This window comes from Neodiprion fabricii, chromosome 4, assembly GCF_021155785.1.
Source record: "Neodiprion fabricii isolate iyNeoFabr1 chromosome 4, iyNeoFabr1.1, whole genome shotgun sequence".
NCBI lineage: Eukaryota > Metazoa > Arthropoda > Insecta > Hymenoptera > Diprionidae > Neodiprion > Neodiprion fabricii.
In genome coordinates, this window is record NC_060242.1 from 10,597,995 (window position 1) to 10,670,083 (window position 72,089).

The 72,089-nt window shown below is 40.9% G+C and overlaps 1 protein-coding gene and 1 long non-coding RNA gene across 2 annotated transcripts in view; one reads left to right on the plus strand and one right to left on the minus strand.

Moving 5' to 3' along the window:
• Positions 1-1,623, minus strand: part of LOC124179854 — a 3,536-nt gene extending 1,913 nt beyond the window's left edge. The window contains exon 1 of the mRNA XM_046564662.1: positions 1,596-1,623. Within this exon, the coding sequence (XP_046420618.1) occupies positions 1,596-1,623 (28 nt within the window). The remainder of the gene's footprint in view (positions 1-1,595) is intronic.
• Positions 1,624-7,527: 5,904 nt separating this feature from the next.
• Positions 7,528-10,796, plus strand: LOC124179499. The gene is made up of 3 exons (XR_006870066.1): positions 7,528-7,663; positions 10,328-10,386; positions 10,725-10,796. It is a non-coding gene; the product is annotated as an uncharacterized LOC124179499 (long non-coding RNA).
• The last annotated feature ends 61,293 nt before the right edge of the window (positions 10,797-72,089 follow it).

Genomic DNA, 72,089 nt, shown 5'->3' on the forward strand with positions numbered 1-72,089 from the left:
CACACAAAAATAAACCAAAAGCAAAATAGGACCCGACCCGAACTTAATACTAACGGATTATGCAAAAAAAAAAAACTAAACGGAAACAAGGCTCGTCGCGTCACCCGCGACTGGCCGACGCGCTCCGCGGTCGGCAATCAATTAGTCAAACGAAAAGGAGATGAAATTTCTTATGCCTACGGGCGCTAGTTGCCAACTTATTACTACCGAATTATACCACAAAACCAAACGGAAAGGAGGGTCGTCGCGGCACCCGCGACCCTCCTCTATGGAAGAATATTTTTACTAGCGCGCACCCGAGCTCCACTTTCTCTGCGACGGCGGGACGTGGTCGCGAATTCGAATGCTCCCCGTGAGACTGCTCGCGACCTACACGAGACCTGAGGCTGTATCGGATGAAGTAAAATCACCCCGTGTAACGGACTTCAGTCACTCTCAAACTCGAGGCAATAATGTCTCGGCTCAACCCGTGACTCAACTCGATCTCCTCGATCACCCGAAATTAACGCTACTTCCTTACGCGCAACTCAGGCTACGGTCACCAAGCAGATGTATCGGCTAAAGAATCTCGAATACAGTCGCTAACGCCAATCTTCACTTGCTATCCGTCCTCGGCAGGCCTTTACTAATGATCTCTCGAGATTCTCTCGCAAGAAGGTTAACAGCGCTTACCGCTCCACATCCACGCGATGAACTCGCCCACTCCCTCGTGATCTTTCCCAGAAATCTCGACTCGCAACCACTCTACTCTTCGAAAACCCTCGAAACAAAACGCACGATCACTGTTTACTATAGCTCCCGCTAACCGCCAGAACTAGAGTGATCCAGTGCTGCCAGAAAGCGAGTAAAAAGTACCCCTTCCACGGATCCCGCGCATGATTTTACACAACGTCAACGGTGCACGTCGGTGTGTCGGGATGGCGACGGAAGCCGAACGATGCCGAGTCAGCTGACAAATCGAGGGGAAATGTTCCCCTGTCACGTGCGGAGCGGTCTCGCACGCGACGACTTCAACCCTCTTCGATCTCTCAGAGGTTAATATTTAATTTTTGGTGGATTCGGAGGTGAACGTCCTCTACAGGGCGTTCCGTGGGAAATGGTTTGAAGGATTTCAATTATATTGTACCAATATTTTGAAGGAAGCAAGTAGAAATATTTAATGAATCAACTAAAAGCAGCAAGGTTCTAGACAAGGAAGCTTACACTATGTTCTTAGACTACTCACGTTCTCGCTCTCTCTCTCTCTCTCGCTAGGTTGCTGCTTCGGCCTCGAAGGTGCCGAAGTTTACACCTTCACTCACTCACTTACGTGCTACACTGCTTGATTAAGTTCGTGGCTTTTAGTATTGCGCTTAATTCTAACTTCACAGACTGATGCCGCGACGCGAGATGCTTGGATCACCGCGTGTAGATTTTAAAGGAATGCTCTCTTTAATCGTCGGAGACCCAAGACTTATAGCTCTATACTCGACAGCTCTGAAGGAGTCTGTTTCCGTTGACGTTGGTTTGATCCTGTCTCTAACGGGACTGCCTTCGCTCGCTCGTCCGACATCCCTCGGAACGTCGGGCGGCCAGCGAGTTTCCGCTGAATTTACAATTCGGTGTTTTCGCTAAATCCACCATTTCGAACAAAGGCTCGCCTGGCAACAGTCATTCTTGAAGCGCGTGATTTCGCGCTCGCCTCATCCCGGTGTTGATTACACCCGGGATCTGGCGGGCGCGAAGACGCTGACGTTGCTGGCTGTCCAACTACGCCGTTGCGCTTTGGTCATGCCACGAACTGTTTTATAATAAAAATATTTTATTTAGACGAACTAAACTATGCTTCCTTGTCTCTAGAAATAATAGTATATAAAATAATTGATATGATCGGTAATATATTACAGTTTTGGGTAAATATGCGGCGCTCGTGACACCCCTACCAAGCAATGAAGAGAGCGCATTGCTTGGTAGGGGAACATTTCCCCCCTTCCGTCGCCATCCCGACACACCGACGTGCACCGTTGACGTTGTGTGAGATGCGCGCAAGCTGCTAGGGAAGGGGTACTTTTTACTCGCTTTCTGGCAGCACTGGAGTGATCTCGGATGGTTGCAACGCCGATCTCGTCACGCTAATTCTTCGTGACGTCATGACCCTAAGAATGCGCAACAATCGATCGGTCATCGATTTTTGGGGATTGCGCAACTTGCCGCGCACCTGTCGTCGCTACGCGGCGCAGAACTTAAGGCTAGATCGCGATGTCGTCTCCCGCGCAGCTCTACGGAGTCCTGGGGTTGGGCGGGGTGGTGCTCCCTCGACGCTAGCTGGTCTCTCGCGGGTGCCTCGGTTGGGTGAAGGCGGGGTGAGCGGAGAGGCTGCGGCGCGCCGACCGCCAGCGGGAATCGCGTCCGCCTTGGATTCCCGCGCTGCAGGGATTTGCGTTGCCTCCCCCTCCGCAGCCTCGGTGTCCTTTCCGCGAGATCTCCGCGGTTTCGCCTTGCCTCGAAAGATCTTCGGCGTCGGGGTTGGTCACTGGAGGGTGGCCGGTGCACTCAAAAAAAAAATAAAAAAAACAAAAGCCTGTAATATCGTGGTCGCAATGCGCTATTTCGTCCCTGTCGAAGCTCGGGTGCGTGACTCCAGTTCTGGCGCTTTCTAAGATTATTTCGCGACTCGATTTTCTAAACCCTGATTCCGGGATCTCGCCCAGGGTTCAGGGAGTCTCTTGTAACGGGCAGGCCTAACCGAACTGCCACGTTACAATATATATATAAAAATAATTATAACATTCATAGTCACCTAAATCAACAACAATGTCGGTTTTGACGATCGGGAATGTAAGCTTAGTTAACAGTGATGAAAAAGAATAATTTACAATATATTTTACAGAGCATTCACTATGACGCTAGTGGATGTCTCGAGCGCCTGTCAATCACTCCCCTCTCTCCCGAGGTGATGACTTCGCGATGGTCACTCTTGGTTATCCTTTCCGTAACCCGTTCAGCGTGTTTGTTGTTTTTCATGGATAAGTTTGGGTAAACAGGCCACAAACTTACGTATATGTATATATATATATATATATATATATAAATTAATTAAAAAAATAAAATAAAATTATACATACTTAATCTTAGTGGTAAAAACTGTAAAAACGTGATAAAGTGTTTAAAGTGCTCCGGTGACCATGAAACTATTGACTGTAAATCTGACGTTATTAAGTGTGTAAATTGCGAATTCTATAATGATAAATATGAGCAAAAGAAATGTACAAATCATCGTCCAAACGATACCGCTAAGTGTGAATACATTAAATTTAAACTACAAAAACTAATGAACACGACTAATTGTCCAACCTCACCTAGAATACCAAAATTCTTAGGTAGGTTGCCTGACCAGAAAAAAAGAAGCCTCGACATCGACCAACGCGTAATAATTACACATATCAATGGCTAACAACAATACTTACATTACAAGTATAGAAAAACAATATACCTGCCTAAGCAAATTAAACCAGGCCTTAGTGTCCAAAAATGTAATAATCTTACATGTTAACGTGAGAAGCCTAAATGCTAAATATCAGAATTTAGAAATTTTAATAAACAATTTACACACGAAGCCGGACGTTATTGTTTGTACCGAGACATGGAACCTAGAATATTACAAGTATTATAAGCTCGACGACTATACTATATACTATAGTCACGGGAACATCAACAAGGCGGACGGTGTAGTGATATACGTCAAATCTACAATATCTCACACAACAACAAATGAAAATATAGGTCCATGTAATGTATTGTCGGTTATGTTGAGAATTAGAAATAATATGTCTTTTGAGATAACAGGTATATGTATATAGATGTCATGACATTAATGTAGATAATTTTAATGTTAAAATGAAAGAATATCTAATTGTAAACAAAAATGTCAAACATCATTGCATCGTTGGCGGTTTTAACATTAACCTGCTCAAAGCAGACTTTATTGCTGAACAGTTTCTTGAGACTATGTTAGGATCTGGTTATGTTAACTGTTTCAGTGACATTACTAGATCTAACAGTCTTGAGGGTTCATGTATTGATAATATATTTATTAAATCCAAAATAGCAAGAACAAATTCTTTTACATACAGTAATGCTTTTACAGATCACTATCCAATTTTTTTAACAATAAACTTTCAAAGAGAAAATAACACTAAAGCTCCAAAAACTATCATAAACTACAACAAACTCAAAATTATAGTTGATAAAATTGATTTTAATTACATATTTGATATACAAGACCCAAACACAGCAATAGAGGCGTTAATAAATGAAATTCAAACTTTAATAAGAGACTCAAAACGTAAAATAAAATAAAATAAACGTATAAATAAAAGTAAAATTAGTGTTCATAAGAAAAAATGGATAACTAAGGGTATAGTTAAGTCATGTAACACTAAAGAAATGTTGTATAACGTCTGGAAGCTTGATAAGAATAATACTTAACTTAAAAACGATTATAAAACCTATTGTAAAATCCTAAATAGTGTAATTACTCGTTGTTCGCTCTCTGGGAGCTTGTAGTTCGACCGAGCCGCTTGGAAGGTGTGAGTCGCTTGGAATCAAAGATGATTTGTGGTGTTGAGTTTATTTTGTATAATGCTAATTATTTAATTTATTTACAATATGTACAGTTATTTACATGGTTGCCAAGTAATACATGGTGCAGTTTTAGTGATAATGCAATGTGGTGGAGGCCTCAGTGTTGATGTCAGTCGTCTAGGGGGATCGGTCACGGTCCTGGGTGACAATTGTCGCAAAAGAACGCTGCGGCTCAGGAAATGGTGATACGGGAGGTGGGATGTGCCGGTAATAGCTCGGAGAAGTCAAGCGCGCTCGGCGAACATCCCACAAGGAGAGAAGCACGGCTGGTGGTCTTGTCAGTGGTCGAACGGGAACGTCTATTGGGTGTAGTGTCCAAGGGACAGGCGGGTTTGATGCAGTTTGGTGCAGTCTTTGTTGGTCGCTGGCCGAAGCCAGATAAAAAGAGTCCGTCATACAACGTCGTGTCGTCAGGTCTGTTGTGAAGTCAGTCAGCTGTCGCAGAGTCAGTCAGTCGTTGTAGCGTCGATGAGCTGGAGCAGTGTCGTTCGGAGTCAGTTGGGAGCGTCAAAGCGTTGAACCCGAAGTGTCCTGCCGATCGGTCTGATCGGCCGTCTCTTATTCCAGCCTCGGTGGATCCTTGATAGCGGGAGACCATGTTTGGTGATTAAGCAACGCGCTCAGCTGCGTGGGTGGCGTGAGCGGCGTGCGTGACGTCACACTTTCTTCTGGGTCGCGTGATTAGAAAGTGTGCGAGGCTGGTTGCCTCGCGTGATTTGGAAGGCGCGCGACCGACGTGTTGCGTTCACAACGTTGTTGTGAACACTCGTGCTAAAAGAAACTATGACGCAGAACAAGTCAATATAAGCAGCGGCGACAGCAAAAAATTATGGCAATACTTAAATAATAAACTGGGAAGAAACAATAAAGCAGACTATGATGTTAAATATTTAATTTATCAGAATAAAGAAATAACTGATAATAGAGAGATGGCCGATGCTTTTGTTGATTTTTTCAGCAGTATAGGGCCAAACTTAGCTAGTAAAATAAATTTAGATAAAAAGAGCGAAGGTAGGGAATCTGATTTAGTAGAAAACAATTGTAAGTCTATATTCATACGGCCTACAGATCGTGGTGAAATATTTAATACGATTAAAAATTTAAAAGATAAACCAGGTGGTCTAGATGATAATAACAGTAAAGTTTTGAAGACTATAGTACACGTTATTAGCAAACCTCTAGAACATATTTTCAACTTAAGCATAAGCAAAGGTATCTGGCCACGCGCTTTAAAATCTGCAGTCGTTGTACCAATTTACAAAAGTGGAGAACACTGTGAGCCTAGTAACTATCGACCGATATCATTAATATCCAACTCAGCAAAAGTTTTCGAGAAACTAATACATCATCGTTTATCGGACTTTATAACTGAATGTAACGTAATTTCTGAGAGACAATTTGGTTTTTTAAAAAATAGAAGCGCAAGTGATGCTCATGCAGACCTTGTTCAGTATATATATGACAACCTAAACTCTAATAAACGAACAATTATTACGTTTCTGGATTTAGCCAAGGCATTTGACACTGTTAATCACGTCATATTATTAAATAAGCTTGAAAGATATGGTATAAGAGGTGTTGCTAATAACTTGATTAAAGACTACTTAAATAATAGAGTGCAAACAGTGAAATAAAAAGGGTCTTATAGTAAATCTGAGAATGTAAAAATTGGTGTTCCACAAGGAACTATACTGGGCCCACTATCATTCTTAATGTACATTAATGACATTTTTAGAGTTGTAGACAAAAAATACTTACTATCATATGCAGACGACACTGCTGTTCGGTGTTCAGGAGACAAATAGGACGAAGGGCAAAAGGACATGAATAACATGTTAAAGATAGTCAGCAACTGGTTAAATAATAACCAGTTGACACTAAATGTTGATAAAACTGTTCATCTAACTTTTTCCTGTTATAGTGATTCTACTCCAAAGACTATAATTAGTATAAATAATAAAACAATTAAGGCAGTAAATAGCTGTAAGTATCTTGGTATTTACATTGACAGATGTTTGAAGTGGGATATACATATACAGGAGTTAATTAAAAAAGTCAGATACTTCCAATTTCTCGTGTATAAATTAAGTTATTTCATGGAAAAAAATGTTCTGAGAATTCTCTACCATAGACTTTTCGAAAGTACAATTAACTACCCACACGGCACGAAATATGTCAGAAATATTTCCGAAATGTTACAACATTTCAGATTCATTACATAATTTTAGGAATATTTCTGAAATGTTTCTGAAATATGTCAATTGCAATATAACATTCCCAATATTTCGGAAACCTTTCAGAAATATTTCAAATGCAATATAACATTTTTGATATTATAAATATATTTCAGAAATATTTCAAATGCAATATAACATCACCGGTACCTTCGAAACGTTTCAGAAATATTTACGTTTATGTGTGTATACATAAGTATTTTTCATAAAATTTGTCATTTTTCAAATTTTCCATAATGGACACGTGCATAAAATTTTTCAATATTTATACTTTTCATAAAGTTATGGATCTTTAATAATTATATGCATACTGAGCTACGGCCAGTCAAAAAGACCGAAGTGAAGACTTTTTGACTGAATACGAATTGGGCGTTATAATTCTCATTTGTCTTGTTGAATCTACCAATTTTCTCGAACAATATCTCTTAAAGGGACAACACCACTGTGACGGCTTCAAAAAATCGATTTTTTGAAAACCATCTAGAAAAATCTAGATTATGTTTATTAAAATTACCGTCGTACTTATATTAATTCAAATTAACGCACCTTATTTATTCGCGTTTTATCCGCGAGAAAGCGCTGAGAAACCCTATAAAAATATGACATCACGTCGCATACTCGAGCGCGAGTGCTCGAGCGTTGCGCGCCAATTTTTCGCGCATCACCGTTGCGCAGCGTCGTGCACTCTTCCATCCTTTATTCTCGAGCTTTCTTGTTTTTTCGCACCGCGTTTCACAGGTCGTTAGATACCACGGATCTCTTTAGAAAATTACAGGAACCCACGTGGCAAGAAAAGTGGATATTTGGTAAGTAAATGTTTAATTTCCAATAAATGTGTAGAGAATTAGACCAAAAAATATCCTTAGCTACTTGGCATAATTACATATTTACGTGCATATTTGCTATGTACGCGGTTCTGCAGTTTGCTTGCTAAATCGGCTATCCTTGGCCACCACGTGTTGAATGGTATGCAATTGAAATACCGGCTTATGTGCGAACAGAAAGTACTATACTGCTTATAATTTTTTGGCAAGCTGTGAATTAAATAAAATAATTACGATCGTTTACTTCCCAACTATGAAACATCTATAATATTAAATCTTTTTATAGTTTACTCAACAAGGTTATTTCCTAACCGCAGTTGACCTCTCACGAGTGAGTACTCGGTTGCTTTTCCATAGAATTGAAAAAATCATGCTACGTATTTGAAGGATAACTTTTTGTCAGAATAACTTTTCCTTTGGAGAATCATTGTGATCTGGATGAACTAAGAGTGTTTGACCAAATATTTAGAGAAAGTCAAAAATAGTGGAAATTGTGGGTGGAAATTTCTGGTTTTTTTATCATATTTTTTGGTTAACAGATCTTCGTTTATCCAAATCAGAATGATTCACCAAAGAAAAATTCGTCCTGATAATTATCCTTCAAATTGCATAATGATTTTCCCCCTTGATGGAAAATCACACGATACGGCATAAGGGCTATTCCGCGTCAACCGGATCAGTCATCTCTCAGATATTTTTTTAATTTGGCGTGTGGATGTGTAGGGGGAGTTAGATTTTTGTGCCAAAGCGCGAATCTCATAATGCAAAATTCGATTTTTTATTAACAATAACAAATTAGACTCCCATTTTTTTCAAAAATTCATAACTTTGCCAAAAAATTAGATACAATATATTTTTTTTGTTCAAATTACGCGGAAAGCTCCATAGAATTTAAAAAAAAATACGAAATGGTAAAAACAAGTTGTTATCAATTGTTTATTTAACAATTAATTTTTCAAAGATTTTCAAAACAGTGACTGACACGATAAAAATTTTTTTGTAGAATTCTGACATGTTCCTTGAACTGTACTACAACCTGTGAATTAATTCCAGAAAGGTGTTTTTCTTCGTTTTCGAGTAAAAAATCATTAAAGGCGTCGATGCGCATGAAATTGCGGCGCGCCGAGTCTCTACGTAATGGCGGGCGGCCGGTTGCCGTCCACCGCTGCCTCGCGGTGGCGTCGCAGCGTTATTTTAGAGTCATTTTCACGATGTAGGACATGATTGAAGAATCTAAAAAAAATACTGTACCTTCGCAAGGCCTGCTCAAAGCTATAAGTGAAGTTTCAAGAATGTGTTTTTGTTTTAAAATAAGTAGCAAGTTATGTAATTATTATCATTTATGTGCACTCTCATGGTGTGTAACCGTTATTTTGAATCTCTGTAATAAAAAAACGGTAAAAAACACATTCCTGAAACTTCACTTATCGCTTCAAACAGGCCTTGCGAAGATACAGTATTTTTTTCAGATTCTTCAATCATATCCTACATCGTGAAAATGACTCTAAAATAACGCTGCGACGCCACCGCGAGGCAGCGGTGGACGGCAACCGGCCGCCCGCCATTACGTAGAGACTCGGCGCGCCGCAATTTCATGCGCATCGACACCTTTAATGATTTTTTACTCGAAAACGAAGAAAAACATTCTTCTGGAATTAATTCGCAGGTTGCAGTACAGTTCAAGGAACATGTCAGAATTTTACAAAAAATTTTTTATCGTGTCAGTCACTGTTTTAAAAACCTTTGAAAAGTTAATTGTTAAATAAACAATTGATAACAACTTGTTTTTACCATTTCGTATTTTTTTTTAAATTCTATGGAGCTTTCCGCGTAATTTGAAAAAAAAAAATATATTGTATCTAATTTTTTGGCAAAGTTATGAATTTTTGAAAAAAATGGGAGTTTAATTCGTTATTGTTAATAAAAAATCGAATTTTGCATTATGAGATTCGCGCTTTGGCACAAAAATCTAACTCCCCCTACACAATCCACATGCCAAATTAAAAAAATATCTGAGAGATGACTGATCCGGTTGACGCGGAATAGCCCATATTCCGATATTCGTATAGTGTCGCGATTTATTAATAAAGGCTAATTTTAATTTATACTAAATTGTTGATCAATTGAAACTTGAAGATACGCCGAACGTTATCAAACTTCGGTTTACTTTTCACTAGTTAATTACTGATTGAGGCCTGTATATTCAAAACTGTACGTTTTTAACATTTTAACTATAATTATTATAGGATATTATTATGCATTATAATTATTTTTCACGCTATACATATAGGCGTGCCCTAATGAAACACTTAGTGTATCTCACTGGCCCAAATAGAACAAGGCTATTTCATAAAAAGCTGTATAAGGCATGTACAGAGCTCTGTATATACGTCCTATGTCAGCTTCAGTTTTATGCACATTCCTATCATTGTTGATTATAAAATAGCAGAATATACTCTCACAAAACATTCTGCTTATACGTTATTTCAATCTGGCGTATACCACCTTGAGCCTCGTGTAATCTAGTTTTAGTTAGAAAGATATCAGACTAGCGTGGAGACCGCCGATCAGTAATTACATGTTATTTGCTTTGAATCACACTCATGTATTTACAACTAAATCTTGAAACCTCTGTAATAATTGCAGGAAAAGGTTGAGCAGCTGACAGTCAACTGTGTATTCGAAATATACAACATACGTTTTAGGTAAGACTATTATTAACCAATCATTTAGTTTATGTTTGATCAAATGATTGGGTAACCAGCTACCATTCAATTGGCAATCACACTAATCTAATATCAATAGTGGCATTACGTCCATATTTTCAGTGTATATTTTATGTTGAACAACTTAACATTGCAGTCAACTGTATAGTAGACCCTGACAAACATTAGTTCTCAGACTGTTTTCAGAATAAACTTTTATTTTCCTGCACATCAAATGAGAAATTAATGACTGACCTTTTGTTATTCAAAGTTTTATGTTCGCAACATTGAATATTATACTTTATTATTCTTGTATTATTTATGATATTTGATTTCAGAGAATGACACGTAAAAGAAAAAGTAACGACTGCTATTCAGATAGACATAAACGTCAACTCGTTGAACAACAACCTAAATTAAGTATTATTAGAATGAAGCAAGCTATGTCATTTGAACAGACAAACTTATCCGGTCAAGACAATGAAAATACACTCGAGCATTCAGAAACCCAGTCAGGCTCTCAAAATTTTGATGTTACTATTGATGGATCAAATTTTGAAAGTGTACCCTCAAGATCAGAAATACATGATAATGTACATAGTAGCCAAGATAGTGAATATAATTCTGTAATAGGTAGCGACGTTGAAACGAATGTAGATGAGCATGTCGATAAAAATACACCTAGTATTGCAAATATTACAGAAGCCCATGATTTAAATCATTCGGATGATTCAAATCTTGCAAATTGTTCAGGAAGTTCTCAGGAATTATCAAATAACAATAATTCACTGGTTGGCGATTTCCGCCAATGGATAGCAGTTCATAGACCTTCGAGAGATTCTGTTAACGCGTTGTTAGGTATCTTGAGAAAACATACAAACGCAAAATTGCCAAAAGATTACAGAGCACTTCTCAAAACTCCTCGATCTACAGATGTTCACTGTATCGCTGGTGGCCAATATTGGCATAATGGACTGGAAAAAGCAGTCAAATCTATTGTCAAGCATCGAAAGCAAGCTGTACACAATATTGGGAATATTAACTTGATGATAAACGTTGATGGCGCTCCGGTTGGCAAATCGTCACAATATAGTCTTTGGCCAATTTTGTGTTCGGATGATATTTTGAAAAAAGTTTACGTTGTTGGGGCCTTTTTCGGAGAAGGAAAGCCTAACAATGCTAACGAGTTTCTTGACATGTTCATTAACGAAGCAGTGACTTTAATCAATAATGGTCTTCTATTTGATAATCAACAGTTTGATGTCAGAATTCAAGCCTTGATATGCGACGCACCTGCTAAAGCATTTATTTTACAAGTCAAAAATTTTAATGGGTACAACAGTTGTACAAAATGCAATATTGAAGGAGAATATTTAGAGCATACCATGTGTTTTCCATCAGCAGGTAAAAATATAACTCTAAGAACCGATGAAAATTTTAGAAATTATATTTATCAGGACGACTATCAAATTGGAACGACAAATCTTTCTAGAATACCTCACTTAGGATTGGTTACAAATGTTCCACTAGACTACATGCACCTAATATGCTCAGGAATTGTCAAAAAATTGCTTTTGCTCTGGATATGTGGGCCTCTTAGCGTGAGACTATCCGCCTACGACATAAAAAAAATCTCTCGTGCATTAATTAGGCTGAGAAAGTGGGTTCCATCGGATTTTGTGCGAAAACCAAGGTCATTAAAATTTGTCAAGTTGTGGAAAGCGACAGAGTACCGTCAATTTCTTCTGTACTTAGGTCCCATAGTTTTAAAAAATGTATTGAAGAAAAACTTATACGAGCATTTTTTAGTTCTGCATGTGGCGATAACAATTCTGATCAGTCCGATTCTGGCAAAAAATATTTCAAATATAAAGTATGCAGAAGAACTTTTACAATATTTTGTTGAGTCTTTTGGAAATATATATGGACTTAAGCATATGTCCTATAATGTTCATAATTTACTACATCTTGCTGAGGACGTCAGAAAATTTGGTCCCTTAGATGAGTTCAGCGCTTTTAGATTCGAAAATCATATGTCTACGATTATAAAAATGACTCGGAAAGGCGAGAGACCGCTTCAGCAGATAGCTCGGAGACTTGCTGAATACGATTATATATCTACCACTGATACGACGGACGAAGACGTGCATATAAATGTTGGTTTTCACAAACGTCACTTCGAAGGTCCTTTAATTGGTGATTCAAAAAAATGCAAACAGTATAAGGTTCTGCGTCAGAATTCTTATTCCATTAATTGTAATAATTCTACAAATGATTGTTGCATGCTTAAAGACGGAACAATGGTAAAATGTGTAAATTTTGTAAAGTACAAAAACACATCATATGTTATCGGTTACGAACTGGTTCGATTTGAAAATGTATATTCACTACCTTGTGAATCCAAGACATTTGACATCCAAACTGTAAAGAAAGATGCTAACCTTAAGTCATGGCCATGCGCTAATATATGTCTCAAGCTGATGAAGATACCTTTGGATTGTGTAACATCTCGCAATGAAGAAATAGCTATGTTTCCAGTACTTCACACAGCTAGTAATCTCTGAGCAGAACAAACTGCACATTTTGTAAGCAACATGCATTCTCATGCATTTTTATGTACATGAAATTTCAGTTGGTTTAGAAATTATTGATTTCTTGAAATGAATGCACCAGCTTTTCTTATTAACCACGATCTTCAGTTGAATTTTCTAAGACCAGCTAATACTAAACAATATTAATTTGCTTTGTATATTCTCTGTACAAAATATTTTAATATATTTCTGGCCGTGTGGCTAGAGATGTTCTAAATTCATATCAATTTATATCCTGCAAACTGTATATCTATATCGTGACTTCACTGCAACAATTTCTTATTTTAGATCGTTTTCAATACCCCGAAGAATCATGAATTTCAATATAGTCGAGTTTCATGATGGTCTGCACGTGATTCCGTTTAGCTGGTTGACCGATGATAATAAGACAGCTTATTGGCCTCCTTATGAGGATCCGATAAAAATGTGTAGAGCGGTGGTGAATATGGAGACCCCGGTCAAGGACAAGTGGGAGCTGTTCAAGGTGTTGGCCATACTCGGAAGTGCAGGTATTTACTATTCTGATCAAAGGTAACGTTAGGAACAACTGTTGTCTACAAGCATATTTTTTAGTGCATGTCCGTCATCACACTAATTTTAGCATGCAAAGTAAACGATAATAAAAAATAATCATTTACTAAAAATAATTTGTACATTGTGATCCTTTTTACATATTGGTTGATCTGAAATTATAAATCTGATAATTTTATCTTTGATTATGTGTTTGCCCAGCTGTTAAGTATGAACTACATTAAGGGGAGACTTCGGTAAAATAAGAAAGTCTCACATTTTTTGATCAATTTGATTGAAATTTGGACCATTTATTTACATAGCAATCCTAAAACTGGAATCTGGTCTAAGTTTCTGCTCAATATAGGTGAAGTAATTTGACAGTTATGCATTTCTTCCGAGATTCCTCGAAACATTCCTTGCTCATTAGGCTTCATCGTAGAAGGTTGAAGTTGGTTGTCGATACACTTTCTACCATAGACTAAAAATTGGTAGAAGAAATTTTTGATTAGAGTTTTTCAAGTCATTTAGGCTATTACTTAAACAGTTTGAATTTTTATTTACTACAATTGTTGGTGCACGGTAGGCTGGGAAATGAGTTATATTCACCGGAGCTCAAATTCCTTTCACCAATTTCAGGACAATATACCTAATTGTGAAAATATTTCTGCTAAAGGGCAAAATGATTCGATGAAATCTAATGCGCAAGGAATTTTTTGCAGCGGTGGGCAAAATCTTCGAACGGTTTCTTGCGCATATATTTTCATCGCAGGAGGTTGGAATTTTATTTCAAGGCTTATACTAACATTATCTAAAAATTTATCGAAGGATTTTTTTGTTTTTTTGTCCAAAATTTGACTGAAGTCTCCCCTAATTAGATATGTGACACAAAAAGTAATTGTAAAGCAACTGCTTAGTCAAAACGGTATACTACTGGAATCACTCTTAGGTTTCCTATCCTGGAATCAACATAATGAATTGTCAGTTTCATAAATTATCCAGTATCAGATTTTTGGTTCTAGATTTCCTTATAGTAAATTCAAAGACGTTCTCATCGTATATATAATTCATAGTTTGATTATACAATGATGGTTACGCAATCTATTTTGTGTTAATGGTGATGTATGTAGATATGATGTGAATAATGTATTAATTATATCAATTGTCTATTATTTGGTTTCATACAGATAATTATCCTGACGCAACACAAAAACTGAAGCTCATGCAGGATGCTTCCGATTTAGAGAATTTTGCAACGGAAGAGAGTTTGAAAAAGTCGAGATCTAAGCGCCATCGAATATTGCCTATCTCTCCGGAGACATCTGAGGATGAGGAAGTGGCTGTGCCTAAGCCGACAGAAGACGCAGCCAACAACAATAAGAAAAAAGCTACATGTGGAAATGGGGAAAAAACGATGAACTTGCCAATAAAACCGGTTGATTTTGTTACTATCACAGAAGCAAGAAGAATTGATAATGTTGAGGCGCAGGTTACAAATCATTTGCCATCCAAGGTGGATGGTCATTGAATTAAGATTATGTTACGAATTAAATAGCTTCTTCAATTAAATTTGTTTTGTAAAGAGCATGCCCTGTATTCCAGGTACCCTCTATTATTGAACAGGTTAGATTAGTTTTGTGTAGATTCGATTTTCCACAGTCTCTCTGTAGTTTCTTAGTTGCAAAAGGTTTCCTACGTATATCTATATTTCCATTACAGACCATAAATATCTTTTCTAAGACTTAAACTATCATAATCTATAAACTTGTGGAGTCCCCTGTCAAAGATTTATATTTTATTTGCAGATATTGTCCAGTCGAATATATGTTCACCCAAATTTATATAAATACGATTTGTTCGTTTCAGACTTCCATAGAGAGCTACTAATCACTATTAGCAAAATTTACCACACGACCCAAGAGGTCGAAAAACGACTCAAGGTCATCGAAGATTCACTAAAAGCAAAGGAGTTACACCTTCCAGGGGCTCAAAATAATGGTCATGGTGCGGACGGAGACGCACTTGAAGCTATGTTGCCATTGGGGACTCTTCTAGAATTCGATGAATTCGATAATAAATTGCGAGAAAAGGAATTTGCATCACGAGTGGTAAGAGAATCTGTTATCATTTGGAAATTGTACTCGTTTTACAAAATTAGTCCTGCACAAATAATTGTGTTTCAGGAACGAAAATGCCCAAATAGTTTGAAAAATTGCCAGCAATACCTGCTTTGACGGGTTTCATTCCTTATCAAATTCAGTACACCACTTCGTTCATCTTTTGTCAATTTTATAAAACCCTCAAAACCTTTTTAGATCCTGTGAAATCTCCTGAAATTATTTGAGATCATTTGAGGGCCGTTGAAATCTCTTTGTATCTTCAAAAATCTTTTTTTGCAACCTTCTGAAATCTGATGTTTCTTGAAATTTGTTGAAATCTTTTTTAATCGTAAAATTCCAAAATTGATGAGTTGATACAACCCATTGTCTTGCACATTATTGGCTCTAGAATTTCGCTAATTTGAAATCAAAGTGACAAATGCAAAATGTATGCAATTAAATTCATGGTATATATGATCAAATATGTAGCATACAGTGTTGATTTAATATACAATAATCTTCCACTAATGATGGAAAATTTTAAACTATCATAACCGTTCTCCATCTGAGTGCAATGAAGAATATACGTATAAATACGGTAAATTCTAGTGCTTGGCGTTCCCTAGCTAACATCCAGCAGGTACAACAGTCAACAACTAAACAAACTATTTCATATTTCAGGTTAAGATAGATAATGGCGTTTCAAAAGAAAAATTGTGTGCAACAGTAAGCGATTTTATAATTATGATACATCGTCTGTGCACGGCTTGTATGTATTGTAACGTTTCGCGGTTATGGGGTCCGAAGGACTAAAGCCCCTCACTATATAAACCTGTATTCAATATTCCAGACCTATAATTCTATAGTATAGATTATATCATTTATTGGATTGTTCTATATTCAATGAAAAGATTTAGAAGGCACCAAGACTTTCATTTGAGAAGTATTACAGATTAGGAGTATAAAGAATATTTGATTGAACAAGAATATTGATTAAATCCTGAATCCTAATTAATCCAATTAATTCGGTCATTTGCATCGGATATACAGATACAGGGTTTCTACTTCACCCGAAAATCAATGAAATCGGGGTAGTCAGGGAATTTAACTGAAACATATACCTACATTGTGAAAAACAGCAACTATGCTGCACATTTTGTACAGTGCGCGAGTAATAATCATTTGTACACAGCAATAATTGTTGATACATACTGAGGCTCACATGAATAAAAATTTGTAACGAAGTAAATTGGGATTAAAATATTTTTGAACAAAGTTTTACGGCTATAATCATCAAACAAATTAGAGAAGTTTTTTATACTTCTGAAAATTTCACGAAATTTCTGTTTTAGGTTAGACTAGACACCCTGTATAATCGGCAAGAGCTTTATTCTGGTTAATCACATACTGATCAAAATAATGATTACATATATTGCCCCTCGACAAACTAAATTCTCCACTCATATTATACTAAATTAATAGCACGCAATTATAACTCTTATTATGTTCTATTTTGTCCTGGATTACCTATCTGCACGCATTAATACAATTCATTTCAAAACATTTTAACTGTATAAATTTATATACTAGTTGCTAATCTAAATGGTGAGGGAATCCTATAGTGAAAATGTAAGGTGACAATGGGAATTGTTGTGATTTTTCTATTTGGCTTGCAATATTTTTTTGACTAGTGCATAATTTACAATCACTATAATATGTGGTATGAAATAATTTACTGTATTTTCTCAATATATGTTTTTAGGTACACTTTATGAAAACTCTTGGCGGAAAAGACACCCATGATTTTTTATTCAATGCCTTGAAACGCTGCCTCAGTAATTCCGTTGCCAAAGAGTACAGTATGGATGGCAAAAAAAAAAAGAAACAGCTGAGACCGACATATTTTTTGAGAACCATCCTCAGTGAGAATTTGCGCTATATGTTGGAATAATATAATTGTTTCAAAAAAATATAGCTCTCAACTGAAAATTATTATTTTCTCCAGAAGCTGCAAAGATGCATAGGGCTGAATCTGATGAAGATCTCTCCATAAAAATTATAAGCTCCTGGCTCGCTGGAGCCAAATTGAGATTCGACACAGAAACGTACGACAAATAAAAAATCTTCTTTACTGTGAACGACTACCTAAGCATATGTTGAAGGGTATAATTCAAACCTGGGATTTTTTTTTTTTTGCACAGCGCCAAACTGGGAGTGATTGAACCAGAACAAGAACAACGTGCGGATTGAGAGTATATGACAAAACGTAACATTTCTTCGTAAATATGGTGTATAGCAAAAGACTGCCCTGTATCAGCTTAATTATTATAACTTATATTTTCATATGCATTATTGATTTAAAAATAATTTAATTATTATAATATTATAATAATAAGTTTAAATCGAGAAAAAACTATACTTATTTTCAAGTATATTTCAAAAAAAGCGTTCGGTTCACGACTTTACATTTCGTACTATACGTGCTTAACGTATATTCTTCTATAATAATTAAGCTGATACAGGGCAGTCTTTTGCTATACACCATATTTACTAGTATAGTAGTAACTATACGTAGTAACATTTACTACGTGTATTACGTAACATTTCTTCGTAAATATTATGTAGAGCAAAAGACTGCCCTATATCAGCTTAATTATTATAGCCTATATTTTCATATGCATTATTGTTTCCAAAATAATATAAACATAATAATATAATAATAAGTTTATATTGAGAAAAAGACTGTACTTACTTTTACGTATATTTCGAAAGAAGCCTTTGGTTCACGACTTTACATTTCGTACTACGCACTAGTATAGTATGTGTAGTAACATTTACTACGTGTATTACGTAACATTTCTTTGTAAATATTGTGTAAAGCAAAAAACTGCCCTATATCAGCTTAATTATTGAAACCTATATTTTCATATACATTATTGTTCCCAAAATGATATAATTATAATAATATAACGATAAGTTTATATTGAGAAAAAGACTATACTTACCTTCATGTATATTTCAAAAGAAGCCTTTGATTCACGACTTAATATGGACATGAGTCTGTACGATTTTATAATGTATTTGAAAATAAATAACTTTGTAAGATACCTATATAATTAATCATTTTACGCAGATTCAGGACTTTCTTTATTACCTGAAAGATTTTTGAAACGTATTGTGGAATATATCAGAAATATTTTCACTATATCTTTCGGAAATGTTTGAGCAATATATCAGTCACCATTTTCAGATATATCGCTGAAAAATTTCTGAAATATATCGCGGAAATATTTCTGACATATGACCGAAATGTTTCTGACATATTTTTGACATATGTCAGCTATAAAACGTTAGTTATATATGCGGACATGGACATATTTCTGACATATTTCTGAAATGTTGCAATGGAATATAAAATGTTTCTGATGAGACATTTCTGAAACATTTCTGAAATATATCGCGGAAATATTTCTGACATATTACCGAAATGTTCCTGACATATTTCTGACATATGTCAGCTATAAAACGTTAGTTATATATGCGGACATGGACATATTTCTGACATATTTCTGAAATGTTGCAATGGAATATAACATGTTTCTGATGAGACATTTCTGAAACATTTCTGAAACATATTGTGCTGTGTGGGTATGGTATCATAGCGTGAGGTGGAGCATATAATAATTCAATTAAGCCACTTTTTAGCTTACAAAAAAGAATATTAAAGAAAATAAGAGTAGATGATAAAATAATACTGAACATCAAACAACATTTCGTCTTAAATAGTTTAACAAAATACTTTAATTTTTGTAAGCAAAAATACAATAACTACGACGGTAGATCGAGACATAAGTTAATACAAGGACCCAAAGTCACTAAAACTAAGTTCTGCAGCAGTCCTTTACACACTGCAATTAAATTTTTCAATCTGTTACCAAATGAAATAAAGAATTCACCTATATTGACCAATTCAATTACATACAAATCGAAAAAATGGTTAATCGGCCACCCTGAGCATCTATCAAGGCTTTAGTAGAATATATCCGTCTTTCACTTTATTTGTAAAATTTAATACTCGAATTATTTAAAAATCTTATAAAACATGAACTAATGGCACTTCCATGCTTTTCGCTCAATTAAATGTACAAATTGTATGATTTTTCTTAATTTTAAAATTAAATTTATAATTGTTGAACTGACATTTATGTTAGATTATATGCCTTTTCACTCTTCCCGAGCCTATGCACAGGGAACTTTGAGTTACCTCTATAGGACTATAAATGTACTTTGTATATTACTTCTGTATATTATGTATATTTATATTTTCTTGGGAATAAATAAATAAATAAATAAAAATAAATAAATACATACAATACATAATATGGCGGTTGGTGAACAATACCAAAATAATATAATATAAAATAATACAAAAATTAAAATAAAATAAAAAAATAAAAATAGAAATAGAAATAGACACAAGCCGAATGAAAAGCGTACATACAGAGAGGGCAGCCACATTCTGCGCGCATAATACATCATACAGCATTCATCATACATCATACAATACATCTGTCGATTTCAATAATTTCACAAACGTCACCCTCGCTGCACACGCTCAGCCTCTTCCGCTCGCAGATATTCTAGCAGGCCAATACGAAACACCGGCAGAGTGGACGCTAATGTGATTGACGGAGGTAAAGAGTTCCAAAAGTTAACGCCAACATACGCAAAAGACTTTTGATACGTCACCGTACGAGCCGATGGTAGGACAAGAGTGTCATTTCGCGACGGGTTACGACGACGTGATGCATACTGACTTGGCTGAAAACAGTCGAATAGGCCAGGAAGCCCTTCATGTATGGCCTTATAGAAAATGCAACCAATAATGTACAATCGGCGATCGCGCATGGTGAGCCAGCCGAGCCTTCGTCGAAAGTCAGATATGTGCACAAACCGCGTTTGACGAAAAACATAGCGCACACAATTGTTGAGCGCAACAGAAATTTTCCTATCTAGGCCTTCAGAAAGGTTAGTGAACACTCCTGCACAGTAGTCACTTATCGGTAGGACAAGAAACGCGACCAGGTGCCTCTTAAGCGCAACATCCACGTCATAGGTTGTCATCCTCAACCGATATAGAGTAGACGCGCTACGTTTACACACTTCAGTAATGTGTTTCGTCCACGACAGTGTTCTAACTATTATAACTCCAAGATACCTAAAACTGGTTACAAAATCAATAGGAGGGAGCTGCGTTGCACAGACCACGTTTACATATTTAGAGCTGCCAATAACCATGGCTTTAGTTTTATCTACATTCAGTCTAAAACGGTTCTCTACACTCCATAACCAGATACTCAAAATATCAGCATAAACCAAGGCTAATGTTTCGTTCACTTTAGACGGCAAGCAACTGAGATATATCACAAGATCATCTGCGTAAAGCAGATGGCGACATCGCGAGAGGCAATGGGAGAGATCGTTTATAAAAAGTGAAAATAAACTGCCTTGCGGTACACCTGTCGGGAGAGGACGTACCCACGAGGTCGTATCACTAGAATCGCGAACCACTTGCATACGGTCAGATAGGTATGAGTTGAACCACTCAAGTACATTGTCAGATAGTCCAAAAGCTCGCAGCTTCGGCAGAAGCAGCGCATGGTTTACTATAGCAAATGCTTTAGAGAAGTGTAAAAACACCACCAAAGTAACCATGCGATCATCAATCGCAATCCTACAGTCATCCACCAAATGCAAGACGGCTGATTGCGTTCTCATACCCTCACGAAATCCAGTCTGACGTGGATCGAGATAATTACCGCGCGCAAGATGCACCGCGAGTTGATCATATACTATCCGTTCAAGCACTTTAGAGAGCGAGCAGAGAAGCGATATTGGCCTAAAATCTGCCGGGCCAGTGGGATCGCAAACCTTCGCTATAGGCACGACAATTGAGGATTTTCACAACAAAGGAACCGATGCCGTTGTTAGTAGAGAGTTCGGAAAATATACAATCAGCGGCATCAGTACATCTTTCAATGTCTTAAACGCCTGTATCGGAAGGTTATCAGGGCCACATGCACGAGTTGTAATACGTGACAGCGCACTGTTGACGCATCTGTTCGTGATCGGTGAGAAGATGAAGGATTCTATCTGCCTCTCGGCAAGGTTCTGTACCACTAGGCAATCATACCGCACAGTCACAGTACTAGACAGAAAGGGTTCATTGAGATCATCGACAGTGATCCGACTAGGTGAAGCAGCCGGTGGTTTTTTACACTTGTCAAGAACAAGGTTCTCCATCTCACGCCAAAACGATCGCGCACCACTACAAGTATTGAACCGCTCTTGTATGTAAGTAGTCTTGGCAGCTGCTAAAGCACGCTTCGCATCTCTACGGTACGCGACATATTTGGCAAAAACTTTCACACTGCAAGATCTCTCAAAGGACCGGTAACAGGCATTGCGCTTTTTCATCAGACTTCTGATATCTAGCGATATCCAAGACGCGGGTGATCGCCGCAAAGTAAATTCCCTGACAGGAACAGCACATTCCAGTACCTTATTCATAAGGTTATTGGATATTGACAACCGTTCATCCTTTGAGGGCAGCAACGCAAACTGTGAGAAGTCAAACGTAGATAAGGCAGTAGAAGCAGCATCAAAATCGACACGATCCCACGGCCGGTATCGAATAACACGCGCCTCTTGCTTGGGCACACCATACCTGACAGCAGCGTATATGAGATCATGCCCTGAGAGAAATGGACCCGACGATTGACCCCAGGACTCAAGAAGATTAATATTGTTAGTAGCGCATATATCGAGCCAGGTATCAGAGGTGACAGTATGATAAGTGGGCTGCATTGGCACGATATCATACCCCTGCGACGCAAAAAATTCACTGAGGTGAATCGAGTCATAAGCTGCAGATGTCAGATCCGCATTGAAGTCACCAAGAACACACGAAAATTTATATCGAGATTGTTGCCGAACAAGTTCATCCTCAAACGTATCGAGACGACCAACTTTAGGAGCTCTATATACGACCGCGAATAGAAACTTCATTCCAGCATCAGCGCTAACTTCTATTAGAAGGTATTCAGGATGTCCATACTCTGGAAGAGCAGTGGACGTAGCAACCGTTGCAGAGCAAAGCTTCTGGTGCACAAAGAAGGCAACGCCACCCCCATGTCGCCGTCGACGATCAACCCTGTGCAGCCTGTAAGATGGTAACATAACCTGTACGTCCAATACCCGGTCCTTGAGCCAGGTTTCGGAGACAGCAATCACGCGGTATGAGTTTAGCCGAAAGAACTCGCGAAATTGATCAATGTGGGCAGGCAGCGACTGGGCATTAGGGCAGCAGACATTAAGGAGCTCCGGGCGGGTCAGTTAGCGCTTAGGTTTGAGAACAGTCGCAGATGTGAGTCATTGTAGGGCTCGGGTTAGGGCAGACAAGTCGGAAGAAGGTTGCAAGCGTAACGGTTTGATCTCCGGTCCAGGCCGAACAAACAATGCAGCATCAGTTATCCACACAGACCTCAGGCTCAGCGACGGGAATTTCTTCAAGATCTGACTCCGATATCGGTGAAGTTGCACAGGATGCCTTTTGTTAATATAAACCTTTCGGTCCGAGAAGGCGACATCAATTTCTGCAGCTCGGAGTTGAGGCTTGAGCTTCTTAGCCGCAATTACTTGATCGCACCAGGCAGGAGACCCAAGGATTAACAGAAGAGGATGCGCAGTAAAGGCAGGAGGAGAGCCAGAAGCAGTTGCATCCAAACGCAAGGTTGAAGCACCGGGGGCACTCTGAGCTCTGTAGCGGCCCATTCGTTCGAAGCGGATTATGGCATCAGGAGGCAGCTGTATATTAAGAGCCGCTAGCAGTTTGGTCAATATTTCATCTGGACGCTCGCGATCACCACCATCTGGAATCCCTGTAATAATTGGGTGGTTCGCAACTTCATTGCATGCTACCCGCAACAACATCGCCTCATTAGCAGGCGCCAGCACACCAGTCTGCCTGATGGCAAGCTTGCTTCCAATTTCACTAATCCCCGCCGAATGGCGAGACGCTACCTCAGCCAGCGAATCAACATCTTTCTTTACCTCTGTTACGGTGGCATTGACAGTTTCGAGACCTGATTTGAGAGCTATATTATCGGCTAGCATGCTGTCAAATTTTCCTCGAAGATTCTAGACAACCGTTACGAGCGTGCTGACCTTGGCCGCTGTGGCTTCAAACGCACCAAGGCAAGTGTTCGTAGTCACGAGTGAAGTTGAAATTTTTTGAATTTCTGGTCCAATAGCGGTTGTCTCATCTCTCGTACAAATAGGGCAGCAGCTACGAACACGATCTGTCGCAGCCCTGCTAGTTTCGACTTGAAACCGTATTTTGAGACAGATAGCATGAAATGAATGTTTACATTTGTCGCCTGTGGTAATGGCACTACCAGGGACATCTATAGAAGCGTAGCACAAAGCACAGTTTGGAGGAGCCATACTATCAGCAAGTCGGTATCACAGATTGGTATAAATAGATGTTCATAGATAACACGAAGGTAATCCCACAACAGTCAACAGTCAACAAAGGCTGCGTTCAACCTCACTAGTCTGACACTGACACTGACAGCTCCAGAAAGAAACAACAAAGTCAAACCGTCCGTGAAATTTTAACGGGTTATAATGCACTGTGAGTCTCAATTATTTATTATCCGCACTACAAGACGCAAAGAGTTTTATACCACCTAAGAGCTGGCACAGCGCGAACCGACCAATACTAGACAGACCGAACTCACAAAGATAAACTCAAAAAACGGCCAGAAACTGTGACTAGCGATAACGGGTACACGTTGTTCACCTCACCTTACAGAGAGAGAAAGAGAGAGAGAGAGAGAGAATGGAATAGAATCGAACGAATTTTATTATACCAGGGTAGTGAACCCAGAAGTATAAATTAACAGACCAATAGCATAGAATTACAAATTTTAAACGTAAAATAAACCAAAATCTAATGTACTTAAAAATTAACTTAAATCTAATGTACAAGCGAGTAAGTAGGTAGAGTACGGACGAGATTACAGAAGAGCTTATTTATTAATTAATATTACTAAGACTAAAAGAAAACTGAGAAATGAAGGAAAAGAAAAGAAAAGAAAGCTAATGTCCTTGAATAATGTGTTTGAAAACAAGAGCCCTAAAAGTACCGATTGACGTTGCGTCACGTATAGCGGGAGAAAGAGAATTCCAGAATCTAGTGGCAGAGACCAACGTCGATTTCTGGTATGCTGGAGTCCTACATGACGGTATGGCAAGGTCGGAGGGAGGTGCTCGGGACAAGTGAGCCCGCGTGGATTCGGCGGAGCGTAGCTTCAATTGGGCCGCGAAGCATGGAGGAACACCCAACTTCAGGGCGCGAAACATGAAAAGACCGAGGAAATAATGCCGACTTTAAAATAATGACAATTTAACTTGCTCATAGTAGGGCGTAATGTGTTCGCATTTGCGCACGTTAAAAACGTTACATGACTAGAGTAGTCTAAAGCGACACCATGAATTACAACTCTTGGAAGTGTGGAAAAATCAATACTGGAGATGTAAGCTTGACTACCAAAAATAATCAGCTTAGTTTCATCAGGATTCAGTTTAATCAAGTTCCGTTGTGCCCACTCCAAAACACGTAACGCATCCTCAGAAAGCTTGAGTATATGTTCATGTAATTTATTGAGCGGGCAGTGTAGATAGATACGAGTATCATCTGCGTATATTCCATGTCTGGAATAAGTCAAAACTTGTGAAAGATCGTTGATAAAGATCGCAAACAACAAAGGCCCAAGTACACTTCCCTGAGGAACGCCTACAAAAGTTTCAACAGGTTCAGAATAGGTACCATTCTCATTTTTAACTACTTGAGTTCTGCCCGATAAATAATCAGCAAGCCATCTGATGACGCGATCAGAGCAGTTTAATGCACGTAATTTTCGTGAGAGTAGTTGTGAGAAACAGTATCAAAGGCTTTTGAGAAATCAAATAATATCATTGGTGTGAGCTCGCCCTGTTCAATACCCATTCTGACTGCTTCTAGGAATCGAAAGAGAGAGAGAGAGAGTGAGGGAGAGGGACAGGGAGACGGAGAGGGAGAGGGAGAGGGAGAGGGAGAGGGAGAGGGAGAGGGAGAGGGAGAGGGAGAGGGAGAGGGAGAGGGAGAGGGAGAGGGAGAGGGAGAGGGAGAGGGAGAGGGAGAGGGAGAGGGAGAGGGAGAGGGAGAGGGAGATAGATAGATAGATATTTTATTATGCCCTAGAATACTTTGGGGCAAGAAAAAAATTACGTATAAAATATTAATAATATACACAAGTATAAAAGTAAAATAAAATTAAATAAAATAAAATAAAATATAATATACAATAAAATAAAATAAAATAAAATAAAATAAAATAAAATATTATACAAAATATAAAGTAATAAATTTTAGTTACAATAAAGTAAAGTGAGTAGATTAAATGAAAAACACAATCAAATAAGCGAAATAAAATAAAACAAAATAAAATAAACTAGCACCACGCAATACTATAACTTAGGTAGTATAAAGATAGTTTAATTAATTGAGCTAGCTAGGGCAGAAACCTCATTAGATAAGAAGTACTCATACACCTTAGCCTTGAAAACAGCACATGAGGACGAGGAAGTAATGTCAGGAGGAAGAGAATGCCATAGGTAAACAGCAGTGAGATGGAAGGAGTTGCGGTAAATGCAAGTTCTATGTAGCGGAATATGAAAAGTATTAGCCATGCCCAGACGTGACGAATGACGAGTATAATCATGATGTAAGGGAAATAGTTCACGTAAGTACGACGGAGCATGGTTATGCAGAATATTATAAGTAACTATAGCTACAAAGTACTTCCTCCTGTTTGAGACTGACAACCACTTCAACCGTAATCGATACGGGGTGATATGTACATCACCACGTAGATCAAAAATGAATCGTATCGCACTGTTTACTAATCGCTGAAGTTTTAAGTCAAGCTCGTTTGACAAATCATTATAAACAACACAACAATAGTCGAGTAAAGGAAAAATTAGAGTAGAGACTAATTTTATGCGAAGTTCAGTTGACAGCGAGTTCTTGTGATATTTTAATCTGTGAAGTGTGAAATTCACTTTGCGAGATATTGTTGTTACATGACTAGCCCAAGAAAGATTTGCTTGCAATATAACTCCCAGATTACGAGCCTCTAGTACATAAGGTATAGAGGTCTGATTAATTGCCATGACCGGCAATAGTTTAAAGTCGATGGACTGAACGTTTGCTCCACTACCACAAATCATTACTGAAGACTTCGCTAAATTTAATTTAAGGCTATTTTCATTCGAATACTCAGATATCTGGTTGATGTCATACAGTATCTTAGCTAACCCTACATTGAGCTCTGACCGGTGACAGCTCAAGTAGATTTGGGTATCATCAGCAAACACTATGTGGTCGGAATACTTGAGAGAAGCACCTATGTCGTTGATGAAGATAGAAAACAATAAGGGTCCTAATACTGAGCCTTGTGGAACACCGGATGTGATAGGAAGCCAGTTTGAAATGTTTGTCTTATCTATGACAGTCTGAGTTCTACCAGTGAGATAGGAGTAAACCCAGCTCAGAGACGATTCGGAAAAACCAATGTCACAGAGCTTTTTCAGCAGAATGGAATGAGAGACCGTGTCAAAGGCTTTGCTGAAGTCAAAGAGAACTAAAATAGTGACACGTCCATCATCAGCAGACTTTCTAATGTCATGGCAAAGGCGAAGCAAGGCTGTCTGTGTACTGTGAGCTGTGCGATACCCTGATTGGCGAGAATCCAAAATATTATAGTAAGTAAGATATTTAATGATCTGGTTATGAGCAATCTTTTCATAGATTTTGGAGAGTTCGCACAAGTTCGCAATTGGTCGAGTATCTGAAGGAGACAAAGGTGTATTTTGTTTTGACAAAGGTCTAATAAATGATCGTTTCCAACTCGCCGGAAAGAACGAGTTGTCAAAGCAGGAATTGAACAATTTCTGCAAGAAAGGAACCAGCAATGGAGCTGCTTTTTTGATAATGAAAGACGAAATACCGTCAGGTCCCGTCGAATGAGAATCAGAGATATAGGACATAATTAATCGGAGTACATCATTCTCCGTTACATGCTCAAACTGAAACAGATGATTCGAGATATCAACATGGCTTTTAATTGACTGCAATTCACCTTTAGAACAAGCTGGCAAGGAACTAGAGATTGAGGAATAATAAGAGTTCAGTTGATCTGGCGTGAAAAAATTAAGAGGGGAGGTTGACGATGTTTTAACTAGTCCAAGGGTCGCAAGCTCCTTCCACAGTTTGTTAACATTGTTAACATTGGCTAGTCTGGTAAAGTTGTACTCACTTTTCACACGTTCCAACTCAGACGTCAACTCGTCTCTGAATTTCCGATAAATTGCATACCCTAATAGGCTATTAGCCCTTTTTGCTTGTTTATAAAGGGCGTTGCGTTTTCTAATGCGCAATTTTAATTCTGGTGTGAGCCATGGTGCAATAGGCTTGCGTACAATAAAATTTTTGAAAGGAGCATGAATGTCAAGAGCTAAAAGTAAGATACCTTCTAAGGCCTTAAGAAACACGTTAATATCGTCAGAGATTGAGGAATTTGTGGGTACAAGCTCTACTATCTTAACAAGAGATAATTCCACAGTTGTATTGAATGCACTAACGTCAAAATTCTTGAAGTTGCGGCGAACTATCATTTGGTCAGGATTCTGCGGTGTAATAAAGGCATACGAGAGTTCAAGAAGGTCATGCCCTGCAATAAATGGTGTTTCAGACTTTGTGAAGGCAATGTTTTTGTCACTGCTATCAATAATTATAACATCAATAAGCGTATCGGACGTGGATGTATGATGCGTCGCTTGGGATTCAACCAGGTATAATGATAGAGAAGAAACCATCTCACTAAGATATCTAGATTCAACAGAGTTAGACAAAAGATCACAATTCAGATCACCAGCAATAATGATATTTTTGAAGGAATGACTAAACTCGCAGAAAGTGTTTATATAGTCAGTGAATAGTTTACTTTTGGGTGGCCTGTACATGGACGTGAATAATATAGAGTCCTGGTTAGGATAGTGTATGTCAAGCAGGAGAAACTCAGGTTGATTAGAATACAAACAGGGTGAAGCTGCTAATAGATTGGCTTTCAATGACTCATGAATATAACACGCAACACCTCCACATCCCTTTCCTATTCTATCATGACGAATAATAAAATAGTTCGGAATCTTAACAAGATCGTTAGAAATTTCAGGCTTGAGCCATGTTTCAGATATAGAAATAACGTGATAAAAATGTTCGCTAAGATATGATTTGATATAGTCAATGTGGCCCAATAGCGAGTTTGCATTAAATTGACAGATTTTCAAAGACGTAGCACTATCATGCAATCTCGCTGCTTTTCGAGAGTTCCGTACACGATTTAGTCAACCTAATTTGTCTAGATCAGCCTCAGAGGTGATGCGAATAGGCTGAGACCCATCTTCCTTACGTGCATAGATCTGACCCTCCCTAGACCATACATATTTCCAATTTCTGTCAGACGCGATCTTTTTAGTTTTGCGCAACAAATTATAAGTGTTTGGGTGCAGAAACTCGTTGACAAAAATATTGCCACGCTTATCACATGCAAAAACATCACTAACCGCTAATACGCCGTGCGAACGCTTTTTCCTTATAATATGGCTACTGATCTGTGAGGATTTAAAGAAGACAATAAATGATTTTGATGCCTCACTAGTGTTAACCCGCTCAGGATTTTGACTCGAAGGAGCTCTGCGGGTGATTAGACGAATGTCGAGTATGTCAGAAGCGAGTTCAGGGACACCAAGCACAGTCAGAACTTTAGTAACGACTTCTGATGGATTATCAGTAACTGTAAATGGTATACCAGCAATGGTGATCTGGGCAGAGGAGTTGACAGGTGTATTGGTTAATGAATCTCGTAAGGAATCAATTTCCCTAGTAAGTAACACGTTGCTGGCCTCTAATTGTGCTATTCTGTCACCTTGATCACTCACTGTTTTAACAATATTTTCGATAGCATTAAGCTTAGATGCCATATTAGAGTTAAATGTATTTTGACAGTTGATAAAAGCATTAAGTGTATCTACATTTTTGTTTAGAAGGGCTGCTATCGAGTCAAGAGTTCTGCCCGATTGAGACATGACTGGTGTATCAACAATACAATTCAACTGCTCTCTGATATTTTGAGTACTATTCGATGGCTTGTTACCAAGATTTTTATAACAACAGGGACTAGAGTTTCTACTACTCGTATAGTATCTATAACACCCTGGATGAAAACTTTTTGAGCAGTCTACACACCTTAGTTTTTCACCGGCTACAAGCCGTTTGCACTTAAAGCAAGTGTCAGACATGCAACCGATTTGGTGTAATGAGAAGCAACAATAATACCAGCTCAGAGAAATGTCACAGAGACACGGTAAAAGGTCGTGTAGATACTAACACACCGCATAAATCGAACTCACAGTAGACACACACACGCTGAAGCACACGGGAACAAGCATTGACGTAAACAGGTACTTAAGATTAATTCCAGCTCCAGAGTATTATTTGAGAGAAATTCCCTAGCGGTCGTCCAATGGGAAGAGGGAAGGTAGCGTAGGAGTAGTAAACAGCAAATCGTCCGTCCGTTAACTGCCAAGTCGTTCCAGTCAATAATTTTAGGTTATAGGATACCAGTCTTCAGTTTATTGCCTCATCCCGTAGCTCAAAAGAGAGAGCAACGACGATTTTTAGCTCAAATTTAGCGTGAGCGACGGGCGAGGAAAAAAACCTGGAAGCAGAGCCCGAGAAACGGGCAGGGAACAGCAGAAAATGGGCAGAACGGGAGAGCAACAGAAAGTTAACCAAACAGGTACTCACCGATCCAAGAGAGGGAGAGAGGGAGAGGGAGAGGGAGAGGGAGAGGGAGAGGGAGAGGGAGAGGGAGAGGGAGAGGGAGAGGGAGAGGGAGAGGGAGAGGGAGAGGGAGAGGGAGAGGGAGAGGGAGAGGGAGAGGGAGAGGGAGAGGGAGAGGGAGAGGGAGAGGGAGAGGGAGAGGGAGAGGGAGAGGGAGAGGGAGAGGGAGAGGGAGAGGGAGAGGGAGAGGGAGAGGGAGAGGGAGAGCTGTTTATTTTGTGCCGTGGGACTGAGGTCCCCTAAGAGCACCGTGTAAAAAAAAACGATACAGAAAAATTTAGTAGAAAGGTTACAGGCAATCATGGAAGCTTGAAACTTAAAAGTAAACAGTGAAACAGTAAATATAAGTATTAAAGAATAAGAAGGAAAATAAGTTTTCACATACATAAAAAGTTATACGAGAGAGCGCACAAGACGCACTTACTCTAGATGGAAACTAGAAATAAAGATAAATAAAGATGAATGAAGATAAAATAAAATAATAATAAAATAAAATAAGATATAGTTGTAATAATTAATAATTAATAATTAAATTAAATTATGCTGACTCTACAAGCTTACATACATTGGGGACTAAGCATCACCACCTGCAAGCAATAACGCACGAAAGGCCGTCTTGAAACCTTGCAAGGAAGCTCTCCTCCTGAGGTCTATTGGTAGAGAGTTCCAGAGTGTGCAGGCTGAAACCGCGAACGACTTGCGGAAACACTCCGTACGGAATGGTGGGACCATACAGTCGAGATCAAAGCGCACACGTCGAGTGCCCTGCAAAGCGACGGGAACAGGACGCGCAATAATGTCGAGCAGATAACGCGGTGCTCCAAAAAACCGAGTTGCAAACACAAAGTACCCCAGGAGATAGCGACGTCTTTCCGCCACCTTTAACCAACCCAAGGCCTGAAAATAAGGCGTCATATGCTGATCCCGGCGCACATCAAATATAGACCGCACGGCGCGATTCACTGCCCTCTGCAAGAGAAGGTCCAACTCAAGCGTAATATCCGTAAATAGCAGACAACAATAATCAATATGAGGTAGCACTAGAGACCTCACAAGCACTTCACGAACATCACGGGGCAGTCTACTACGACAAGTACACAGACGGTATACGATGCTGTTAATTCGACGCGAGGTCCGCAGAAAATGCTCACGCCACGACAAAGTGTTCCCGATGATGATACCCAAGCACGACACCGAGCTTGATAGCGGGACAATCACGTCCTTCACACAGATGGGCGGAAGCGCTGACTCCTGAAGGGCACTTACATAGCGCGCGGATCCAATGATGATCGCTTTAGTTTTTGCAGGGTTAAGCCGTAAGCCACGAGACTCAGCCCACTCACAGATGGGAGAGTGGCCAGCAAGCCGATTAACCGCACGCAATGAGAGCAACCGAATATATTAAAGTTGCGAAGCCAACAAATGCGTCCGCAGATCTCTCTTGAAGGTGGAGAAACATTGCAGAGTTGTGATGATAGGAGGAAGGGAATGCCAAAAATAAGATGCAGAAAGAACGAAGGAATTGCGTAATGTGGAGGTACGATGCAAGGGGATGGAAAATGTTAGTGTAGAGTGGAGACGAGTTGGACGAGTCGATGTAGGAGCAAAAGAGAAGAGGTCATAGATGTAGAAAGGGACATTTATTTGGAGAAGCTTGAAAATAAAGATGCCCTTGAAGTAATTTCTGCGATTTGAAACCGTAAGCCAAGATAAGCTATTGCGATATGGGGAGATATGGATGTCACGACGTACTTTGAAAATAAAGCGAAAACAGTTATTGATTAATCGTTCCACTATCAGGTTCTGTTCACCAGTTGAATCGATGTAGGCGAGGCAACAATAATCAGTAAGAGGAAAAACAAGTGCAGTTATAAGCATGATGCGCAATTTCTTCGATAGAAGGTTCTCATTATATTTCAGGCGAAAGAGAGTAAGTTCACCTTGGACGAAATGTGCAAAATGTGCTTGTGCTACGAAAGATTGGATTGCATAATGATGCCCAGGTTGCGAGCGTGCAAGACATAGGGAAGCTCATTTTCCCTGACTCGAATGCGAGGGAGAGTCGAAAAATCAATTTGATTAATGTAAGCACCACTGCCCAAAATCATAACCTTTGACTTCGCAAGGTTTAACCTGAGTCCATTCACCACAGCATAATCAAAGATATAATTCACGTCAAGAGTCAGATCGGATAGAGCACGAGCCAGGTCACTGGGGTAGCAGGTGAGATAAATCTGTGTATCATCCGCATAAGTGAGGTATTGGGTATAGTTCAGACCAATACCAATATCACGGATGAAGATTGAAAAAAGAAGAGGACCAAGAACTGATCCCTGTGGAACACCCATATTAGTGGGGCACCAGGAGGAAACAGCTCCCCTGTCATCAACAACTGCTTGCGATCGTTAAGATAAATATGAGAAAAACCAGGCGAGCACTCCATCCGAGCAACCCAAGAGACGAAGTTTACGTAGAAGTAGGTGATGTGGAACCATGTCAAACGCTTTTCTAAAATCAAAGAGAACAAGCACCGTTATTTTTCTGTCATCAACTGCCTGTCTGATGTCTTGATTAAGCTTAAGCAAAGTAGTTAACGTGCTCTAACCCTTCCTGAAGCCAGATTGAAAGGGATCGGCAAGATCATTGGCATGGAGAAAGTCAGTAATCTGACCGAAAACAATTCGCTCCAGGGCTTTAGAGAGCTCACAGAGGTTTGCGACTGGTCTTGTGTCAGATGGAGACGACGGAGGAACAGTTTTAAGTATTGGGCGAATGAAGGCACGTTTTCATGAAGACGGGAAATGTGACAGACGGAGGCTTGCATTGCACAAATCCAGAAGGCTGTTAGACAGAAGCGGGATAGCTTCACTAATCGCATAGTTAGAGAGTAAGTCGGGGCCCTGGGATAATGAGGAAGAGTGAGGAACACTCAAAACTAATGACAATGAATTAGCGGTTATCTCGGCAAACTCGAACACAGGTTGAGAGGGAGACAGTGGGGGTAGACATAGGGAAGATAGAGAGTCTGGATAGGGAATATCAGAGGTTGAGACAGCAGAATAAAACTGATTCAGGCTATCAGGAGAAAAAAAGGAAAAAGGAGAAGATCCCCTAGCTTTAGTGAGACCGAGAGACGACAGCTCCCTCCAAATTCCAGACGGATCAGAGATCGACGAGATGCGGGAGCAGTAGAAATTATCTCTAGCGATGCGTAATTCAATACAAAGGGCATTGCGATATTGACGGTAGACGGCCATGGACAGTAAATCACCCGTACGCCTAGCTCGGTTATAAAGCGAATTTCTATACTTAATTTTCGATCGTAGTGAATCGGTTAGCCATGGCGCCATCCTTCTTGTTGTGGTCCATTGCTTCAGCGGAGCATGGGTATCAAAAGCCTAAGCGATGGCAGACGAAACACCACGGACCATATTATCAAAGTGATTAGGTGAGGAAAGAGTGGAGAAGGACGGAGCATTTAGTCGGGACAGAGAAGATGACAGCAATGCCAGATAATCTGTCACAACAAAGTGTTTTAGGTCTCTGCGGGCAATCATATGTGCTGGGCGAGGATCGGGTTGAAAATTGTAAGTGAGCTCAAGCAAATCGTGACCAGCGATGAAAGGAGCCGAGGATTTATTAAAAGAAAGGACCTTAGAGGAAGAATCAACTAGGAAGAGATCAAGTAGAGAGTGAGAGGTACTTGCGTGAAAGGTCGCTCCAGCCTCAACAATATGAAGAGCTTGTGTGCTGGCAAATTTACGAAGTGAGCTTGATTCGAAATTATTCTGTAGTAGATTACAGTTAAAGTCGCCAGTTAAGATAATGCTTTGGTAGTTTATGGCAATAGAAGAGAATATGTGCTCAAAATTGTGAAATAAGAAGCCTTTTGGGCGTCGATATATAGTGGCAAACAGAACTGAGCGGTCCTGGGTATTGCGAGTCTCGAAGATCAGATATTCTGGAGCATTAGAGAAATCAGGGGTTGAGAGCGCCAGTAATTTAAAGCGTAACGATTTGTGAATGTAGCAGGCAACCCCACCACCCCTCTTGCCAACTCGATCATTGCGTAAGAGAAAATAATCTGGCAGTTGTACGAGATCGTCTGAAATATTGTCATCAAGCCACGTTTCCGAAATAGATATGATGTGATAAAAGTTAAGAGCAACGTGCGCAATAAAGAACGGAAAATGGCCAAGGAGCGAATTAGCATTAAAGGACGCAACCTTGAGATGTGACATAGATGGTTGCGTTATCATATTCGGCAAAGTCGACTTAGTACATCGCGGTAGTCAGGTTAGTCGATTGAGATCCGACTCGGACTGGAGAATTATAAAATCAGGACAGCCTTCTTTTCGAACCTTGACAACACCCCGATTTGCCCACACATGGCTGAAGTTGAATTCACGGGCTTTGGATTTGGCTAACAGTAGAAGCTTATGGATGTTTGTTGGAAGCAATTCACTAATGTAGATGCGGTCATCACGGTTCATAGAGAAGATATCACGGACGGTAAGGACCCTTCTAGCTGACACTTTTTCTAGGATGAAGTCACGAGTTACCGATGATTTCAGGCGAACCACCAGTGATCTCTTGGACACAGCGCTCGAAGTGGAGTTACGAACGTGAGGATCATTAGGCTGGCGCGTTTTGGGTTTCATGACGCGTGAATCAAGAACGTCACCTAAGAGCTGAGAGACACCCAGAGTGGAGAAGATGGCACTCACAATCTCAGAGTCAGATAAGGAGAGCTCCAATGGTAGACCACGAACAACAAATTCCGTTGTCGTAGATGAAGCTGGTGCAACAGATGCCCGTGGCAAGGATGCATTCGAGGCAATAAAGGAGGCCAAATCTTGCTTAATTGCAGATGTATCTTCGACTTGTCGTTGTTTTATTGAGGAGATCTCCTCAGCCGATACGAGAGCTTGGCATTCAACACCAGCAACTCTCGACAAGATGGTGCTCTGACCAGCTGATAGGCCAGCAACATCCTCACGAATGGTGGAAATTGTTTGGATAACTCCAGCCACTGTGCCTTGAATATCGTCATACAGCTGCATCATGTCATGTTTCAAGGTTTCAATTTTTTGGTCGAGTTTGTCATCAAAGGCAGTAGTGAGGTCCATTTTGAGCTTATCGATTTTTCTATCGAGTTTAGAGTCTAGGGCCGCCGCATTAGCCTGTAGCTGGAACATCACATCGTCAATAGTGAAGCGAGGTGCAGCAGTAGACGCTGCAGTTGCAGTGGTGGCCATTTCAGTTGCAGTAGTTGGCGCTGCAGCTGCTCGCATCGAGATGGGAAGCTCCAAGTTCAGATGATCAGGTGATGATGTGGGCGAATGCTCGAGTAATGTTGACCGACGTCGCATGCATTGTTCACATTTAAATGATGAAGAGCCAAATTCCGTGGGGTCGAAATTATGTGCAGATTTAATGCATGTGAGGTGAAAGTCGCGTAAACAAACACCCGTACAGGAGGCAAAAGGCTCTTTGCGCTTGACAGCGACATCGCAGATCGCACAGGTTGGGGCCATGGTGATGCAAAGGAGAAGTACTTAATAGATCGATCAGCGTGTTCGCAAGTAGATAATTTGAGTCTTTGAAGTCCCAGATGATAAGTGAATGATCCGATTATCGACAGAGCTCGTATCGATAATTGCTCATGAAATGAAAAATGAATCCTGACAGATGGCGCCACCAGTACACAACGGAGAAAAGGCGGGATTGACAGGTGAGCAGAAAGCGTGTCAATGAGTAACCCGAATATTGAGGTTAGGAAAATGAAGATTGATTCCAGTTACAGTGTATTGTTTCCGAGATGTTCCCTAGCGGTCGTCCAATGGGAAGAGGGGAGGTAGCGTAGGTATTGTAAACAGCAAATCGTCCGTCCGTCAACTGCCAAGTCGTTCCAGTCGAGAATGTTAGGTTATAGGATACCAGTCTTCAGTTTATTGCCTCATCCCGTAGCTCAAAAGAGAGAGCAACGACGATTTTTAGCTCAAATTTTGCGTGAGCGACGGGGGAGGAAAAAAACCTGGAAGCAGAGCCAATCCAAGAAAAAGAGAGAGAGAGAGAGAGACTACAAATAATTGACAACGCGTGTTATTTCATTCAATCACGTGATTTTTAATTCATTATTTCCAAGCGTCATCGTGAATTTGTTGGCATTTTATTGCCTGATCAAGATTTACTACTTTACAGACTTCGTTCTACGTCGTTTACACAGATTGAAAATCGACTCTCCCCTTCGAGGATGGTAGACCCTACACTGAGAGAGAGAGAGAGAGAGAGAAAGAGAGAGAGAGAAAGAGAGAGAGAGAGAGACGGCATTGAATCAAAATGATGGCTTGTAGGACATTTAGGCCAGATTTATTAAGGGCAATGTAACAAAATAACAAAATAACACCAATAATTACCATACTGTGGTACGAAATAGACTTAACCTAAAAAAAAATGAACGAAACTTTGAAATCAGAGCCTCGGCGACGGTGCTGGATTGACGGCTGCTAACTCCAATGCAAAAACCCGATCGAAGTGTTCAGCCTTAAAGACCGCCAGAGAGGACGACTGCCGGAGTGATACGGGTAGACTGTGCTACAAATGAATAGCCGAAAGGAGAAATTAATTTCGTTAGCAAGTCGTGCGATGAGCGGGGATATGAAATGATGACGGGTAATCTTCAATTGCAAGCCTCAAACAGTGACGTACGTCGGGATCTGATTCAAAAAAATTATTTCGTAAATAAGTCGTTATAGACGTCAATAGAAGTTGATACAGAAAAGGGCCTAAAAAGTACAGCCGACGATTTGCTACCGACAGCCATTTCAACTGAAGACGGTAAGGTGTAATGTGAGTGTCCCTCGACAGTTGTAGATTAATCGGATGCCACAGTTTACGAGCCTCATAAGTTAAAGATTTACATCATCAGTAACGTCGCAATAGACAAGGCTGCAGTAATCAAGATGAGGGAGAACTACAGCATGAACAAGCAGCGTTTTGACTTTCGGTGATAGAATGTTTCTATGTCGTTTTAATTTATGCAGGGTTTCGTAGACTCTGCGAGAGATCTGAGCTACGTGAGCGTTCCAAGATAAATCGGCAGAAATAAAGACGCCAAGATTCCTAACTGAGCTAACGTATGGGATACACTGTCCACTTATAGTGACTCGTGGAGGATTGTCGTGACATAGTTGCGTAAGATAGGATTAGTTACCAAGGATAATGGCCTTGGTTTTCGCAACATTGAGCTTCAAGCCGTTTTCGGTCGGCCAATCCGACACCGCCCCTGCATCGACATTGACCCGGCCGAGAGCCGAAGCAATGTCGGTCAGGGGGGTATACATATCTGGAGATCGTCGGCAAATACAATATGCTTCGTGTGGGTCAGTACATGGCCAGTACCGTTGATGAAGATAAGAAAGAGAATCAGACCCAGTAGCGAGCCCTGAGGAACTCCTGAATGGTTTGTTAAGAAACTAGAATGTGTGCCGAAGAGAGTTTGGACGGCGTGGTATCGGTTTGAAAGGTAAGAGTGGAACCACCTAACTGCATCAGCAGTCAGCCCGTTACGAATGAGCTTAGCCAGTAGTAAACGATGGTTTATACTACCGAACGCCTTTGAGATATCAAAAAGGACTGAAATGGTAACGCATCTATTATCAATGGCTTCTCTCGCATCGTCCAGTAACTTGAGCAGGGCCGACTGGGTACTGTAGAATTTACGAAAACCCGATTGATACGGATCTAGTATGGCATTCTGCTCGAGGTAGGCCATAAGTTAAATTGCTACTAGCTTCTCAAAGACTTTCGAAAGATGAGCTAAATTGGCCACAGGTCGAGTATCTGATTTGGAGGCAGGTGGTTCACATTTGTTCAACGGGACGACATATGCCCGTTTCCAGATCTCAGGAAATGAACCATGACGAAGGGAGCAATTGAAGAGGTTTGTCAGAAGAGATGCGATCACGTTTGGGTGATCCCGGAGGTGTAATAACTGGATATCGTCAGGGCTCTGACCGCGCGATTTAGTAAGACAGGATGAGAGTAGGCGCAGGACTTCGGATTCAAGGACAAGTGAAAACGAAAACTGAGATTTAACCAAAGGCAAATCGTCTTCTTGCAGCTGATCTAACTCATGGGTTGAGCAGGGAGGATGGGCATTTGTGATGGAAGTATAAAAAGCATTTAGTTGGTCAGCCCCGAAGTGATGTAAGGGGGAGGCCAGCGGACACTTTGCTACAATAAGCCCAAGGCGGCCAAGTTCGCGCCAGACGCTCGATACATTGGGGAGATTCGATAAGCGATCATTAGAATATAAATTTTTTGCTCTTTTAATCTCGACTTTGATAGCGCGGCGTAGAGCGCGATATTGAGATATCAAATCAGCTGATTTCAGACGTTTCGCCGAGGTATATAAGTTATTTCTAGCGCTTATACGCCGCTTAATTTCTGGCGTAAACCAGCCCGCTGGAGGTCCCCTAAATTCGCGCATGATCAGTGGTGCATGGGTATCTAGCACGTGAACAACAGATGTACATAAGAACTCTGCCTGTCTATTTCAATCCGATGAGGAGTCGGAGGGCTGTATAGTAGTGATAGAGCAAAGATCGTTTTTCAGAGCTATGGGGTCGCAGTTTCGAAAATTACGGCATTTTCTCAACCGAGTGGGCCGCTTCGGAGCTAAAAGTTTGTACTGGAACTCAAGTACGTCGTGCCCTGCAATAAAGGGTGCAGATGACTTTACAAATGAGTAAATCTTTTGAGACGAGTTGACTATAACAACATCTAGCTAGGAGTCAGAGGAGCATGTATGATGGGTGTTCCCGTAAGGGATAAGATATAAGGAATGACTAAAAATGAAATCTTGAAGATACTTGGCCTGAAAATTGGAGGAACTTAAGTTGCAATTTAAGTCACCGGTAATAATTATTTCACTATAGGCATGAAGAAGATTCTCAAACTTGTCAATAAACACGTCTAATAGTTGACCTTTCGGCCTCCTGTAAGTGATGGAGAACAGAAGTTTTTTACCGTGCAGGCTGATTTCCAGGAAGAGGACCTCAGGTGAACTGGAAAACTGGGTGGGGAGGAAGCTAGAATCTTAGACTTAAGAGAGCTGTGAACAAAAACACCCACTTCGCCCCCCCACTTTTCCAATTCTGTCATTTCTTACCAGATAATAACCATTTAATGAAACGCAATGGGAAGAAATATTATCGCGCAGCCATATTTCGGAGACAGAAATCACATGAAATCGGCCATCGGCAAAGAATTCCCTAACAATATCGATATGTCCTAAGAGAGAATTTGCAATAAAATTAGCTACGTTAAAGAAACTACAATCAAGAGTGGCATCAGAAATAGAAGAGATGGGGCCACAATCCAATCCAACGAGGATAGATTCAGATGGCTTCGACGTTAGTTAGGTGCGATGCGAGAGTAGTTGAAGATCGGCCTCAGATTTTATTAGGATGTGATCAGAGGACGCATCCCGGTTGACGTATACCAATCCATTTCGAGTCCAGATGAAGCGATAGCCTCTCTCCTTGGCATAGGCTCTTACCTTTCCTAGAAATTTGGAAAGAGTAGGGCGCAGATGCTCGTTGATGAAGATAGGAGTCCGGAGCTGATCATGCGGCAAGCCAAGCTGATTTGCATAAATGGGGCCTTCAGCTCTTTTGGCGGCAAGTAGGCGATTTTGACATTGGACGGATCTGAGTCTGCAGAGAATCAATCGGGGCTTATTGGAATCCAATGTGCTTTCGATGCGCCCAATCTCCAGAACATCGGTAGGCGGCACGTCAACAGAAAGTTGGGTTGTAAGGGCGACAAATATAGCCAACAGGTCCTCGCCTTCTAGCTCGGGAACTACAGCGATAATTAAACCGCAATTTAAAGAATTTCGCTGCAAAGATGCCAGCCTGTCCGTCAGATTTGTGTTACACAATAGTAGCTCAGTATTAGATGTCACAAGGCGGGTGATCTCAGCCACCTGTGATTTACTAGTGTCCTCGAGGTCGGCAATACGAGTACTAAGAAGTGCATTTTTGTTCGAGAGATCCTCCACTTTTGCCGTGAGGCTGCTGAACATCTCAGTTGTGGATTTTGAAAGCCGATCAAACTTGGATGTCAAAGCTTCCAATTCAGCTGGCAGTAAGGTCAGACCATGGATTTTAGTCAAAAGCTCTGCGGACTCTCGGGCACGGGAATGCCCATTTTCCTCTAAACCCTTCACTTCAGTAGAAAGTTCACCAACCTTGTCAGGCAAGGTTACCAACTTATCAAGTTTCGAATTGATATCTAACGATTGCTTCGGAGAGGCTTCAATAGCTGCAAGAAGCGTTTCGAGCGAAGGCGAACCTGTGGGAGGAACTGGAAGTGGTGCAGGTGTGCCAACCTCAGGCAAAGAAGTAACAGCTCCAGCGGTATCAACGGAGAAGGGAGCAGCCGGTGTGGAGTATGTGGCAGCAGCTTGGGCCGTGCAAGACTTGTATCTTGCAGCCGGTCTACCATTTGCCTTTGTAACTTTAGTCGCTTGGGCGCAACTGGGATGGAAATAACTAAGGCATTTGTAGCAACAAATAGGTGATTTGACATCCTTTTTGCATCCTTTGCATAATCTCGTTGCTGCCTGTGCAGAAGTCTCGGCATTGTCGTCGGACATGATAAGGCTGATGTTTATAGAATCGAGAAAGTCAGGTGGATTTACACGTGACGACGTGAAGAGTGAGTGAGAAAGGAAGTAAACAAATACGCTATGGCAATAATAGAGTATGTTAATCCTTAGAGATCAAAGATCACAATAGCATAGACACAACCACGCACCGACACACTACGTTTGCACACGTACACCAGCTGGAATTTGAAAACTGCAGAAGTCGGCAATAAATGCAACGCATGCACACTAGAACTGGACACTGACAATATTGAAAGCAACGGAGGCGATTTCACTACAACTTGTCCATAGGTGAATAATAGGAAATTTGACTGAAAGATGACACAGAGAGTTTGACTGAGGAGGCGAAATTTACGTGACAGTTAACGTGACAGTTCGAGAGAGAGAGAGAGCTGCTCCTGTGAACGAATTTTTGTAGAGTTCCGTCCTGCATTTCAGCGCTATGAGCCAGTCTTTCGGTCGTCTCGAACTATGTTTCCGGTAGGGGTCTATTTTCTGAAGCCTGTCAGAGAGAAACTTACGGACACGTGAGAGAAGGGTTTTGTAGACTAGACAGCCTAGAAACTATTTCCGCCTGTCCTTCACATTAAGCTATTTCAGTTTGCGGTAGAAAGTAGTCATGTGGTCCTCGCGCTTGATGTCTAGCACAAAATGGAGACAGGCATTTAGCCAGCGATTTAGTGTACTTCTTTGCTCATTGCTTATATCTAGGTAAATTAAACTGCAATAGTCCGAGTGCGGAAGCACCAAGGTCATAATGAGCTGTTTTCTGAGCTCGTTTGGAAGGAGACTTCTGCTGAGTTTTAATTGATAAAGAATGCTGTTTACCCGTTTTGCAACTTTCGAGGTGTTTGCATGCCAGGAGAGGGTATTACTCATAGTAACACCCAAGCATACATCTTCCGTAGAGTAAGATATATTTACCTCGCTAACTACAATGGGTGGCGTCATTCCTAGATCGACGTTTGCGATAAATAATATTAACATTAAATAAATTTAATGTCATCGTTAACAGCTTGGATACTTTCAGTCAGTGTTTCAGGGTTGCAGTGGAGGTAGATCTGCAGATCATCAGCATAAAAGTAATACTTGCAGTGCATGAGTTTATTTTGGAAGCCAGTGAGGTAGAGAACGAATAGAAGCGGCCCAAGGACTGACCTTTGTGGCACACCATACATCAGATTCGACCAATTTGATTTTTCCCCCCTCCGTGAGTCGTATGTTGATTGATATCTTTTGGTAAGATACGAACAAAGCCACTGCAGTGCTGAGTTTGAGAAATTCAAATCCCTGAGTTTGTCTATCAACATTCCGTGACGGACTCGATCGAAAGCCTTAGAGAAGTCGAATAGTACTAGTACCGTTACGTTTCGTGAGTCGCTCGCTTGATATATATCGTCTAGCACCCGGAGAAGCGCCGTCTCAGTATTACGTCCTGTTTTATAAGCCGATTGGCGTAGATCCAACAGTTCGTGCGAGTTCAGGTGGTCCATTATTTGATCAAAAACGATTTTTTCTAAAGGTTTAGAAAGTGCACAGAATTGAGATTGGGCGATAGTCTTCAGCACATGTCGGCGTTTTGATCTTGGAGATTGGGCTGATCGAGGCTCATTTCCAAACTGATGGGAATACACCCGACACGAGCGAGTACGAGAATAAATGGTGGATCATAGGCAGTATGCATGGTAGAGCTAGTTTCATGACAGCGATCGATAGACCGTCCACCCCTATTGCCGACGACTTTGAATGAGCGATCGCTTTGTTTAGTGTTTCATATTTTATGTTTTTGAGATAGAATTTGTCATCACGGTAGCCCCATGTACCAAGGTAATACGCTGCCGGCTGCGTGTAGGTCGGATTAACGCCGACCGATGTGAAGTAACTATTCAGGTCTGCAACTGAAGTTGCAAGCGGAAGTTCGCATTTACGCGATCTGATGACGCCTAAGTTTCGGAGTTCTTTCCAGGTCGCTGAGGCACAGGTTTGTCCCATGAAGATACGATTGTAATGCGGAGTTTTGGCGACTCTAATCCGTTCTTGTACAGCGTTTCTAAGATGTCTGAATCTGTTATGGGCTTCATCTGTCCGGCGTCTGCGCCATTCTCCGTGAGCACGATCACGGTGTCTTATTTCAGCCTTGATTCCAGGGGTTAACCAGGGATCAGGTATCGATTTAGATTTTACCATTTCCATGGGTGCGTTTGCATTTAGGCAGAGCTCTAGATTTGCGTTCAAGCAATATACTTTTGCATCGATAGATTCAGTTGTCTAAAAATCTCGCCAGTTTAGGTTGCTTAGCTGTGTCAGAAACGCCTCTCGGTTGAAATTTCGAAAATCACGGCACGTGAACGTACGAGGTGGAAGTCTGTCGACTTTAATTTTGTACTCGACGTATATTAAATCATGCGCTGAGAGAAACGATACGTCAAGCTGACCGTGGTCTATGAGCTTGTTTGCATTTTCGACGATGCATAGGTCAAGGAGTGTAGATGCGCCGTGAATGCGATGTGTGGATTGATATGGCACTAAGTATAGATTTGAGATGTTCACAAAATTTCGTAGGTGCGTGCTATCATGAGAGATTACATTGAGATCAGAGTTGAAATCGCCAAGAATTATACAGTGTGTACCACCTGAGTCGGTAAGTATTCGTGCTCTTAGAGAAGCATGAACGTGGATACCCCCCCCCTCGATCTAAGCGATCGTAGCGCAGAAAATTGTAGTTTTGCAAGTTGACAAACACATCAGATACCAGTGGAGTGAGCCAGGATTCAGATAAGCAAATCACGCGGTAAAAGTTTTCCGAGAAATAGAGACGGGATTCGTCGAGATGACATTTGAGCTTTTCGGCAATACGTTTCGATAGGATGGGACAGCTTTTGCCATCAATAGCGCTGTGCGCACAGTCGGCGTCAGTGTTGCAGCTTCTGCAGTTATAAAAGACAGGAATTTCGCTTTTGTTTTCACACTCGGAGTGCTCGTGCGCGCCTGAACAGTGTGAGCAGTGAGCTTGGTTGTGTATTCCTTCGCCAAGTGCCCAAAATTTAGACACTTATAGCATTGAAGCACTCTGACATGGTCGTCGAAACGGTATGCCGCATACCTGAGGTAAATCTTCTGATTTCCTCGCAGGATAGCTCTGTTTCCGACGGAGACTTCAATCACACAGGCTCGAATCCCGCGATTTTCTAGCGACATGTATATTACTTTGACTGCGGGCTCTGTGACGGTCAGGAGATTTAGTCTGATGATGTCTGATTGTAACTCAGAGAGAGAGAGAGAGAGGGAGAGGGAGAGGGAGAGGGAGAGGGAGAGGGAGAGGGAGAGGGAGAGGGAGAGGGAGAGGGAGAGGGAGAGGGAGAGGGAGAGGGAGAGGGAGAGGGAGAGGGAGAGGGAGAGGGAGAGGGAGAGGGAGAGGGAGAGGGAGAGGGAGAGGGAGAGGGAGAGGGAGAGGGAGAGGGAGAGGGAGAGGGAGAGGGAGAGGGAGAGGGAGAGGGAGAGGGAGAGGGAGAGGGAGAGGGAGAGGGAGAGGGAGAGGGAGAGGGAGAGGGAGAGGGAGAGGGAGAGGGAGAGGGAGAGGGAGAGGGAGAGGGAGAGGGAGAGGGAGAGGGAGAGGGAGAGGGAGAGGGAGAGGGAGAGGGAGAGGGAGAGGGAGAGGGAGAGGGAGAGGGAGAGGGAGAGGGAGAGGGAGAGGGAGAGGGAGAGGGAGAGGGAGAGGGAGAGGGAGAGGGAGAGGGATATACATATAGATAGATCTTTATGAGACGGACTAGGGACTCGAGGTCCAATATAGTCCAAGCAGCTGACAAATAAAGTTTGCGCATTTACAAAAGTTACATTGCTTGAGGCGACAAAAAGTAAAAACTTTACATCGTTACATCATAAAAACGGAACATAGTGAAAATAATAAATACAATACGCATAGGTGCCGCAAACACATATAATACAAAGAATAACATATAATTTTCGTGCTTTAACAATAAATAGTTGACTTGCTATCGCTTGATATCGCTTACAAAAATTGCTATACAGATGCTCACGAAATCGAGGACTCATAAGAGTTTTCCAAATGTTATGGTCGATGCTATTCCAAAGACGCGCGATTTCAATAGAAAAACTCTTTGCATACGTTTCCGTCAGAGCTCGCTCGATGATCAAGTCGTATTCGGAACACCTTTTGGAACCATAGCGATTCACCGGACGGAAATTCAGTTTATCTAACAAATGACGTGGCTCTTGCTATCTTAGGAGTGAAACTAGAAAACATAAGCCTAGGTACTGGCGGTGTTTATCGAACGGCAAGATTTTGAGCTTGCTATACTCCGTCGTGATGTGTTCAAACTTCTTCGTACCGGTAGCGAAACGAATAGCAGCATTTTTACAACGTGAAATTCTAAGTGCGTGCTGGTCTGACAGATTGAAAAACAAACCAGCGCAGTAGTCAAGGTGAGGAAAGACGAGTGACTTGATGAGAGTAAGCTTAGTACTACGAGCTAAGTTGTCGCTTTATTCACGCAAACGAGATAAGGTTGCAAAGCATTTTTTGGACGTAGCTAAGGTTTGATGACGCCAGCTTGAGGTGCTATCAAGTTGAACACCAAGTATTTTTATTGAGTCGCGAACCTCGATTTCAGCATCATCGACAGAAGCCGCTGGGGGATTGTATTCGCGGATTCTGCTAATATAGCCCACGGATCGTAACCACATAGCATGCGTTTTCGCCTTATTCATGAAAAGGCCGCATAGCCTAGTCCACTCGGCTAGGCTATGAAGATCTTCATTAATACAATTTACAATTCGAAGCAGGTCGGCTAGGCTTTTGCATCGTCCTCTGTACCATATTGTGAAGTAATCCGCGTACATGTGGTATTTACAGTGCTTTGATACTGAGGGTGCGTCGATAACAAAGAGCGAGAAGAGGAGGGGACCCGTAAGACTGCCTTGAGGAACGCCTGCATTTCTGAACAAAGGTTCAGATACTTCACCTGTATCTGAGATTACACTTTGAAAGCGATCTGTCAAAAATGACGCGACCCATTGACACGCTGAGTCTGAGAAACATAATACTTTTGACTTTGCTATTAAAAGTTGTATGTTCACCGTGTCAAAGGCCTTCGAGTAATCTACAGCAACTAGCAGTGTTATCTCTTCGCTTTCAACGCCAAAACGTACGTCATCAGTTATATTAATAAGAGCACAGTGAGCACTATGATTTTTGCGAAAACCTGATTGGTAGCGATCGAGTAGGCCGTTTTGCGTTATGTACTTACAATTAGTCATCTGCTTAAGAGCAACAGCTTCAAGAACAGCTTCAAGATGCCGTGTTGAGGATGCTAATGGGCCTAACCTGGTCAATCTCAAGTGGTGGTAAACGCTCAGGAACTGGACGGATGTAAGCGTGTTTCCAAGAAATTGGAAAATATCCGGATTCCAGAGAAGAATCAAAGATATTTAGGAGTACAGGTACAATATATTGCAAGCAGTCTTTGATCAACTTAACAGGAATTCCATGAGGGCCAATATCTTTAGAGCGCGCAGAAGATATTGCTTCGAGCATTTCGACGATACTAACATGCTGGAAATGAAAACGCTTATCCGGTCCAATCCGAGCAGTCGGACGAGAATCCACTAGCGGTGAAGAATCGTTATTGCCTATAAAGTATCTATTGAGTTCATCGACACTAGCTGGTAGAGGATGCGAACCTGAAGCCTTCGAAGTTAGACCAATGTCTTTAATAACCTTCTAAGTATCAGCAGAGCACGTACATTTAAGAAGTTTATCCTTGTAGAATCGAGAAATACTATTACGAGTCAGAGTTTTGACACGGTCACGTAGGCGTTTGAAGCTGATATGGTTGTCTTCTTTGCAAGTACGTCTGTAGCGATTCCAAGCATTATTACGTTCTTTGATCAGCAACTTTAATTCTCGGAAAATCCACGAAGTAGGCCTTTTCTTTGGGGTAAACTTTCGGTAAGGTGCATGCGTATCATAAAGCTGAGTAATCACACGAGTAAGATTCTCAACTTTCTCATCAACATTAGTTGAAATCATAAGCTGACTCCAGTCTAAGACATTTAAGTCGTTGCAGAAGCAATTGACGTCGAAGTCGCGAAAATCACGTTGCATAATAGGAGTAGGTGTGACGCACGGTATGTTGTATGCTAACACAGCAAAGAGTACATCATGCTCAGAAATACTGGGGTACAGGTATTGACTGAAAGTGGAAACTCTATCGGTATTACTAACGCAAATGTAGTCGATTTTATTGTGTGCGTTACCTCTATGAAAAGTTCGCACGAAAGGTAGTGGCTCAAGATTGCAAACCAACAGAGATTCACTCAAAATCTTGCGCGGTGCACAATGAACATCCCAATTAATGTTAAAAATCACCAAGAAGCACAGTGAGATCCTGATCTGAGCTACAATTAAATAAGGCATCCTCGACATCACTCCAGTAACCACATTTCGGGGGACTACACACTACACCACACAAAATACATGGATTGTCTAAGGTCACTTCCAAGAATAAAAATTCGGGACGAAGTTTATATACTTGCCGCTGTTCAGACTTGCAAACTATGCGATATTCAAGGAATTCATATATGTAAAAAGCAACACCACCAGCGCCCTTACCGACTGTGTCATTTCTAGCTAATTTGTAGTTAGAAATTTCAAAGAAACGAGAGTGCCTTTTTCAGTTTTCAACCACGGTTTGCTTATGGCCATAATATAAATTTTGGAACGCTTTAAAATGTTATCAATGTCAGCTAAATGTGCCTCGAGCGATTGAGCATTAATATGGCAGATATCCAATGGTGTAATGATTTTATGAGCCATAATTAACCACCGCAATCTTGCTGTCTATTCTTTTACGCAAAATTGGACACTTGGCTTTATCGGTTGCAGAACGCGAGACATATGCAAAATTTTTAGCGAGACAGTTGGCACATCTGACATTATTTTTCACTTTATTGTCTTTAGCTTCATGATCGCCCGCGCAGTTATTACATTTAGCTTGGCCTCTACATTCACTTGCGATATGACCAAATTCAGAGCACTTGAAGCATCGAAAAACCGAGATATGATCAGCTATGCGGCAGCGAAGCCAGCCAATGTTTATTTTCCCTTTACTTAGTAGTAGCGTCCGGATTTTCGCACGTATTTCAATTACGCAAGAGCGGGAGGTTTTGTTCTCGCGTACCGGATACAAATAAATAAGTTCAACCGTTTCGACTTCAACTTCCGGAAAGTTTTGACTCAAAATTTTTTGGACAATAGTATCTTGAGGCAAGTCGGACGGAATATCATGCACTATGAGCCGAGGATTAAGCTTAGCATCGGGCTTAATCTCAAGTCTTGCATTACGAAGCTCTTCGCATTGTTTTCGAGCAGCAACATTTGGAGAATTTCGCTCAATTATAACACAGCGTTCAAGACCAAAACTAACCCTTTGCACGTTCATTTTTAATTTAATAGGATCTACCAAAGCCTGTACTGCCTCTTTTGTGGCTTGGGATGATTCAAAAGGGAGAGGGAGAGGGAGAGAGAGAGAGTCGTTTATTTAGCTCAAGGCTACAATAATAATAATAATAGCAACCGTCGTTTGCGTTACAATACATACACAAAAACGGCGTATTTCAAAATACAACAATTTTACATTACATAGATTTTACAAATTCTCTTAACATTAGCTTAAACATGTTTAAATTATTATCGATATCTTTAATCTCTGCCGGTAGTGTGTTGAAAAGTTGCACTCCATCATAGAAAATATCATTTTGTGCTGCAGTCGTTTTTCTAAACGGAATTTCATTTTGACCTCTTTGCCTTGTATCATATCTTCCGTTATCGCCCAAATTCATCTCGTTTGAGATACATCCGGGCAATAGACTATACTTCAGTTTATAAATAAAAACACATACATTATAGTTAATTCTTTGTCGGATGTTCATGAGTCAAAGAGCATTACACATAACTTCACTTGGTGTAAAAATCGATACTTTCAGAACCATTCTCATGGCTCTATTTTATCATACTTGTAGTTTATAAATTTCTGTTCCTTCAAGACCTACTAATAATGTGGTACAATATTTTAAATGCAGCGCAATAATTGATTTATATAAAATGCTTCTTGCATACGTTGACAGATCTGCGCTGATTCTACTTACAAATTGCGTGTTGTGGCTCATTTTCTGAAAAATATATTTTACATGAGACTTAAAAGACAATGTACAGTCTAAAATAATTCCTAGATACTTGTATTCATCAACTTGCTGTAGTTTTTCGCCCTCAATGCTGATCGTACATTCACGTATTTCGGTATCTCTTATACTATGTAACAACATAAATTTACATTTATTACTATTTAATTTCAGCTTATTTGCACAGAGCCAATTGTATATGGTACTCAATTGTCTATTCAACATATATTCAATATTATCTATTCTTCTGTCTTCAATATACATATACAATCGTGTCATCCGCAAACATTTTTATCGTACAGATACCTTTAATGTTAACTATATCATTAATATATAGGATAAACAGCAGGGGCTCTAATACCGAGCCCTGCGGTACACCGTATTTATTTTTTCTTACTCTAGATATCACATTTATATATTTTAACTTTTGCCATATATCACTTACGTAATCTTGTATCCAATCGATTAATTTTCCTGAGAATCCATATCTTCTCAATTTACTAACTAAAATTTTCCGATCAATAGTTTCAAATTCTCTACGATAATCTAAGAAAACCACTCCGACGTATTTACCCCTACTAATTGAAGTTTTCTTTTTAGAAGCTACGGTTTGAAGTGCAGTCTCACACGAATATTTTTTTATGAATCCTGATTGGTGTTCTGTAATTACCCCATTCTTTTCACAATATTCCTTTATTTGTTTTTTTACTATTGTCTCTAATACCTCTTCATATATCGGTAAGACATTTATCGGTCGAAAGTCTTTAGCATCGTTTGATCTGGCAATTTTTGGTATTGGGCATACTGTAGAGGTTTTCCTATGAGAAGGAAAGACACCATGCTTCATTGAAATGTTCACAATATCCAGATATTCATCGGCCAATACTTGGTATCCATACTGTAGCATTTGCGTGCTGATACCTTCATCAGTTACTTTTTTTTTATTCAACTTCGCTATAACATTATTTAAATCAATCTTGGTTATTTGCTGAAATGATCCCATAACACTTTGATACTCGACTGTAAAGGTATCTCTGTAGTTCACCGTATCGACCACCTCAATATCATTCACAATATCTTCTATACTACTAATGAAAAATTGATTCATTATATTCGAAATTTCTGATTTATCCTGATATTTAATATTATTTATAGTAATACCTTGTGTTTCTTCTTTAATTTTCTTATTTGTCATTATTTCCGTCTCCAACGTTTTTCACGGGTTATATGGGTCGTTCTTAAATCTATCAATTTTTTCCAAATAATATATTTCCCTTCTATTTCTTATGAGCCCAACAACATAATTTCGTAATCTTTTAAATTCTTGCCATACTCGAATCCCGTTAGTTTCTACTACTCCTGTATATTTTTCATCTCCACGTCTAATTGCATCGAGTATATCATTATTGAACCATTTTTTGATGGCCATTTCAATGGTACTTTTTTCTATAAGAGGCGCTAGTTCGTCAATCACAGATACCAAAGAATTTACAAATCAATCTGTTTGAGAGATTTGTGATTTGTGTATTTTATGCCATAGTAAAACTTTAGGGCACCAAAGAGCATTTTAGCGAAACACATAATATAACAAAAAATAACAGAGAAAGTATAACAATCAAGATCGCAGTAGCAAAAACGTTGAAGTACAATTAAGTGAAACATAGGCAACTACTGAAGTATATATGAAACATCATAATTTCAACAGCTACTCGATTGCACTTACAGTAATTGAAGTATTAAAATTAAAGTACTAAAATTTAAAGTATTGAAATTGCAGTAATAAAATTGATCAATAATATAGATATAATACATAAATCATAAAAATGTACGTTTATATAAGTCTTTTTCCAAGCACTAACCTAGGGCAGAGATTTTAATTTGAAACAAATGTGTGAACAGCATAGTTTTGAAAAGTTCAATTGAGGAGGCAGACACCACCGTGACAGGAAGAGAGTGCCAGAAGTAGACAGCCGAAAGATGGAATGAGTTTCGATAAGTAGAACTTCTGTGGGGTGGGAAATGGAACGTGAGTGGGATAAAACGTGATGATTTACGAAGCGTTATATTGAAACGAACAAACATTTCCTTTATATACGATGGCGCATTTCCTTGTAGCATTTGGGAAGTATTTATCCCAGGAAAATAATTACGTCTGCTTCTGATCGATAGCCACCTTAGCTGGTGCCTGTACGGGGTAATGTGTTCGTCCCTCGTTAAATTAAATATAAATCTGATGCCACAGTTTATCAGTCTTTGTAACTTGGTATTGAGCTCATCCGTTAAATCGTAATAAACAAGACAACAATAATCTAAAGTGGGAAAAATGAGAGTGGATATTAGTTTAGTTTTGAGCTCAAGTGAAAGTGCATTTCGGTGATACTTGAGCTTATGAAGTGTGAAATGCACACTCCGCGAAACGGCTGTAACATGACTCGCCCAAGATAGATTTGCACACATTACAACTCCCAAATTACGCGCTTCCCTCACGTAAGGCAGAGTTGTGTCATTCGGTGCTATACGAGGGAGTGTTGTATGGTCAAGTGAATTTACATTTGCACTGCTGCCTAATATGAGGATCTTCGATTTTCCTAGATTCAGTATCAGTTGGTTGGCTTTAGCGTACTCTGCTATGGCGACGACGTCTTGTTCAATCTTTCGTGAGCCTAGATGGATCTTGGACAGTTCACAGCTCAAATAAATTTGAGTATCATCCGCAAATATCATGTAATTGGAATGTTTGAGTGAATTACTGATATTGTCAATGAATGAGGAGAAAAGTAAAGGTCCTAGGACTGATCTTTGAGATACCCCTGATGTAGTCGATCTCCATTCAAACTTAGTACCATCGTCATCTACCAGAGCCTGAGTACGTCCTGAGAGAATAGCAAAGATCCAGCTAAGAGCTGAATCGCTAAAACCATAACATCTAAGCTTATGCATTAAGAGAAAGTGAGAAACCTTGTCGAACGCTGTGCTAAAATGGAAAAGGACAAGTGATGTGAGTGGTATAGATATGACAGTTCTGGATCCAAAAAAATGGAGGCGTGCCGTCTCCCCCCACCCCTCTCCCGGGCAGCCGGTATGTAACCCCACTATAGCAAGCCTTTCCCAATGACGTCAGCAGTATAATCGCCATTTTGATTTAGCCGGATGAGCAGCCATTTTGATTTCCGCCGGATGTGACGTAACCGGCTGACGTGCCCACGGCGACCATTTTGAAATTATCGGTCATTTCAACGGCGGGCATTTTGACGGCGGCCATTTTGATTTTTTTGATGGCGGCAATTTTGATTTTTTGATGGCGGCCATTTTGACGGCGGCCATATTTGATTTTTTGATGACGGCCATTTTGATTTTTGATTAGTCAGACGAGCGGCCATTCACACAGCAGCCATTTCGATTTTTGCTTAGCCGGATGAGCTGCCATTTTGATTTTTCATCACCCGACGGTTTGATAATATGATTTTCGCTATAACGTCATCAGCATAATCGGCCGATTTTGCCGTCTGACAAGCAGCCATTCAGACAGCGGCCATTTTGAATTTTGCTCAGTCGGATGCGCATCCATTTTGATTTTTCATCGTCCGACAGTTTGATAATATGATTTTCGCTATGACGTCACCAGTATAACCGTCTGACGGTAGCCATTTTGAGTTTTGCTCAGTCGGATCAGCAGCCATTTTGATTTTTATCGTCGGACAGTTTGATAATGTGATTTATTTCTCGGTCAGATGAATTGCCATTTTGATTTTCCGCCGTCACCCGTAAACTTTCGCGCTAATAGTTTGCCCCAGGCGAAAAATAATATTTTCCGCGTACTTCGAATACATTCTTTTACGTTAATCGACCGGATGGTGACATCACAATTAGATAGACAGGGAATGCTGATGACGATCCGTAAACTTTCACGCTAATAGTTTGTGACGGGTTTTGAGTCCGCACGAATAATGTGGGGGGGGGGGGGGGGGGGGGGGAGACAATTAGAGATGGGGCGGATGTAAAAGGTAAAACTTGGTGTGTGTATTTGTGCAAAAGGGGTCGACTTAAACTAAGAAAGATACAAAAGGGTTGTAGACTCGAACAGGGGCTGATCACGCCTAAGCCCTTAGCGTTACTTAATATTACTTACAGGTACGCGCGCGGGGGGGGGGGGGGGGGGGGGGAGGGGGGTGAGGTGCCGCCGAATGTGAAGTCGGGAGGGTTGGTATTGCGAGGGGATGGGGTGGTGGAGTGTGACGTGGAGTGTGAGGTAGAACGGGTTGGTAGTGCGAGGGGAGGAGCAGATCGGCTGTAGAATGCAGGCTAACCTGGTGTCGTCGGCGTGTGTGTGTGTGTGTCTCGAGGTGTGGTGGAGTGTGGCTGGGTCTCGCTGGTTCCTGGAGTCGTCGGCGTGCGTGTAGCGGGGTGTGTCGGTGTAAGTGTGGTGGTTTCTCTCGTTCTTTCTTTCTCTCTCTCTTTTGCTCGTAGCCTAGGCTGCTCTGGTCTGGTTGCTGTCACGGCCGTGATCGTACTGCTCTTGGCGCTCGGCTCTGCCGAGCGTCGGGGGGGCTTCGGTCATGTTCGGGCCTTTCCCGACGGGACAGGACTCACCCGTTCGGCTCTTCCCCGCGGGTTTGGGGTTTGTTATGACTTGCACTCTAGGTGCAACGTCACAACTCCCCCCTCCCCACCCGGGGCGAGGCCTATAGGGTGAGCCGGTTTCGGTGACGGATTTTGTGGTCATTTCGTCTGTGTATTCTCCTTTTGTTATTTCTGTTGTTTCTGTGTTGTCTGCTCCGATCTGTCGGGGATAAGGGATGTAGGTTGGGTTGTATTTGCGGGGTGTGTGTTTGGTGTGGGTTGTGGGTTGTCTTATATCTACTTATTCTACTTGGTCTCTTGTGTCTTAATCAAAATCATGTTTTTTCTCTTATACAAACTTATTCTATTCTTATATTATTTTGTACTTGAATTTTTGGTTTTGGTTCGGTGGCTCTCGTCGGTGTGGGTCTTGGTGAGTTTTTGCGTTGTTCTTTGTACCTCGTGGCTCGTGGTTGCTTCTCCCTTCTCTTCTATCTTTTTGGGTTGTGTTCTGTTTCTTTGGCCTCCGTCTGTCGTTGTTCGTCCGTCGGTTTGGTGTTGTTAGTGTATTTGGTGTTTTCTGTTTTGTCCCCTTTTTTGTATCGTATTGCGTCCCGTGTTGTGTGTGCGTCGTTGTTTGTCCATCCGTTTGGTGTTGTCAGTTTGTCTAGTGTTTTCTGTTTTGTTCTTTTTTCTGTTTGCGTATTGATTTTCGTTTTTTGTATCGTTTTGAGTCCCGTGTGGTGTGTGTGGTTGGTTGGGGTGTTTGTGTATGTTCGACTGTGTCCGTGAGTGAGGTGGTGTCGGTGTTACTGTTTGTGTCGTTGTCCGTCGTTTGTGTCTGTAGCGTGCTTGTGTGTGTGGTTTCGATGTGTATGACTGTTTCTGCGGTGGAGGTGGTGGAATCTGTGTCTCTGTCGGTGTCTGGTGTGTTTGAGGGTTGTGTTTTGTGTGGTGCTGTTAGATGTAAGGTGTGTGGTTGGCGTGTTGAGGTGCCGGCTTCTGTTTCGTCAGTGTTTGTGCGTTCGTGTGCCCGTCTGGTCATGTATCTTTCTCTTTGTGCTCGTAATTCGTCGTCCAGGGTGCTTGCTGATTGTAAATTTGCAATTATGGCTATTATTTCGGGGGGTGGTCCTGTGTGTTTTTTGTATGTTTGTTTTGTCTGTGTCGGTTCTGTGGGTCTGTCCATGTTGGTGAATGTCTGTAAGATTCTGTCTTCTGTTGTTTGTGGTCTCGCGAATCTGGTGTGTGCCCATTGAGGGGGTGATGCGGGGGGTAGTGTGTGCCGTGGTGTTGGTGTGGGTGTGGGGCGTGTGATTGTGTGGGGTGTTTGTTTCCTGGTGGGTGGGTGTGTAGTCGTGTGTGTGGCCGTGGTTCGTGTGGTTTGGGTAACTGTTGGTGGGTGTGTGACAATTTGTGGTGGGTGTGGTGTGTCTGTGTTAGCTTGTGTGCAGGTTTGTATGTGTTCTGTGTATTTTGTGCCCCGGACCAGCCCGTTGCATTTCGGGCATTGCCTTGGTCCGGAGAGTGTAATTGTGTGTGTGGTCATCGGTTTGTGTGTTTGTGAGTGTCTCTGTGTGGCTGTGGGTGCAGTGGTTGTTATGCGTGTTGTTGTCGTGGTGGCCTGTGTTACCTGTATGTATGTGGTGGGTGTCGGTAGTAGGGTTCGTCGGGTCTCAGTCTGGTGTGTGCCGTCGCGTCCGTATCTGTGTGGGTGTGGGGCCTGTCCTGGTGTTTGCAATAGTGGTGTTCTTTCTGTCTGTGTTGTCGTTGTCGTCGGTCTCGTCAGTCGCAGTGTCATCAGGGCCGGTATTTTTGGTTGTTGCTTTTCCATGTTGTGTTTCCGTGGGGTGAATACACATGTTAGTTTATTTTCGGGGTGTGTTATCGGGCGTGGTTCTTTTATTGCTTATTTGATTATGTATATAATTTTAGGTCTTCTATGTGACATTTTCCTATATTTTTACCGCTCTCTGTTGTTAATTCGTATATTGTGGGTGAGACTTTTCTAGTGATTATGTATTGGCCTATGAATTTTTTACTTAACTTAGCTGTCGTTCGTTCTGGTCCGGATGAGAGTGTATGGTTCTTTTTCAGTACTCTGTCTCCTTCCTTGAATTGAATGTCTCGTCTTCGTAGGTTGTAGTAGTGTGCTTGTTTTTCGTTTGCTTCTATTAAGTGTCTCTGTACTTCGTCTCTAAGTATTTGTAGTCGTCTCAAGTGGTCTGTCCATCTGTCTGTGTCTTGTAATTCTACTTCGTCGTCGTTCTCTAACTGATTTCTTAGATATTGTGTGGGATTTAATTCCCTTCCTAGGTTTAAAAAGGCTGGTGTGTGTTTAGTTGATGTGTGTGTACATGTATTGATTGCGAATTGTAAGTCTTGTAAGTGTATGTCCCATTCTGTGTGGTCGTTGTTTACGTAGGCTTGGATCATTGTTTTAGCGGTTCTGTTGACTCGCTCTACGGGGTTGGCTTGTGCGTGGTATGGGGGGATTGTTGCGTGTCTTATGTTGAATTTTTGTGTCAGTTCGCGTATGAGTTTGTTTATGTATGGTGTGCCGTTATCTGTTATTAGTATGCGCGGTGTACCCCATCGTGATATTACGTGTGAGTGGAACGTCTGTTCTACTGTTTTTGCGTTTGCTTTGCGTATCGGTATGATTTCCACCCATTTGGTGTATAGGTCTTCGAACACTATGATATACTGGTTTCTTTTTTTTGATAGTGGGAGTGGGCCCATGATGTCGGAGGCTACTACTGTCCACGGTTCTTCGATAATTATAATGCTCATTAGTCCTGCCGGTCGCGCTTGTGTTGTTTTTGTTCTTTGGCATGTGTCACATTTTTTTATGTAGTTTACTGTGTCTCTGTACATCCCCGGCCAATAATATTTTTTTGCTACTCTTTGGTATGTCTTTTCGATCCCTAAGTGGCCTGCCTGTGTTACGTCGTGGTTTTCGTGTAGTATGTGTGTTATTTTGTCTTTGGGTATGACTAGTTTCCATGGGTTTGTGTCTGGTAGGAGGTTTGAGTGTAGGGGGTTAGGGCGGTGGATGTATAGTTGATTGTTTCTGATTCGCCACGACTCGTTTTTCTCTGGGCGTGTTTGTACTTGTCTTTTCTTGTATGTGTACCACTTGTCTGTCGTGTCTTCTATTGTGTCTATGTGTTCTTCGTCTTCGTGTCGTCTTGAAAGTGTGTCTGGTACGTCGTGCATTGTACCTTTTCGGCGTGTAATGTCAAAGTCGTATTCTAATAGTTCTAATGCCCATCGTGCAAGTCGGCCTGTGGGGTTTTTTAATTCTCTAAGCCACTTCAGTGCGTGGTGATCTGTAATAACTTTGAATTAATATCCTTCCACATACGGTCTGAATTTTTTAATGGACCAGAGTACCGCTCAACATTCTCTCTCAGTTCTCGAGTATTTACGTTCTGCCTCGCTTAGTGCACGGCTAGCGTAGGCTATGACATGCTCTTCGTCATCGAGAGATTGTGTTAGTACGGCACCTATCCCTGTTCCGCTAGCGTCTGTTTGTAGTGTGAATGTTTGTGTGTAGTCTGGGCATGCGAGTGTGGGTGGTGATGTGAGTGCGTGTTTGATTGTGTTCCTTGCGTTTTCTTGTTCTTCCCCCCAGTGCCATTTCTGGTCTTTTTTCAGTAGTCGTGTTAGTGGTACTGTAATGTGTGCGAAGTTAGGTATGAAGCGTCTGTACCATGATGCCATGCTAATTAGTCTCCGTAGTTGTTTTATTGTTTTTGGGCTCGGGTAGTTTTCTATGGGTTGTGTTTTGTCGAGGTCTATGTGTAGTCCGTGTCTGTCTACTATGTATCCGAGATATTTTACTTGTGCGCATCCGAATTCGCACTTCTCTGGGTTTATTGTTAGTCCCGCGTCTGTAATTCTTTTGAGTATTCGTTCCAGTCTTTCTAAGTGTTCGTCAAATGTTTGTGTTACTATTATCATGTCGTCTAAGTATGCGAATGCATATGGTTCGCATTCTGGGCCTATGAGTCTGTCTAGTAGTCTTTGGAATGTCGCCGGTGCGCCCGTGAGTCCGTATGGCATTCTTTTAAATTGAAATAACCCCATTCCCGGGACTGTGAAGGCTGTTATGTGTTTACTGTCTTCGTCGAGTGGTATTTGGAAGTATGCTTGGCTTAAGTCGATTTTTGATATGTACTGTGCTGTCCGTAGTTTGTCTAATATTGCTGTCATGTATGGTAGTGGGTATGCGTCTTTTTTTGATACTGAGTTTACTTTTCTAAAGTCTAAACAGAAGCGATATGTGTTATTTGGTTTTTTCATCATAACAATTGGGCTCGACCACTCGCTTTCTGATGGTTCTATCACGTCTTCTCTTAGCATTTTGCCTATTTCTGTGTGGATGGCTTCTCTAATTTTTGGTGATACCATATAGTATCTTTGTTTTATGGGTGCGTGTCCTTGTGTGTCTATTTTGTGTTTAATTACGTGTGTTAGCCCGAGTTGGCCTGGTAGTGTTGAGATTTTCTGCTGTATTGTCGTCTGTAGTTGTGTGTGTTGTGATTGTGTGAGTTCTTGTATTCCTGCGCATATCTGTGGTTCGGTTTCTTTGTCGGTTTGTGTGTCGTCTGTTGTTTGTGCGTTTGTGGGTATGATTTTTTGATTTGTGATTTGTGTGTTCTGTGGGTTGTCTTTTTGGGGGGTGTTTTCCGGTGGTGTCTTTGTGCTGGGTAGTGTTGGTGTTAGTGGTTTCTGTTTCATGGTTGTTTTTTTTTGTGTTTTCGTGTCTTTCTGTTGTTTTCGGGTTCGTTTGTTGTTTCGTTGCTTTTAATTTTTCTGCTGCTTTTGCTTGTTTTGTGTGTGTTTGTGTCGATTAGTGTCGTGTTTCTCGTGTTTGATGTATTTGTATGTATTCTTTGAGTGGTGTTGGTAGTTCTTGTGGTCTAGCTTGCACGTGGTAGTGTGTCTGTGGGTCGTCTATCAGTGACCATGTGTTTTTTCCATAATTTATAAGTATTCCAAATCTTATTAAGGGGGCTTTCCAGTGTGACAGCCCGAAAAATCGCTGTTTTTCGGGATTTTTTTTTTTAAAGAAAAAATAATCTAATCGGTCTGGTTTTTTTTTTGTATATTAATTGGGTATTGAAGAATACAAAACAATTTTTTAAAGATCGATTTATTTATTAATTAGTATCTATAAAAATGATGAAACAATTGTTGCAGAAAATGCACTTGGATGTGGTGTCCACATTGGGGGTCACAATTTTGATCTGAAACAAAAAACACAAAAAGATTATTGATCGGTATATAATTGGCTTTCGTGCTATGGAGGCTTTTTTTTTTTTTTTTTTTTTTGCAAAAATGGCGCCGGTTTGAACAAAAAGTAGCGATTTTAGCATTTTTTTTTGGCAGTTTTTTTTACAAAAAAATAGGAAGATGTCAAAAAAAAAAAAAAAGCTTCCATAGCACGATAAACAATGACGTTAAGAATATTGTGTAAAAAATTCAACTCGATAGCTTTAAAACTCTGCCCTCCAAGTTGGACACCGTTTTGAAAAATGCTGTTTCGAGAAAAACGCGTTCAAAGTTTCAAGTGAGGAAATTTTAGGTAAATCGTTTACTTACGGTCAATCAGCAATGCCAGGTCCATACAATATCTCTTCTGCTTCTTCGAAAAGATCGTGCTCAATGGATTGTTCAATCCGACGAGCTGTCCTCGCCTCTTTGCTATCCAGGGACGCCCGGCGGTTTGCTTGGGTGATGCGCGCATTCTTGTATTTAGCGGCGAAATCTGCGGCGCTCGGCCCTATCGTGCATCCCATCGTCTCCAAAATTTTCAAAATTGGGTCGTAACCTTCATTGAAGGTGCACACAGCACACTGCGTAGCGATTTCTACTATCTGCTTGCCGCAGAATACGTGCTTTGGGGCTAGTTGCCACACACAGTGATTGAAGCTCTCGTTATTGTTTTGAGTGTTGGCGCCCGTACATCGTTCTAAGAGATCCTCCGTTGTTAGATCATCGTAAATCGGTTTTAAAACTTGTTGTACGTCTTCGTCGAGTGCTGGTGGATGGGTGTACTCCTCTCCTGTGGCCTCGGCCTTGCGCCATTCGCACCACGAATCTTCTCCCGGAGGGCAATACTCATGCTGAGGATTTTCATTAGTTGAGCTTTTGTGATGAAATGTAGCCCATATGGCTTTCCTCATATTTTCCACGGAATTGGAATTTCGACGAACTGCCAAGCCATAATATTCGGAGAGATTTGTCAATAATTTTAACGTCAATTGCGCTCTTTTCGGTTCAACAGCAGTTTTTTTTGTTTGATTTTTTTTAGTTTTCGGAGTACTCGAACGAGATCCTTTTTTTTTCGGTTCACTCTCCATTGCTTTGTCTTCGATTTGATTTTTGGCCTTTTTTAGTTGAACTAACCTTTTTCTTGCTTCGTTTCCCCTTTTATATACTCGCTTTTTCACGTGCAAAACGCATTCCTTTTTTTTTACCGTCAAATCGTCACCGTACGGCTTGGCTTCTAATAACATCTTGAATGTTTTTGTATCGCCGTCTCCTATACAGGGTGTCCCTAAATTGCCTCCCACGGACTAGCCAGCATAATACCTCGTTAAAATCCAACCGAGAATTTCTTTTCCGGAAGCTCGTCCGACGCATAGTTTTTGAATTATAAGCGATGGCGCTAGGCCAATCAGAGTGCATCATTTCATCTAGATTTGCCGCCACGGAAATTGCTGTTTTTTTTGTCTGGGTGAATTATTATTATTCGCTTACGAATTAAATATCGGCACCTCCCCTCTCTCGCTGCTGTATCCCTTATTCTTGAGGATGCGCTTTTGTTCACACACACAAGTGTGCGCCCATGGATGTGCGGCCGGCAGCGTGTGCCGCGGCAACAATACCGAGGTCAGCGCCCGAGAAGGGGTACAACAGCGAGTGAGGGGAGGTGTCGATATTTACTTTGTAACCGAATAATAATAATTCACCCAGACGAACAAAACAGCAATTTCCGTGGCGGCAAATCTAGATGAAATGGTGCACTCTGATTGGCCTAGCGCTATCGCTTATAATTCAAAAACTATGCGTCGGACGAGCTTCCGGAAAAAAAATTCTCGGTTATATTTTAACAAGGTATCATGCTGGCTAGTCCGTGGGAGGCAATTTAGGGACACCCTGTATAGAAACCGTATTTCGCGTTGTGCAATTCTTCTGATCTCTTGAATACTTCGATTATACCGTCGACTTCCATTTTTCCCGCGCTGCCTTCGTGATTGACGTTGCATTCGGATTCATGCGTCTCAGACCACGCCTCGTACTCGGTTGTTTCCTCTTGTCCTTTCCAGAATGCACAAGCCTTGCAGAAGCTTGATTTGACAGCAACATCCAAAACTTTGTTGGTATATTTTCCAATCACGGACACGATACCCATGCGCGACGTGAAACCGCGTTTCGACCACGATCCATCACCGGACACCGTCAGAATATCGCCCCGATTTTCTGCTTCCAAAGTTTTTTCCTTCTCTTCGGTACCTGCTTTTTTCACGACGGCCTCGTATATTGATTTCGCTGCAATCTGCAGGATTTTTACGATTCCATAATAGGTGTTATTATTGAAGTTTGCAGTTAAATCCATCAAGGCGATAAAATTTCTAATGCCATTTATGCCGATGCCGACCAATCGCATGACAAAGCAGAAACGACGATTGATTTCATAAGCATTTTTTATCAAAGGACAAGAATCTATCTCGGCCGGATCTGGACACGAACACTGAACACAAATTTTAAAGCCCAATCCGCGAATCGATTTTTTAAAAAACCTTACGTCGCTATTACACTTTTTGCACTTCAACAGTTCCTGAAGAGCGCCGAAAACCAAAAAGAACTCCAAAATCACGTAGCTAAACGTTTGATCGATTCGGACTTCAAACTCTGGACTCTTTTTCAAGATTTTTGCTGCCGAAGTGCTCGCAAACGGTAGATCCGTTTCGATATCGTGTCGATTTGTTCCCTTGAAACCACCGGATCTTTTTCGTTCATTTCGCGGATGTCCGCTTCTCGAGCCTTTTCTATCCTGCCACGCACATTCCTCTTTCGTACATCTATCCATTTTGAATGTCGAAATCGAACTGAACGACGAGCAGGTAGGACGTACATGAACTTGGCTCGCCAATTATTGAAAATATGAATTCGGACTATTAGTGAATTAGTCGCGCCTTATTATTTTGTCGCACTCAAATAAAAAAAAAAAGCGGATGTCGTGCTAAATTCTAAAGCCATCCGCTTTTGCATTTGAAAATTGAGTGCGACAAAAACAAAATTTCGATGACTAATTTCCGGCTTATTTGCGGCAAATTATCAACCTAATCAGAATCACTCATGGTGCTCGCTGTGCGTTATTTTGGTAATTGGCGGGCTAAATTCTTGAAAAATCAGAACGCCATCCGCTTTTGTTTTTGAAAATTGAGTGCAACAAAAACAAAAGTTCGACGACTAATTTGCGGCTTATTTCTGGCAAATTATCAACCAAGTCAGAATTACGAATGATGCTCGCTGTGCGTTATTTTGGTGGATGGCGCGCTAAGTTTTTGAAAAGTTAGCACGCCATCCGTTTTTTTTTTTGAAAATTGAGTGCGACAAAAAAATAAATTGCGCGACTAATTTACGGCTAATTAACGGCAAATTATGCAATAGTCCGAATTCACATTTTCGACAATTGGCGAGCCAAGTTCATGTACGTGTAGGTAGGAACGAGACAATAGAAATAACAGTCGCACGGGCAGACGGCCGACGCGGCAGCTGTAGCGCTTCGTTGCCTTCTACCAAGAAATGCTGTACAGTAACCGAAATAATCTGAATTTCGGCATGAAAATTTCAGGGAATATTCGGAAGAGTGTATACTATTCGATAAAGCAAAAAAAAAAAAATCGATTTTTTGAAAATTTCACACTGGAAAGCTCCCTTAAGTCGCTGTTCCCAATGATACCTTGCGAGCCTAAGTTTGGTATTAATCCGAAATTAATTTTTTTTGTTATGTTGCCGAGGCGTATTGGGAGTGTTACTGCTCCTTCTATCGTCACCTGTGTTCCGTTTCCCATTGTAGCTGTTCTGTCGGGTGTGTCGTTTATTTGTGTGTTTGTGTTGTTTGTGGGGTTGCCCTCCACCCTTGCTGGGTCAACCTTTACTCGTTTCCCTGGTTCTGTGTTTGTGTGCATTGCCATCTGAAGTGTCCGGGTTGGTTGCAGTTAAAGCATCTGCGTGGTGTTGTGCCTGTGTTTGGGTTCGTTTGTGTTTGTTGCTGAGTGTAGTGCGGTAAGTTATACGTGATTGCGGGGTATCGAGTCTGTTGCATGTTTTGGTTTGTTTGGTTTCGTCGCATGTTGTATGTAAGTGCCGGTGGTATATTTGGTGTTAGGAGTATTGCTGGGCGAGGTTGTGTTTGTGTGTACTTGTATTAGATGTATTGTGTGTGGTGTGTTTGGTGTGTGTAGGTTTCTCGCGGGTGTGTGTAGTTGTTTAATATTGTTTGTCTCGTGTTTTCCCATTCAATATTTGCTTCCCATTCTTTTGCGGCCATTTCCAGTTGGTCGAAGTTCGCGAAGTCGTATGGTTTTATGTATGCCTTGTATTCTATTTTCCTGTTTCTGTATGCCAAGTCTAATTGTGTTCGTGGGTGTTCTTTCTCTCTCTCTTTTGCTCGTAGCCTAGGCTGCTCTGGTCTGGTTGCTGTCACGGCCGTGATCGTACTGCTCTTGGCGCTCGGCAGAGCCGAGGTGTTTGGTGAATTTGTCACAAACCCCAAACCCGCGGGGAAGAGCCGAACGGGTGAGTCCTGTCCCGTCGGGAAAGGCCCGAACATAACCGAAGCCCCCCCGACGCTCGGCAGAGCCGAGCGCCAAGAGCATTACGATCACGGCCGTGACAGCAACCAGACCAGAGCAGCCTAGGCTACGAGCGAAAGAGAGAGAGAAAGAAAGAACGAGAGAAACCACCACACTTACACCGACACACCCCGCTACACGCACGCCGACGACTCCAGGAACCAGCGAGACCCAGCCACACCCCACCACACCTCGAGACACACACACACACACGCCGACGACACCAGGTTAGCCTGCATTCTACAGCCGATCTGCTCCTCCTCTCGCACTACCAACCCGTTCTACCTCACACTCCACGTCACACTCCACCACCCCATCCCCTCGCAATACCAACCCTTCCGACTTCACATTCGGCGGCACCTCACCCCCCTCCCCCCCCCCCCCCCCCCCCCCGCGCGTACCTGTAAGTAATATTAAGTAACGCTAAGGGCTTAGGCGTGATCAGCCCCCGTTCGAGTCTACAACCCTTTTGTATCTTTCTTAGTTTAAGTCGACCCCTTTTGCACAAATACACACACCAAGTTTTACCTTTTACATCCGCCCCGTCTCTAATTGTCCCCCCCCCCCCCCCCACATTATTCGTGCGGACTCAAAACCCGTCACAAATTCACCCCAGAGCGAAAATTTTACATTCGAAAAATATTAATAGAATTTATTGTAGTTATATATATATATTTCGAATTACAGTTGCACCTAATTTTAAGTAAAGCTGGGGATGTTCGCCACAATTAGATCGGTCGGGAATGTTGATGGCGATTCGTAAGCTTTCACGCTGATCGTTTTACTCCCCAGAGCGAAAAATAATATTTTCCACGTACTTCGAATACACTCTTTTGTGTTAATTGACCGGATGGTGATGCTGCAATTAGATAGGCCGGGAATGTTGATGATGATTCGTAAACTTTCGCTTCCAAGAATTTATTAGGGGGGAGAGTGTGGTTAGTTGGTATATAAATCGCGAGCTCATTCAACACGTTATATTGTTCTCAAAGTTTTCCCATTGCGAACTTCAGTATACATAGTACGTCAAATTTATAAAATCTACATCGAACGTGATGGATCTAAATAAAATCAACCTCGTCTGTCGCCTGGAAACGCTACCCACCAAGAGAATGTCAGATCTGGAGGCTGGGGAGGAGTACAGCGTGACGGGGGTAAGACGCGTAAATACTAAGTATGGCACGAGTCTTCTTCTCGCGCTCAATGAACAATTCGAAATATTTTTACCCCCATGAATTGTAAGCCTCATGGAAAATAATGTGGTGCAATTCAACGCCATGCAAAAGACGATAATCGAGGGCATTCTACGAATGAAATATCAAGGAGGCGAATACAACAAATTTGAATTTTTGTTTGACAGATGAGCAATTTGAGCGTAACAAACACCACTGTTCCAACTTGCAATATGGAGATGATCATGGACATTCAAAGTTTCGTTGGCCCCAACGATAAATTTATACTCAAGGAACTTTGCATCATAAACATAAACTCATCGGGTTTGAGCCGCATTCTCTTCGAACCGCCGTACGCTTTGGCGGATCTACCAGCTGAACACAAAGCTACTAACGCTTGGCTAACACGTAATTTTCATGGAATACCTTGGAATGCGGGAATCGAACCTTATGCTGAGGTGCAGAAAATTGTGAAAAAGGCTGATAAATATGCATGCTATTTATATGTCAAAGGTGAGGGGAAGTAACGGTGGCTGACAGAGATCCTTGGTGAGACAAAACAAGTAATAAACATGGAAGATTTACACATTTCACCACCATCACTGGAGAAACTGAAACATACGGAAGAGGCGGGCTGGTGCTGTGATTATCATGGAAACGCTTCAACGGGATACAACTGCGCCGTCGAAAATGTTCAGCGTTTGAAGAAGTGGTATGTCAAGGAGTGCACGGGGTCTCTCACGAAATCGCTCTGTCTTTTCGAAAAACAGAAAAATTATTAATAGAATTTATTGTAGTTATATATATATATATATGTATTTCGAATTACAGTTACACCTCATTTTAAGTAATATAATCTATTCAAATAAATGTAAAATAAATATATATATACTTATTATACTTATTATATTATATATACTATATTATGAATAATATATAAATATATATATGTCGGAGAAGAATAAAGAGGATGCATCATCAAGTGAATTGGAAACTTGAACTTTGAATGAGTCCGCCGTATCAAGCGTCAAGCGTTATTCAACATGCTTTGAATATAGAACAAACAAATGAATTGTTTATAACAACGCTTGGATGAAATCGACAGTCACGGAAAAGCAAGCGAATTGACCGGACGTGTTGAGATCATCGCGCTGTCTATAATGAACAATCCACAAATTGGAAATCCTACATCCTCTCCGCCTTTCCGAGGCTTCACCCCGACATCAGAAGTGGGATCAGAATCTGCTTCTCACCGACCAGAATCTGCTTCTCACCGATCAGAATCTGCTTCTCGCCGATCAGAATCTGCTTCTCACCGAGAAGAGAGACGTGACGACGCAAAATGGCAAATGCTTTTACAACAACAGCAAAATAATTTCATGCAGATTATTGAGGCAATGAAGAAACCTTCTCATACGAAAATCGAGTTACCTGACTTTGACCCAGAAAAAGTGAGCGATACTCGAGCTTGGATTCGTACGGCAGACATGTGTATGTCGGAGCATCCGTTAGAAGGAGCGTCGCTCATGAACGCTTTGAGCCGTGCGATGAAAGGAGAGGCATTATCCTGGCTGACCCAAAACGTATTTGACGGAATAAATTGGAATGAATTTAAAGAAATATTTTCTCTACGATTTGAATGTCCGGAAACCCTCGCTGCTTTCTTAATGAATATCAATCAAGGAAGGCCAAAGGAAGGAGAATGTATCGCCGCTTATTCAGCCACTGTGATAACCTCGTTGATGAACCGATGGAAGAATCTCTCTATGGAACAGATTGCTGTGTCCTTCGTCCTCAGTCACATTTCTTAATTTGAACCACGACTTCAACGCCTTGCTTTCACGGAAGAAATTGAGACACGGAATAAATTACAATAAAGAATTGAAGGCGGTATATTACTTAAAGAGGAAAAACTCGGAACTTCACACTGAACAACGTCACAGCGAAGCAAAAAGATTTAAAGAAAAATCGTCTACCAGCCTTCTGAAATGTTTCACCTGTGGAAAGATCGGGCATAAATCGTCTGTGTGCTATTAAAGAAAAGAGAAAAATGCAGTATCAAATGTGTGGCAGAGAGATGCATCTACAAGCAGTGACACGAGGAAGCCTATAACCTGTTTCAAGTGCAAGTAACCTGGGCATTATTCTTCGCAATGTCCTGGAATGAATAAGAAGCCATCGTCAGGAGGCTTCAACGGATCCAATATCGAACGACGAGTGGATATTTGTGAAGTGAATTCGCCTTCTGGCATTTTGAGGCATGCAGGTGAGCAGTTTTCATTTAATTTTGATTCTGGAGCCGAATGTTCTTTAATAAAAGAATCAGTGTCGTCAAGGTTCTCTGGGAAAAGACTTGATAATATCGTCACTATGACTGGAGTTGGACAAACAAGTGTCCATAGTACTTTGCAAATTCTTACCAAAGTAAACATTGGCGACATTGCCCTAGAAATTCTTTTTCATGTTCTGCCAAGTCATTATTTGAGCAGTGATATCTCGATTGGTCGTGAAATTTTGAGTCAGGGTTTGACTGTGCTTGTATCTTCTAACGAATTGAAATTAATGCGTGAAATCCGTGTCGATGCTTGCAAAATTGGAGAATCAATCGAAGTAAATTTTGACAAAATTGAGACTGACATTTCTTTTGAGTCAAAAGAACAGTTGCTCTCAATTTTACAAGAATTTAGAGAGCATTCTATAACCGGTACACCAAAGCAACCTGCTAAAACGGACCCAATGCAAATTCGCCTGAAAGATCCAAATAAGACGGTATATAGACGTCCATATAGATTGAGCCACGATGAACAAAAAATAGTTCAAAATAAAATCAAAGAGTTACTTGCTGCAAACGTAATTCGCCCAAGCTCATCTCCATTCGCTAGCCCTATCCTTCTCGTGAAGAAAAAGGACGGGTCAGACAGAATGTGTGTAGATTATCGAGAACTAAACGATAATACTGTACCTGACAGATTCCCATTGCCACTAATTTCTGACCAAGTAAATAGGTTACATGGGGCGAAATACTTTTCTAGCTTAGATATGGCATCTGGATTCCATCAGATCCCTATCCATGAAAATTCAATCGAATATACAGCTTTCATTACTCACAATGGACAGTATGAATATCTGTCCATGCCATTCGGGCTTCGAAATGCACCATCTGTTTTCCAGAGGGCCGTTTACAAGGCTTCGGAAGAATTGGCGAATAGTTTTGTCATTATTTACATGGATGATATTCTTATTGTTGCATCTAATGAGGACGAAGCCCTGGAGAGGTTGAAGCTTGTATTAAAAGTTTTGATAGATATCGGCTTTACTTTCAACATCAAAAAATGCTCTTTCTTAAAACAAAAAGTAGAGTATCTCGGTTATGAAGTTTGCAACGGAGAAATCCGACCAAATAAGAAGAAAATTTTAGCTTTAATATCTTTACCCTCTCCTAAAACGGTAACACAATTACGGCAATTCATTGGTTTGGCATCTTACTTCCGTCAATTCATTCCAAGGTTCTCTCAAATTGCGGCTCCTTTATACGCGCTAACTTTCGCAACAAAAGGAAACATTGAATGGAAAGAATTACATGAGAATATTAGAACACAAATAATTTCAGTACTTACCAATGAGCCAGTACTGACAATATTTGACCCGAATTGTCTTACTGAATTACATACTGATGCAAGTTCGATGGGCTATGAGGCAATTCTAATGCAAAAAAAAAGAAAATATATTGCGCGTGATTGCTTATTTTAGTAAACGTACTTCACCAGCTGAATCGAAATATCATTCGTATGAGTTGGAAACACTTGCTGTTGTTAACGCGGTTAAACATTTTCGACACTTTTTATACGGACGCAAATTTCTTGTCGTCACAGATTGCAACTCTCTGCAATCTTCGAGAAAAAAAAAAGATCTTACTCCGAGAGTGCATAGATGGTGGGCTTTTCTTCAAGCTTTCGATTTCGATATAGTATACCGAAATGGAAAGAAAATGAGTCATGCGGACTTCTTTTCGAGAAATCCGTTACCAGATTCAATAAAAGAAAATTATAATAAACCTGAGCACAAAGAGGTCAATTTAACTAATCTCTCAAATACATGGCTTTTTGCTGAACAGCAACGTGATGAAGAAATTTCAAAATTAATTAAAAATTTAACTGAAGAAAAGTTGAGTGACGAATTAGCAAAAACTTACGAATTACGCTCTGGAATTCTTTTTCGTAAAATACAAAGACACGGAAAAACGCGATCTCTACCTATTTTGCCACGAGCGTACAGATGGTCAGTTATTAACGCTACCCATGAAGCATTGGTACATTTAGGATGGGAAAAGACCCTTGAGAAAATTTATGATTCATTCTGGTTTGACGGAATGTCAAGATATGTTCGAAAATTCGTTGAAAATTGTTTGACATGTAAAATTTCCAAAACAAATTCGGGAAAAATTCAGGCTGAATTGCATCCCATTCCTAAAGTCGCAATTCCTTGGAATACCATTCACATCGACGCTACTGGCAAATTAAGTGGTAAAAATGATAAGAAAGAGTTCGTTTTCGTTTTAACTGATTCTTTCACCAAATTTGTTCTTCTTCGTCATACATTGCATATTGATACTAGCAATAGCATTAAAGCATTGAAATCTGGTATTTCTCTATTTGGCTCTCCCACTCGCGTAATTGCGGACCAGGGTCGTTGTTTCGCGAATAGTGATTTTCGAGAATTTTGTTTGGCTCACAATATTAAGTTGCACTTGATTGCAACTGGAAGCTCGCGCGCAAATGGTCAGGTGGAGCGAGTAATGAGCACTCTAAAGAACATGCTAACTACCGTAGAAATAACCGGCGACCGGTCTTGGCAGGATGCATTGCCTGATGTACAATTAGCACTAAATTGCACGATGAACCGAGTCACAAAATCTAGTCCTCTCGAATTAATGATAGGAAAAGTCGCCAGACCTCTTGAGCTCATGTTTGTTTCTGAGGAGGAGTATGTGGAGGACTTATCTGAAATTAGAACACTTGCAATCGAGAATATTAACAAAAATGCAGAATATGAGAAGGAAAGGTTTGACCGAACAAAGGCAAAAGTAATCAAATTTTCTTTAAACGAATTTGTTCTTTTAAAGAATGAAGAGAGAAATCAAACAAAATTAGATGCAAAATACAAAGGCCCGTATAAAATTATTGAAGTGTTAGAGGGCAACAGATATCTTTTGAAAGCTTTGAATTCCAATCGTACATTTAAATACGCACATGACCGGATGCGAAAAATGCCAGAGGGTAACATTCCGGAAGAATTGGAAATGAGTAAAGAAAATTTTGAATAATGAAATATTTAAGTGTGTAAATATTTGAAGTGTAAACTAAATACATGATTACGTTTGAAAAAAAATTGTTTACATGAAAGTTTGTAGCCGTAGCTCGGTCGAAATCGGAATTTCTTCAATGAAACCGTGAGTGTGCGGTGGGCAGCTTCATGTAACAGTTGTGTCAGAAAAATCACTCAAGGGAAGTGATTAGACATTGACCACTCAAGGGAAGTGGTCAAGAACATTTGTCACTCAAGGGAAGTGATAGAAATGTTGGTCACTCAAGAGAAGTGAACGAAATGTAAAAAAATGTATTTAGTCTTTAAAATTATCCATATGTATCGAAATTAATTGCTTTGTCAATAAATGTGGGATTGGAACTGAAATTTAAGTTTTCTGTTCAATATAAATGATTAAAGTAAGATTGAATTCATTTAAAACGAACTTTTACTGCTGGAGAATTGAATTTCTTGCAGATCACTTCACATGGGGACATGTGATTTGTCAGGATGGCCGTGTCGGAGAAGAATAAAGAGGATGCATCATCAAGTGAATTGGAAACTTGAACTTTGAATGAGTCCGCCGTATCAAGCGTCAAGCGTTATTCAACATGCTTTGAATATAGAACAAACAAATGAATTGTTTATAACAACGCTTGGATGAAATCGACAGTCACGGAAAAGCAAGCGAATTGACCGGACGTGTTGAGATCATCGCGCTGTCTATAATGAACAATCCACAAATTGGAAATCCTACATCCTCTCCGCCTTTCCGAGGCTTCACCCCGACATATATATATGAATGTATTGTTGGAGGCAGCATCTGTTAAAGAAATAAAAATACTTATTATTGATTATGTCTATTGGGATGATCCGAGTGAAATTGTAGATTGTCTCCGACTGCTTATGGCGTCACAGGCTGCAGACAATACCAGCCATTCCGACGAAATAGTCTCCATTATCGAGGAGTTGCGCGAGGCTGGAATCGTTTATTAGCGGCTGATGAACACAAAATCATCATTTGTTCAGTGGCCGTCCAGTGATGAGTATAGATATATTTTGACGACACTAGGAGCGTGGTGGGGGTGAAAAATTTATTCGAGGACCTCCGGGTGTTGGATTCAAAACCACCGCCGATAACCACTACGATATACACAGCAAACGATTGTGTAATATCGCCGATCCTCGGATGGAAAACGATGCCGTTTCTATGAAAGTACTCAACCAAAGTGTACGGCGAGCGAATGATGTGCTCCAGAACGATGTCGAGGGGGGAATTCGTATCATTGAGGTGAAGATTGCAAATAATGCCGAAGAAATTCGCGAGGTTATAGGATGCATGCTTGAAAGTATCAAAATTTAAGGAGCGATTTGAATTTGTTGCGGAAAACCGTTGAAGTCGTGGCATGGTCGATATTTAAACGAAATGAAAAAGTCCCAACTATTGCAACGAAATAGACGCCATCGTTGAAGAGTTGCGCGAGGCTGGAATCGTTTATTAGCGGCGCGTAAACATAGAATCATCGTTTGTTCAGTGATCGTCCAGTAATGAGTATAGACATGTTTGGACGACACTCGGAGCGTGGTGGGGGTAAAAAATTTATTCGCGGGCCTCCGGGTGTTGGATTCAAAAAAATCATAGAAAATGAGTTGAGTCGCATCAAACATATTGGGGAGCAAGCAACACCGAGGCTGGGGGCAG